At 48.0% G+C, this 70864-nt stretch overlaps 1 protein-coding gene and 2 long non-coding RNA genes across 5 annotated transcripts; 2 read left to right on the top strand and 1 right to left on the bottom strand.

Moving 5' to 3' along the window:
• Positions 1-11119: 11119 nt before the first annotated feature.
• On the top strand, positions 11120-19617 carry LOC311602177. Of its 2 annotated transcripts, none has more exons than XR_014780702.1 (3): positions 11120-12603; positions 16935-17058; positions 19173-19617. It is a non-coding gene; the product is annotated as an uncharacterized lncRNA (long non-coding RNA). The 2 variants fall into 2 exon arrangements; XR_014780703.1 differs by lacking the exon at positions 11120-12603 and adding an exon at positions 16187-16505.
• Positions 19618-23937: 4320 nt separating this feature from the next.
• PJA1 (praja ring finger ubiquitin ligase 1) lies at positions 23938-28475 on the bottom strand. Of its 2 annotated transcripts, none has more exons than XM_084789882.1 (2): positions 28327-28475; positions 23938-26165 (listed from the first exon to the last, which is right to left on the bottom strand). In XM_084789882.1, exon 2 carries the CDS (start codon positions 26096-26098, stop codon positions 24380-24382), a length of 1719 nt encoding a protein of 572 aa, XP_084646008.1. In that variant the 5' UTR covers positions 26099-26165; positions 28327-28475; the 3' UTR covers positions 23938-24379. The 2 variants fall into 2 exon arrangements, with proteins under 2 accessions (XP_084646008.1, XP_084646009.1); XM_084789883.1 differs by lacking the exon at positions 28327-28475 and having other exon boundaries at positions 23938-25436; positions 25974-26421.
• On the top strand, positions 26519-68396 carry LOC311602178. Its single transcript, XR_014780704.1, has 4 exons — positions 26519-28056; positions 30579-30657; positions 68058-68129; positions 68235-68396. It is a non-coding gene; the product is annotated as an uncharacterized lncRNA (long non-coding RNA).
• The last annotated feature ends 2468 nt before the right edge of the window (positions 68397-70864 follow it).

The raw sequence follows: 70864 nt of genomic DNA, 5'->3' as shown, positions 1-70864 counted from the left end.
CCCCAGCTGGCTTTCCCCCAACCTGCACTCTGCCATGCACACTCACTGGCACCTCCCCATCCCTTTTCCTCCAACTCCTGTCCCTTCGCTATCCTTGCACAAGTGCAACCAAACTGATTCACCAGGACACTCTTGCTGTCTGTACCCATGTCTCTTTTTGTTGATATGGCTGTCTACAGTTGTGTGCAGAAACACTTGGAGGTGCTGCGGGTGTGGGGGGGGGGGAGGGAGGGAGGGAGGGAGGGAGTGGGAGTGTGGAAAGATTGTACGGCGCAGAATGGGCATGTGATGCAGACGGAGGTGAGTACGAATATAAAATGAATCCAGAAGGCTCTGGCTAGGAGGGCTGGGACCCAGCCACACCTCAGAGAAAGTAAACAAGGGATTAGTCCCCAGTGTTTGGAGGACTGAACAGGAGACAGTCCTAACTGAGATAAGGCTACACAGCCTAACAGAGATAAACTTGAGCATGGAGTGCCTGGAGACTCGTTCTTGTGGAAGTGGGAGTGTGGTGGGGTGGGGGATGGGGGGGGGGCAAGGAGCTGAAGCCCAGCCAAGCTGCCACCCCAAATGTGTCAGTTCAAGGAGGTCAGTGGACTTTTGGCAGAGCAGAGGGAATGGGTGGCAACAGTGGGAAAGTGCTTTGGAGCTGAACTGGGAGGGTCCTAGGCAGGCCCAAGAAGTGGGAGACTGAAAAGTCTTTTGGGCCTGGGGCTGGGAGATGGTTCATTGGCTAAAGGAACCTCGTGAGCCATGTTCTAACCCCTGGACCTATATTTAAAAAGCAAAAAAAAAAAAAAAAAAAAAAAGCTGGATGTGATAGCATCTAGCATCCCTATTGAAAAATGGGAGGCTACCATATACAGCTACAGGAACATCAAGAGAGAGCTTGTCTCATGAAGGTAGAAGGTGAGAATCAACGCCTGGAAATTGTGCTCTGCCTTCCACATGCACACCACCCACGCTCTCATACACAGTTGACTAAATAAATAGACATGTCATGAAATAAGCATCTTGGGCTGGGATGAGGCTGGGCAGTTCTAGGAACGCTATGGGTACCAGCAGAGGATGACTAGAGGGCTGTGGGAAGAAATGAATGAATGATTAAGTTCTGCTACTCTTGATCCAGCCTGGGCCTAAGACCATTCAAAACCCAAAGCTGGCTTGGTGGCATTGGCTACTTGGGGAAAGGGTTTATAAAAGATAGTAACCTCTGGGAAAGTTATGGAGCCCTAGGGTGCTGCTAGTGGTACTGGTCATCCTGTCACAGTGGAACCCAGCAAGTAGGGCCCCTTTGTAGCCATGTAATCTAACATCCCCTCCCACAAAGGTCTTAGATGGAAAAGAGATTCCAATCAGACAGGAGATTCAAATTCTCTAATTCTGGATGCCATTAATGGCAGGGGTCAGCCAGGAGCTTTCTTTGCTCCTCTGGCTTGAGCAGCCTTCTTGGTACCCTAAATGTCACCTCTCTGCTGCCAGTATAGTACGCCTCAAGGTTGCAGAGGCTTCAGAGTATAGGAGAGACAGGGGAACTGGGAAGGGTAAGAAAACTGGAAAGAAAGAGGAGTGTACTCTTTTTGAGGGAGCAGAGTCGGGGCCACCTGGCCATAGAGGCAGCACATATGGAAAGGGGCTGAGAGACTCAGTCCTCTCCTGTCTGTCCTGATGCTCCAAAGGCTAAACCAGTTGCCCCATCACCTTCAAAATGTCTGCAAAGAAAGAGTTGTGTTTCTGGGACTCCCTCTCTCTCTCTCCATCAAATACACCCTCTTGCAAGTCCTTGTAGTATAGACCCTCGGGGTAAGTGTCCCACTGAGTAACAGGGGCTTCATCTCTCCATTTCTCATAAGGGTTTGGTGGTGCAGCTGGAAGAGAGATGTGTACATACCAGTGACAGGAATTTTCCTTCTTATCGTACAGTGCTGCTTGCATATGCTGAACTGGCTAGTCACTGTGGGAAGTGTTCAGAACTTGAGGAAAAAGCAGGGGGAATAAACAGCCACAAAGCCACAGGGTCCCAGGGGCTGCTTTCCGGAAGGCATCCTGTTCCCCCTCTGCCTCCCACATTCTTGCGAGTTGGGGTCTAAGAAGGAGGCAGCCAAGATGGCTTGCTTTTTGGACTTGACTGCTAGCCCCTGGGACCTGCCTTCTGGTCAGATCCAATCTTTAGGTTGGGAGAGTAGCGGTTGGGTAATAATCACAGCCAGAGCTTGAGATGTCACCACGTGAGCTATAGTGAATCTATAGAGTGAAACTAGTGCTTTGTCTTTTTCTTTTCTTTTTTCCTTCCTTTCTCTCTTTTCCTTCTCTTTTTTCCCCATTTTCTTTTCTTTTCCTTTGAGACCGAGTCTCACTAAGTACTCCAAGCTGGCCTCAAAGTCATGATCCCTGGCCCACCCCCACTGCCTCAGCCCCTCCAATGCTGGGATTATAAGTGTACACCACTACATCTGGCTCGAAGGTACTTGTTTATATACCATATTGATCCTGGTCTCAATCTTAGTTTTAATTCCAAGTTCAGAAAGGCCCCTGAGATGGTAAGCCATGACCATGCCCAGCAAGGACCTGGGGAAGATGGAGGAAATGGCTAAAAATTTAATATATTGTGTGATTTGGGACATTTTTGATTTGTTTTTCTTGTTATTTATAATTTTTTGAGACAAGGTGTCATGCAGCCCACACTGTCCTGGAACTTGCTACATAGCTGAGGATGGCTTTGAACTTCTAGTCCTCCTGCTCCCACTCCCAAGTGTTAAGCTTAAAGGTATTTTTCTGTTTGTTTGAGTTTTGGTTGTTTTTGGAGACAGGGTTTCTCTGTGTAGCCTTGGCTGTCCTGGACTCATTCTGTAGACCAGGCTGGCCTTGATCTCAAAGAGATCTGCCTGCCTCTGCCTCCCCAAGTGCTGGGATTACAGGTGTCTGCCATTGTACGTGGTGTTTTATTCCTGTATAAATGTCCAGTTTTATTCCATGCCAAGGAACGAACCTAGGGCTTCATACATGCTAGGCAAGCACTTACCAACTGAGCCACATCCCCAACCCAAATTTAAGTTTTGAGTCAGTGTCTCACCATGTAGCTCAGGCTGGCCTCGAACTTGCACGCTTTCTTCACTAGCCTGTTTAGGATGGCAGGGATGTGCCTGCTGGAAGAAATCTCCTTTGATCCAAAGGCTTTTGCCAGCTCTCTCTTCTCAGGAGTCCCCATCGACATGGGAACGTGTATATATACGTGTTACTTTTTAGCAGAAGGATGAAAAGAGCAAGAGAAACTGCCAGGATGCTTAAGCTGAGCCTACAAGGAGATGCTTATGGGAATGTAAGCATAGATACGTGAAGCCATTGTGCAAAGATGCCATTATGCCTTTCCTCATAGGCTAGGGGTCAGGACACCTTCTTGATGGGCACTGGACCCCCCCCCCCCACAAGTCCCTAGGGAAACTAGGCTCACTAGGGCATGGACCTAGGCAATCCAAACTCTGGTTCTAGGACTCAGAGTCACAGGTTGCAAACACCAAATTCTCTGGCCCCTGACCTCCGGGTTTCTTGAAGAAAGAGCTTCTTGTGTCCATACTCTCACAGGTTTTTTTCTGGTGGCAAGTGTCCGGGGAACTTCGTTTTCTTCCTGCCCACTTCTGCCCTTCCTTTCTTCAGAAATTTCCCACCATTTTGGAGAAGGCAGGATGCCTTGACAAGAACCCATTCCAGTCCCCAAGCATCCCTATTTCAATGGTTGCTTTGCCTGCCCCCTGGAAAATGGGAAAGAGGGATCTGGTGACTGGCACCCCTGGGTCCTTAAATGAGAAGCATGTTTGTTTATAGCCAGATGAAATCCATCCGCCCTGCCACCCCCTTCCCTGACCACGTCTGTGTAGATGGCTCCGAAGTTCCTGCCACGGCCTCTGCACCAAGCTGGTTGAGGAGGTGGGGTCCCCTCCTCCCACTTCTCCCAACCTTCCCACCCCTGCATTCCCGAGAGGCGGGGCTGAGGCAGCTGCCACATTCAGCGTGGCAGAGAGGCTAGCTCGGTACAAATCAGAAACACATTGGAGGCAGGCCGGGCGGGAGCAGACAGGCCGGGGCTGGGGCCCATTAAGGCCGGAGCCCAGCCGGGCCGCGCTGTTTACCGTCTCAGCACAAGGTTTCAGGTTTGCCTCCTGATTGTTTGTTTGTTTCAGAGATGAGAAAGGCCAAAGAGGCAGCTGACAGGGACCATGGGGGGCACAGGGGGAAGGGATGGCAGAAGGCTTTGCCTTTTCTCAGGTTCCTCCCCCACTCCCTACCCCCGCAACCAACCCTGGAACTCATGGAGTGCTGCAGAAGTGAGCGGCCTCACTTCCCTACCCCCACCCCAAATTCCAAACAGATGTGCAGTCAGATTCTTCCTCTCCTTGGTTGGGGGAAACAAAAGAAATTCAAAATGGGACCCTAGAGACACTCCTTTCAGGAGAACCCAAATATACAGAAAGGATGAAAGGGAGATACAGGAAGGACTTCCGGAGGTGCAGGTGAGATGGGAAAGATGAAGGGGGGGAGCTTGCCCCTTCCCCCAAAGACAAGTTCCTAAAGATTCCTCTCCGTTGGGTGGTTAGGGGAGGGGTGCTGCCTAGAAGGATGATTGCTCTGGGAGGTCCCACCGAATCTCAGATGCAGAGGATTCAAAGATGTCCTCAGACATGAATAGAATCTCTATATCTGGACGCACTAGTTCTGACTTAATCGGAACTGGCAGCAAGGATGCCAGAGCACAGCCCCTCCCTGAGAAATGGGGACGCCGAGGCCCAGAGAAGGGCAACAGATCAGGCCTCGGATGGATCTACAGGCACAGAGCTCCTGGCCCCTGGTCTGGTGCTCTTTCGTTTTCCCTGCAAGCAGAGAACCCCAGCTTTTCTCTCTCGCTCTTCAGCACAGCTCAAACCCGCTTCGTTGGATCTGTGCAGTGTGTAGCGTTTTCTCTGCATTTGCTACGCAACCCCAGCTCCCTGTGAGAGGATTTCTATCAGTCTCCTGTCCTGGCCAGCCCCAAGCATGCACAGTCAGTTGTGGACAGTGTGGCTGAGTGGTAAGCGCCTGGGCAAAGTTAACTACGCTATTAGCTAGGCTGCCCCCATTGCACCAAGTGTTTCCTTCCTTCTCTCACTTCTGCCTTCTTTGTCAAGTTTGCTCTTATAACTCACCTAGTCTCTACCCATACCCACCCCAGCCATCAGTGGATGCTCTCTGGGTTCTGAGAGAAATGGGGGCCGACAGACAAGGGACAGAGAGACAGAAAGGGACAAAGAATCCATAGATAGTTCCATAACATACACATGTTTGTTCACGGCATATGCACACACACTGTTCACAGAAGCATCTGGTAGCGGGTGATGACTACCAGCCACAGCCAGGTCTAATGGCACAGCCCCATAAGCCCAGTTACCCTGGAGACTGAAGTAGGAGGATCAAGCTTTGAAGGCCTTTGCTGGACTCCAGAGTTCACTCCTGCCTGGGTCAATATAGTGAGACAATGTCTCAAAATAGAAGAAAATGTACAAAAGAAAACTGGGCCGTATAGTTCAGGGCAGAGCGCTTGCCCAGCATATGTGAAACCTTATCAAATGACTAGCAGCCTAGATAGCCCATTGTCTGCTCAAAGACCTTGCTCCAGAACAGTTGGACAAATTCTGACTGCTGTTGGTGAGCCCTGGGGCTTCCAAGGTCAATGATAGGGAACAGGTTGAGATGAGAAAATGGCCAAGATTAGCTTTTCGTATTCATTCTCTGTCTGTCTGTCTGTCTGTCTGTCTGTCTGTCTGTCTGTCTGTCTCTCTCTCTCTCTCTCTCTCTCTCTCTCTCTCTCACACACACACACACACACACATCTTCATTCTTCTCTCTCTCTCTCTCCCTCCCCTCCCCATCTCTCTTTTTCCTTGCAGTAAATTCCAAACAGATGGGCCAGTCATCTCTCCCACTTCTGAAGTTGAGAGGGAATATCAGCCATGGGGGACCCAGAAATCACTCCCTTCCTCAGACTAGACCATCCCAGCCTCTCTGAACCTCCTTTGCCAGGGTCTCCTCCTTCACTGGATTGATTGGTATTCAAACATATTTCCTTAGTCTTCTGTTTCTGTTGTTACTATTCACACTTGTGCTTTTTTCTCCCCTCCTCAGGACGCCACAAACACAGTGGGGGTGGGGTGGGGGCAGGGCACACTTTCTAGGACACTACTAACTGAAGAGCCAGACCCAGACTGCAACCTCCTTCTGCTGGGGAAGAAAAGTGAACCCCCCGGGCATGACTGGGCATACAAATGGAGTGGTGTGGTGCCTGCCTACACCAGCGCTCTGAGGCTGGCGACAGCAGACACAGAGCTGGCAGCTCTCCGAGCTCTCAAGTGCTGCTTCTGGCTTTGTGCTTTGCAGCAAAAGCTGGGGCTCGTTATTTGAGCTATAGACAGAGGGATTTCTATGTCGCCATGTGATTTTCCCTCTCCTCGCCAAGGCCCACAATCCCTATGCATAGGCAGGACTGGGACAAGGCCTGTCACATCCAGGGATGTTTCTAGAGAGAGTAGAGGAGGCTCAACTGGCTTAGGCTGCCTAGGTTCCTGAGCCTTCGGCCTCATGTCCACAGCTGTGGCCACAGAGCCAAGCCCTGGGGAAGAGTCTGGCCTCAGCTGAAACCTCACCTGGAGCCCTTGGACCTCAGCCTTGGGTGTGAACAGCACCTGCAATTGATTTCACACCAACTTGTTTCTTGGCCTTTCCCTCCCCCCCCCCCCCCAACTAACATCTAGTGTACCAAGTGCTTAGTTCCCTAAGCTATCAGCCTGGGCCCATCCTAGGACAGTAGGAAGAGACCTAAGCTGGCTAACCAGTGCTCGTGTCCCAACAAGTGCTAACAACCATAAGGAAGACTATCCCTTTCGGAGTCCTGGGTGTGTGGTAAGCACCGTTCTGAGAGTTGTACTTGTCCCTATGACACAGGCTGGACTCCCATTTTGAAGCTGAGAAATCAGAGACACAGAGCAGCTAAATGGTGTGGCCAGTGTCACAGTGAGGGCAAGTAGAGCCCAGTGCAAGACTGTGTGCTTAAGTCTATCATGACAGCCTTGCGAAGCTTCTGCCCACTCTTCCCACTTCTTCCAGGCTTGAAACTAGGCCTCAAAACTCCATGCCTGGACTGGCTACCCATACAGGTTCCTTTTCTTTTCACCTTCTTCTTTTTTATTTTTTTTTTATTTTATTTTATTTTTTATTTTGTTTTTTTTTGAGACAGCGTTTCTCTGTGTAGCTTTGTAGACCAGGCTGGCCTCGAACTCACAGAGATCCCCTTGCCTCTGCCTCCCAAGTGCCCAGCATCCTTTTCTTTTTTGTTAGCTTTTTCAAAACAGAGTTTCTCTGTGTAGCCCTGGCCATCCAGGAATTTGCTCTGTAGACCAGGCTGGCTTCCAACTTAGAGATTCACCTGCCTCTGACTCCTGGGTACTGGAATTAAAGGCGTGAGCCATGCCACCACACCCAGCCCTGTCAGAGGTTCTTACCCAAGCCCTCACTAGCCCAGCCCTCTGAAGCTATGCTCGCCTCACCGGTGCTTCTATGTCCCGCCAGTGCCTGCTTCTTGGCATGTGCTGGCTCCTGGCACCATTGCCTACCCTGCTAGTGCTTCAAAACTGACAACATTGTTCACTCTTGCTGGAGATGTAGCACAGTGACAAACAAGAGAACCAGAACTTTCTGGAAACTAAATTTAATGAATAAAATTAACTTTAAGATTTTCTTTTAGTCCACTCATGCAAAATATGATTATTTGAATATATAATCAATGTAAAAAGGCACAGCACCGCCTGGAACTGATTTCACACCAACCTTTAGCCAAGGTTTGTGGCATCTGTCTGTTATCCCAACACTAGGAAGACAGAGGCAGGAAGATGGTAAATTTGAGGCTATCCTGGGCTTCAGAGTGAGAAGTGACTCCACCCCCCCATCCCCCCGAGTTTGGTGGTATACAAGTGGCTAACTTGAGAACATAGACATCTTCAGGGGACCAATATAAAACATATTAATGAGACATTGCACTTTCTTTACTCCATACTAAATATTCAAAGAAGAGTGTATATGCTTACCTCCAGCAAACTTATTAGAAAATCTTACTGAACACACAGTTAGTGAACACTGAACAGGACAGAATCTAGAATACTGTTTGCCTCCTTGTAGCACATCTCAATTTGCAATTTGTTGGATTGTTCTTTGCTGTGTTATTCATGGAACCCAGGGTTCTACCACTAGTACCTTAAACCATAGTATCAAGTGTCTAATTGCTACAGGTGGCAAGTGGCTACTGTCAGGTTCAAAAGAAACTTAGGACAGATGGCTATCTTGGGGCCTATTAGCATACGTAAGAGCAGGCTGGCCTCTAGGAACATTCTGTACCTGTAGCTCCTCTCACCCTGCCTACCCTAAACTTCTCTAGCTCATGGGCTTCCCTCCCCCAGCTTCCTGTTCCCATATAACCCTGCCATAGATAGAACAGAAGTGGGGATGCTGTGCTATGCAATGGATTTGGAAAAGATATTGGGCTTGGGAGTCAAGAGACCTGGATTCTACTCTGAGTTCTGATGCTAAGTCACTAGAGAACTTCAGTAAATACTTCTCTCAAAAAATAAATAAATAGATATGTAAATAAATACTTCTCTCTGTAGATATGACATACAGGGGCACTACAAAATAAAGGAGTTGGCTTTAAAGCCCTGCTACCCAGCCACCCCTGTATCTGCTCACACCAATAACATCTAGTTATCAGAGAATTCCGAACGAGAGGCAGTACTTAATAAACATGGTGAGCACTGAAAAGACTCTTCTTTCTCCATTAAACTGTGGTCTCTGGTACCTCTCCTGGAGCTATTCCTGGTCAGATGGCACTTCCTTCCTTCTTCCCTTATGAACAATGGTTGCTAGGACTTGGCCTTGGACTGTCATAAACAGACACGAGAATCTGTGCAAAGAGTCAGGTCACATATTACACAGATGAGTTAAGCAGAAAGCAGCCTGGAGGTGTAGTGGACAGATCTAGATGTGCTGTTTCTGTATTTGTGTCTTCACCATGCGCATCCACCTCAGTGTTCTGTATATCCTACAACAAGCAAAAGGGTTTGGATATGCTTGACATTTTAGAGGTTAGACCACCTGGAAAATTAAGCCTCTTGAGTTTGCTTTGACAAACTACGCACATCTTTGGGGATTCCTTTTTTTGTTTTTCCTTTCAATTTTTACTTATTTATTGTGTATGTGTAAGGATGTCTGTGTGCCTCTGTGTATGAAGGTATTTACACATATGGAAACCAGAGGAGGACGGTGGGTGCCTTCCTCCATCGGGTTCTGCCTTCTTCCCTCAAGACTGAGTCTTTTACTGAACCCAGAGCTGGGTTGTTGACACACAAGCTCCAGTAATCCTCCTGTGTCCCTCCATCCAATAGTGCTGCTGTGGGTACATGCATGCTGGGGACTCAAACACAGGTCCTTATGCCTGACCAGCCAGTCCTCTCTGTTTTATTTCTCATTCTCCCATATAATGTAGTAAGCTCTCTTACCTACTCTTGGAAATTGTATACTCTACTGGGAGTCCTAAGTCTCTACCTCCATCCCTAGCTCAGAGCCATTGGCCTAATCAGAACACTTTTTGTTTGTTTATTCATTTGTCTTTTGAGACAGGGTTTCTCTGTATAGCTTTGTAGACCAGGCTGGCCTGGAACTTACAAAGATCTGTCTGCCTGCCTCCTTGAGTGCTGGGATTAAAGGTGTGCTACACCACACTCAGCATCAGGACACTTTTTGCATTAAGTAAATGTTTTTACCCATTTATAAGCCAGAGATCTGAAGATCTCTGATCTTCAGCCTGATTTGGGCTAGTTGTAATTCACTTAGAGCAATGAAACCAAGATAGGTAATTTACTTTTCTGTTTTTGTGGTTTGTTTTGTTTCAGAGACAGATTTTCAATATGTGGGTCAGGCTGGCCTGGGGCTCATGATCTTCCCAAATGCTGAGACTACAGGATTATGATAGTTCATGAAATGAAATAAAATTTCCTTGGGAATTACAGACTTCATTTATGAAGGTGGGATGTGCCAGTGTATGTTTTAGAGGGGTAAAAACACTTTGTTGATGTGTATGAAGACACAGACAAATGGACATTGAAGAAGAAGCCCAGGTTCTAGACTGGCCTGAGCTAAATGGCAAGACCTTACCTCAAAAAAGTAGGTCATTTTGCTTGGATGGACATTGGCCCTGAGAACAGTTTCAAGACTGGTCTTGGCTCCTGGGTCTACAACAGACTATGCACAAAGTATCTCCCCTGTTGTGAGCCGTGGTATGTCCTCTGTAAGGTCCTGCTCATACACACTACCTAGCTCCAGAGTGCTAGTGAGGAGGGCTTTGAAGAATTTAAGGTCTTGAGCCCATATGAGGGATCATCCAATCTACCCCATCACTCAGGGCAACAGTGTGAACACAGAAGATGCTTGTCCTCTGGCTGGCCTCTGCCATTGACCCTCAGTGTCAATGGAGGGGCACAAAAATGTCTACTCTGCCCTATGGGAGCACATGTCACTGGAAAGAAACTGGAGCCCAGGGGATGAGAGGCAACCCCAAGTCAGCAAAGAGGTAGGACAAGGTAGATGAAATCTTTTTAAAATGTTCTTATTTTAGTTGGAGGAGGAGGAGGAGGAGGAGGAGGAGGAGGAGGAGGAGGAGAGAGAGAGAGAGAGAGAGAGAGAGAGAGAGAGAGAGAGAGAGAGAGAGAGAGAGAGAGAAAGTACTGGAATAGACAGCTGGATTCAGGAGAGCATCTCTGAGGGGAACCAGAAACCTAGGACAATGGAAACTTCCAAGAATCTATGAGGGTGACCCTAGCTAAGACTCATAGCAATAGGGGATATGGAGCCCAAACAGGCCATCTCCTGTCACCAGGCAAGACTACCAACCCAGCCACAAAACTTTTGAAGCACAATTTGTCCTGCCTACAAGATATGCAGGGGTAAAAGAGCAGAAATCAAGGGAGTGGTTAACCAATGACTGACTCAGCTTGAGACCTGAGCCATGAGAGGGTGCTCACCCCTGATGCCGTTAATGATATTCTGCGATACTTGCAAACAGGAGCCTAACATAACCTTCATCAGAGAGGCTTCACCCAGCAACTGATGGAAACAGATGCAGAGTCCACAGCCAAATATTGGCAGAGCTCAGGGAATCCTGTGGAAGAGGAGGAGAATGAAGGACTGAAAGAGCCACAGGGGTAGAGGACACCACAAGAAAACACAGAATCAACTCACCTTGGCCCACAGGGGCCCATAGAGACTGAACTGCCAATGAGAGAGCATACATGGGATGTACCTGTGACCTCTGCACACATGTAATAGTTGTACGGCTGAGTCTTCATATGGGACTCCTAACAGCAGGAGCAGGGTCTGTCTCTGCCTCTGTTGCCTGCCTTGGCATCCCTTTCCCCTAACTGGGCTGCCTTGTCTACCCTCAATAGAAGATGTGATGCACCCAGTCCTACTACAACTTCATATGCCAAGGCTGGTTGATATCCACAGAAGGTCTCCCCTTTTCTGAGGAGAAAGGGAGGAGGGTGGATGTGGGGTGGTGAGAGGGAGGGACTGGGAGGAGAGGACAGACTGGAAGCTATGACCTGGATGTAAAGTAAATAATAATATTGTGTGTGTGCATGTGTGTGTGTGTGTGTGTGTGTGTGTGTGTGTATGTGTGTGTAAAAGCACCTGGATGGATGGATGTGTGCTATGTGCATGCCTGGTACCTGTGGAGGCCATCAGAGGGCATTGGATCTCTTGGATAGCGTTACACAGGTTGAGTCACTCACTATGTAGATCCTGGGAAATGAACCTTGTCCTCTGCAAGAGCAGCCAATACTCTTAACCACTGAACCATCTCTCCCAGCTCCTCAAATGAAGTCTTGGACCAAATTCATAAGAAACATATAGTCTCACTAGCATTCATGACTCTGAGAAGAAAGAACTATTACTTAGCTCCATTTTACTAATAAGGACTTAATGCCCAGAGAGGGTAAGCCGTTTAACCAAAGACACACATTAAGTAGCAGAGCTAGTTTCTGAATTCTAAGCTTTGTGCCAACAAAGCTAGACTCCTCCCCTCAACCCAGACCTCAGGACAACTGTGACTAATACCAGGTTCTGGTTGTGCTGTTCAGTCCCTGATCTGTGTCCTTCTATTAACTCATTTAAGACTCACTGTAGCCCTAGGAGATAGCATTATTATCTTCCTTGTACAGAAGAAAACTCACCCAACTCCACAAAGTTGCTAAGGGGCAGAACAGTGATACGCAGCTGGCTGGCTGCCTTGGGAACCTCTACCCATTCCCGAGCTGTGTTTTAGATCAAGCTCTGTCGCCCTAGTGGCAGCTCACAGGGGACATGTTTTCCGTGCTGACTGAACCTTTACAGGCAGCAAGGAAGCCACCCAAGGCCCTCACACATAAAATCCTGCGGCCTCCCTCCCCCAGGAGTGCGGAACTACTGAGACCATCTTTTCAGAAAGCCGTTAAGAAAGCCCGGCTAAGCAGAAGCAAACTGGGCCTGACAGAGGTAAGGTGCAGGAGTGCAATGAATGTCGTTCCTGGCATCAGAAAGCTTGAGTTGGCTTTGGAAACACACTTCATGACCTTGGGCAACTCACAAACTTCTCTCCATGTCAGTGTCCCACGACTAAAGGCTGTTGGGAGAAGTAAATGAAATGGCTATATAGAAAAGTGAATTATATACTCTAAAGTGCTCTTGAAGGCTCGTTTTAATTGTTCCTTGTTCTATAGGGCTAAGTTCTTCTGCCCAGCCTTCGCAAGCGGCGTCTAGGAAAAGGCTTTAGAAATGCTAATGCTAGGCGTGAGTGACAGGTTTGGACAATGGAGGAGGGCGCCGTGAATGGGGCAGCCCAAGCCTGGGAGCGGGGCTCCCCACGTGGGAGCCTAATGGGGGGAGGGGGCAGGCTGGAAGACACTCCAGACCCGGCGGACTGGAAGGGGCTGGAACTATCCGCAATGAGGAAAGGGGAAAGGACTACCTGTTTGGCAGTGACTGGGGTGGGGCTCCCAGGAGGCAGAGGGATGTTAAGCCAAGGAGCCCTGGGCCTGGGGCCAGAGGGTACAGACTAGCTGACCGGGAGGTTCAGAGGAAAGCATGGGGGAGCTGCGACAGAGGCCCTGGGAACCCGGCTGACTGGGGGGTGGAAAACGACTGGGAGTTCTGAGATGGGCAGCTCTGAGCCCGAGGGTCTGCTGTGGAGGTAGGAAAAGAAAGATAGTGGCTAGCTTCTAGACCCTTCTGCTTTTTAGATGCAGCTGGGTCCCTGACCCGGGGATCCACCGGTGCCAGGACGAAGGGCGGCGGTGTGCCTGTGTGTTTTTGTGTGTGAGAGGGCCAGAAAGGGGGAGTCTTCTGCTCTGTCTTCTTTCCTCCTCTTCAGCCCATCTCAATCCTTCCATCTTCCCTGGGCTTTCTCCCTTGCTTTCCCCTCCCCCTTCGCCATGAAGGCTGTTTTTGTTCCTCCTCGGGGCCTAGCCCCCCGAGGTGTGCAAACAGGAAGGACCTCTCCCCGGGCAGTGAGTAAGGAGGGAAAAATGAGGTGTTGAAAAGATGACAAGTCGCCCTGTCAGAGCTCACCTTGGCAGGGAGCAGGCGGCAGGGGCCTGCGGGTGGTGGGGGGGAGGTCTGCCCTGGAAGACAGCCTACATGTGCCCAGAGCCAGGCAAGCGGGTCGGCAACAAGCAGGCACTGTGTATGCGTTTGTTTGGTTTAGAATAGTCCACTCCTCCTATTCCCACCATCAAAGATTCCCTTCCCTTCCTTCCCAGTGGGAAGAGCAAGGCCAAGGGGCCAGCGGCTTCGTGTGAGATGGAAGAGGAGAGGGATTGATGGGAAGGGCCTGGGCAGGGGGCCCACCTCCCTCCTCTAAACCTGCTATCCCACAGCCTCCTGGCTATCCTGGATCAAAGACACCACAAACTCATCATGAACTGAATTCATCAAGGCCGCTCTCCACAGCCCTGCATGCCGTCCCTCTTGTGGGCTTCCCGTCTTGGTAAATGACCTCATCATCCAGTCACCCAATCCAAAATGCTGGGAGTCATCCAAGGCTGCTTTATATCCCAGTTGGTTTCGCCTCCCAATCTGGTCAGTGTGCTTTCAGCTCTGACTCATTGCTTCCTTTTTATGGCCGGCGCCCTATTGTAACGTGCTTCATCCATCCATCCGTCCAGTCATTCATTCATTCATTCATTCATTCATTCATCCATCCATTCACTCATTCATTCAAGCTGTTCAGCACCTGCCACGTACATCGAACCAGCTCCCACTCTCACTGGAGGAGCTACAGCGTACCTGCCTCAAGCAGTGATTGGTTTTAGGTTTTGTGTTGTTAACGTTTTTTTTTTTAAGATTTATTTATTTATTTTATGTATATGAGTGCTCTATTTGCATGTCTACCTGCATGCCAGAAGAGGGCACCATATCACATTATAGATGATTGTGAACCACCGTGTGGTTGCTGGGATTTGAACTCTGGACCTCTGGAAGAGCAGACAGTGCTCTTAACCTCTGAGCCATCTATCTTTCCAGCCTCCATGTCATTAAAGTTTTGAAGATTTCCTAGACAGGGCTGCAGTGTGCACAGCTTTGAACCCCTGCTAATCCGCCTGACTCAGTTTCTCACATACTGGAATCGCAGGCAGGCACTACAGCATCGGCTTTCCCAGTGGTTTTTGGAGCCAGCCTGCCAGGGATTGGGTTTTCATTCTGCCACTCATGGACTGTGGGGGTCTTCCTATGCCGCAGTTTTCTCGGGTGGAGAATGGAAACACCTGGGCTCTACACTCAGGATTGACTAAGTTGATATTTAAAATGAGAGGCGCCAGGTGTTCTATTAGCATTGTTATTTAAATAGATGGAGTATGACAGCAGGACATGCTAATAAACTGACTTATTGATGTATAGAGAAAGGACCTGTTGGGGTGACAGAAGTTTGCAGCCAGAGATCATCTTGTCATAAAGCCAGCAATAGTAGTCCTGATTAAGGGTGCATTGGCATCAGGATTCCTGCCTGGCTCTGTTGCTTCCTACTGAGTGACCTTAAGCAAATCTGATCCTCAGTTTCCTAAGGAAACCTTTTCTCTTCTCAGGCAGTGTTGTATGGGAAACTTATTATGTGTCAGGCATATGTTAAGGCACACTGGAGCTGCCTCCTAAAAGCACAGCTCTTTTTTTTTTTTTTTAATCGAATTTGTTTCATAGAGGAGAAAACCAAGGCACAGAGAGGTCAAGGTATCTGCCGAAAGTCACAGAGCAAGTGAAACAGAGCTAGGACTTGACCACACCTTTCTTGCATAGCCACTTCCTTGAGGAGCTGCTGTGAAAATTTCAAGGTATGTTATCCACAGAAGTGCTTGGCAGCCTGCCAGCCCACCCAGGGAAGACCATCTCTTGGCTATGGGCTCCAGGCACTGAGGGGGCCTTGAGGCAGAACCAGAGAACAGGCCAGAATTCTCTTGGTCAGCAAGCTCAAGCCTGGGCTAGTGGCCAAGGGAACTCAAACCCATGAGACCGCTTGAGAGCAGGGACTAAGTCACTCCAAGATTCCTCAGAGCTTTGGAAAGGAAGTACTCAATAAATACAGGAAGGAAACAGCCTTATGGAGGATCTCCTATGGCTGCCCGTGCCCTGGGTTCCTAAGTCCGCCTCCCAGACATTCCAAATGTCATTGTGCCTGCTTTCCTGGTGAGGGAGTTGAGGCTCTCAGCACATAGACAAAAGCATGCGCATAGCTGGGAGAACAGAAAAACAAAACAAAACAAAACAAAACAAGAATACAGAAAAAGGCTCGCATCAGGCCAGAGCTGTGAGGTACTCTAACAGCCCAGTTAGCCACTAGTTAGTGACCACAGGCATCACTTCTGCCACCCCATTGCAGCCAATGAGCAAGCTCCACCTCTGCAGAAGCAGTCCTGGGTGGAACTGGAGGGTCATCAGATTTGCATATGTGGCCTGTGCCTTCACTGACAACTCCAGGGACAAGGCTGAACAAGTCATACTCTCACTGGCCTAAAAAGACTAGGGAGATTCAAAGTTTCCTCCTGGGAACAGAGATGACCAGCAGGGACTTCTGACTCACCCGGTCCCCTGATGAGAGAGACCTCAGGCCAGCTACGTTTCAGCCCAGAGACCTTGGGCCTTTTTCTTCTCACAGTGCAAGTGAGAAGCTGACGAGGCAGCCATGTCTAATCAGGGAGGGGCCCCAAGAGACAGAGGCTCCTTTATCTCAGCCTGAGGAGGGGTCAGCCTGGAGTTCTGGGAGGAGCCTGAGGAGACACAGAGCCCATCCAGCCTAGACCAGCCCACATTCCTCAGCTGGCCTGGATGGTGTGAGCATGCTCAGTCCCCGAAGCAAAGGCCACCCAGCACCAAGGAGCCCTAGCTGCTATCTGTGCCTGCAGACTTTGGTGAGCAAAGGGCCTCAGGCAACAGTCAATTGCACAGAGGGGAAAAAAACACCCAAAACTTCTGGCTTCTGAATCGGCCACCCCCACCCCCACCTTGTCATACTTCCTCCCAAGAGGAACATTGGACTCTGGATGTTTTGCTTTAGGTCAAAGTCTGCCACCCTGAATTAGTCTTGCTAGGTCATGATGAGGTGTGGGGTCTTTCCACAGAGCGGGCGCTTGTTTCTTTTCTCCTGAGACTTGGGCTTCTACAAGCCCAGAGGGAAGAACTAGGAGAAAGGCTTAAGTGCCTGCCCATCCATTATTTCAGTGCATTCACCTCACCCTGTAGGATCCTTGTGTCCTATTTTGTAAATCAGCAAAGCAACGCTGAGCGGTCCTGTGCCTTGCTTCGGACTCACAGGCTAACTAGCATTCAAACTGTTTCAGGCTCCCGTCTCAACTAGGCCACACCACTGGAAGGAAGCAGAGCTCCTCGGCAAGGCCTCCAGAGAACCAGAATCACCATCGATGGCCTGCTCGGCTTCCCTAAGGAGAGCCTTGCCTTCTGAAGGTGAGTCAGTATTCCAGGAGCTTTCCATTCTTAAACAAAACCCAACCTTCCGCCCCATTTTTTTTTTTGTGCTGGTTGAGGAATATTTAAGAAATGCCCCCTCCCCCAAACACAAAGATAATTAAAATGACCTATAATTCCACCAGTGAGAGAGAGAGTCAGCACCAACTAGCTTAATGATAGATTTCCTGGTAAACCTGTTGTGGACATACACAAGGTCTCGTTGACAGCTTGATGTCCTAGTGGCCCAGCTCTAGGCTACCTCTCATTTTCTAGCCTGGACCCTGCATTTTTTTTTTTCAGTTTTTCAACACAGGGTTTCTCTGCGTAGCCTTGGCAGTCCTGGAACTCACTCTGTAGACCAGGCTGGCCTCGAACTTAGAGAGATCTACCTCCCTCTGCCTCCAGAGTGCTGGGATTAAAAAAGGTGTGTGCCACCACCGCCCAGCTGTCCCCTGCATATTTGTGAGTGTAGGTCAGCTGGATTCCATTTCCCCCTAAGTGGCTAGCATGTGCCAACACTTGGGATTTTCTGGGGTCTTGGCCTTGTGGCTGACAGTGCTTTCATCCCCCTCGCTCCTGTTAGCTCCTGACTGTTCACTCTCCATCCCATTATTGGAGATCAGCTAAGACAGTGCCTGCTCCAAGATGCAGGCACACAAATGCATGCCACAGCCAATGCTATACCTCCAGGCCGTTGTTCATTCAGCTCCCTTTGAGATCCCTACCCTCCTCTCTCCCTTCTTCCTTCTTTTCTGTGGGTCTGCCATATATGCATATGATTAAAAGAAATCCCAGCCAGCCTAGTTTGGTGGTGCACAACTTTTAATCCCAGCATTCCAGAGGCAGAGACAGATGCAGGGGGGGATCTCTGTGCGTCTGATGCCAGGCCTGGCCTCTATTGTGAGTTCCAGGCTAAGCAGCGCCTACATAGTGAGACTCAGTCTCAAAACAGACAAATGAAACAACCAACCAAAAACCAAACCAACCAACCAAAACCCAGAAAAACAAAGCCAAAAGCAAATCAAAGTATAAAAAAATTCCCCAAAGCATACAGTAGGTTCGAGGTGCAGCTCAGTGGTACAATGTTTGTTTTCCATGCCTTCGGCCCCCAGCAGTGCAGAAGAAAAGAAGGGCTGGCGAGAGTCTGATGACCTGAGTTCAAGCCTCAGGCCCCACGTGGTGGAAGAAAGAACAGAGGCTCTGACTTCTACCCATGTGCCATGGCACATGCATGCCCACACAGATGCACACACACGCACATGCACACGCACACGCACACCCCCCCAATAGAAATGTAATAAAAATTTTATAAAGAAAAGAGGGAAGGGTGGGAGGAAGAAAAAGGGGGAAAGCCAGGCACATGGTGAAAAGTCAGCTTCCTCAATGCTGCCTCTGTTCCTTGCATCTGGCTATGTATCTTTCCAGCAATACTCTATAGCCAGGTAAGCACTGACACACACACATAACTTTTTGTGAAATCCCATCATTTGTGGAATGGCCCACTGTGCTACACCTGGCTTTTGTAACATGCAGACTTCTAAGATACTGATAGGGCAGACGGGAGGGTCTCCCTCACACGGATACAGGCTAGCCAGTAAAGCCTCTCATGGCTGTGCCATAAATTATTTAACTAGGCCCCCAGTGATGGACATTTAAACACTTGTTCGTCTTGCAACTACAAACAATGCAACAGTAAATATCCTTGTACAAACAAACTGTGCTCTCGCTCATGTGGGATAAATTCCCACTAATGCCACTGCTGGGCCAGTGTGTACAGATTTGAAATGTTAATACACCTCATTGAAGTATCTTTCAAACAAATACAACCAACTGACAGCAATGGCAGCCCTAAAAGGACCCATCCTGCTCTCCCTCTGTCCTTTCCTTACTTGGTTGATACCTCCTCCCCCTTGAAAAGTGGCCTCACATTTGATATCTGGGAGTAACTGCCCGCCCCCCCTTCCAGCTTTGCCCACCAGATGCTTTGCTCTCAGCATACACTGCATTTGCCTCCACTTTCCAGGCTGTCACTGTCCTGTCTTGAGCCGGTCTCCCCACTCTAGACTTCGAGTTCGTTGAGAAAAGGAGTAAGCGTCATTCATCTGTTGCAGGTGACGCATGCCTGTAATCCCGGCACTCAGGAGACCGAAGCAGGAGGACTGCAGTGAGTTCAGGCTTCGCCTGGGCTGCAGAATGAGACCCTGTTTCCAAACTCTGAAGGGAAACAACCGCAGCAACAACTTCTAGGCTGCTGTGCTCCAGTTCCCCGGCTGAACACGAGCATGAGCCCAAGTGAGCAGGCCTTGCTCGGCTCCTCCCGTTCCCTGAAGACTGGATGCTTGTATCAGTGCTTCGAGGCTCTGCTTCTCTGTGAGCAGATGCTACCTCCTTGTCCCCAGCTCCTCAGAAGGTGCCCTTTAGGTAGCCAGGTCTTGTTCCTCCTTTTCCTGTCAGCACAAGCAAGGTGCCCTCTTTTTCCTTGCTCCCAAGCTGGGTCTGCAGTGTGCAGCTGGCAGATCACAAAAAAAAAAAAAAAAAAAACCACACACACACACACACACACACACACACACACACACACACACAAAAACCCCAAACAAACAAACAAACAAACAAAAAACCCGGCAGCATATAGTGCCTGTGACCAGAACACCTGAAGCTGGTCTGCTAGCTCTAGCTGAAGGCAGCTCAGGCTCTTCCACAGACCTCCAGGAGCCTGGGCTGCCGGGTTTAAGGCATCCCTGTTGCCCCTCCCCCAACATCCTTCTGCTCTGACTGGGGGAATGTCACTGGCTTCTGCAGCCAGTCCCCTTGTTGCTCTCCTGGGATTTACAGAAGGGGCCAGGGAAATCACTGAGGCCCTGGGGTCCGGAGAACCTCTTGGGATACTGAGTTGTGGAGACAGAAAGCTGGAATGGGGGTGGGTGTTTACACTGCAGGGCTCACAAAAGTGCCAGATCCGATGCAAATGCCATGGCACTTGGAAAGGTGGCTCGGGGGCCTACACCTAGCTTATTCCGTGCAAGGACTGTCCAAGGTTGGGGCATGCTGGGCTAGTTTTATGCTATCTCCATGTGAGTCTGATGCTCAATCCAGGCCAGAGGACAGTTGGCCCTGCTGAAGCTGATGGTAGACTGAGGCTGAGAATCTGGTTGGGTGTGTGGGGTCACATGGCTCCTACTGAGCACTTCCTGCGCTCCTCCCACATGCCTTGCGCGCGCGCACACACACACACACACACACACACACACACACACACACACACACACACACACACTACCACCCCTCTCATGCCTGTACTCCCACCCTACTTACCTTGGGAGAGGATTGTGGTCACCGTTCCAGCAAATGTTGCTGAATACTTTTGTTCAGCACTACAAGCCAGGGCTACGGAAATGGTTCAAACAGGTCTTACCCTCCAGAACAGGTGAATTATTTGCTTGCTGTGTGTGAGCTTGTTGATCTGAGGAGTTTGATCCCCTGGAACCCACACAAAATGGAAAGAAAGAACTGACACCACCAGATTGTCCTGACACACATGCACCCCCAAACACACTTTATTGTATGTAAGGAAAATGGAACTATGGGGTATCAGAGCATAATGTTTGTTTTTTGTTTTGTTTTGTTCTTTTGGTTTTTCAAGACAGGGTTTCTCTGTGGAGCCTTGGCTGTCCTGGACTCACTTTGTAGACCAGGCTGGCCTCAAACTCAAAGCGATCAGCCTGCCTCAGCCTCCCTGAATGTCACATGAGGCTTCTTAAAGGCTGAGTAGAGTTGGGAGGGGTATAATGAATGACATTTCAAGATAGTAGACCCTAAACACACAGGTGGAAGTGTTTTGCAGAGAGGGCTAAAAACCGAGCAGTGCCTTTGAACAAACAAATGTAGCATGCTCTTTAGCAAGACATACTGGCTTGTAACTGCAAATTAGTGACCAAATTTTGTGACTATTTATTCCCTAGCCAGAAACCATTAAGTCAGTGAGACCTTCAATGAACATACCAAATAGCCTCTCAAAAAAAAAAAAAAAAAAGACTGTTTTGCCACGCATGGTGGTGTGTGCCTGGAATCTCAGTGCTGGGGGGAGGGGGAGGAGACAGGAGCCTCTCACAAGCTGAGACCCAGTTGAGCTACACAGTGAGATCCAGGCTAGCCAGGGTTACAATGCGAGAACATGTCTCAAAACAAACAAACCAACCAAAAACCCAAACTATTTTGCTCCCTATCTAGAAGCTCATGAGGCCTATTGTTCTAGAACTATGGCTCCAGGTGACAATAACTGGTCCATTGTATTTTAAACAGAAATTGCCAGACCATTAGCCATTTGGGGCATTCCATATGACAAGGAGCACAGCCATCAAAGAAGGCCTAGGGTGTCAATAGATATGCCATTTGGGGCTTTCTGTTATAAATAACAAAGCAATTTGACATCAAAAAGGTTGCCTTGGAAAGGGGTTGCTTACAGGAGTCATCAAGGAGGCTGAGGGAGAACAGACACACAGACACACCCCGCCAGTGGAGCTGGTAGCCTGCTGCATCCCCATCAATGGCTCCACGCCACTGTGGCCCTGAGCTGTCACTGCTGCTTCTGGATTCCTGGTCCTCACATATGCCCCTCCAGACTGCAAGGCCTGGCAACAGCGGTGTGATGGCCTTGGCTGGGGCCCTCCATGTGAGTCCTGTAGCTGCTTAGCATCCCAGAGGTACAGGTCTGTGAGTCTCCATCCAGACTGCAGTGGTAGCTTTCTGCAGCCATCAGAGGCCCGCCAGCACTGGCCAGTAGCCCTTTCCCTGAACGGATTCATTCTGCCTAAATGAGAAATGTGGGTCACTGCTATGCCGTGGGAATGAGAAGATGATCAGCGCTCAAGGGTGCTCCTAAGATTCTTTTGTGTGTGGTACCATGCAGGGCACAGAAAAGGTTCGTGGCAAACCACCAGAACCCACCCAACGAGCCCTATATTGGGCTGTGGCCCAGAAAGAACACAGAAAGGCTGATGAGGAATAAAGCTGAAGGTCTCAGCCTGAGCAGGAGCAGCACCAAGGGCTGTGGCTTTTACAGGTGCTTCTGTGCAGGAAGTGGGGCAAAAGCTTTCTGTTACTGGGCCATTTTACTTTTTCTTTATGCTGGCTACCAGCTGGTATTGATGAAAATACAAGAGTACTGTGAAAATGGAGGGGGGCATTCTGTCGGGTGAAAACTCAATAGCCTCTCCTTTACTCCTTCTCCCCACCTCGCCATCCACCCACCAGGCCATCTTGTGCCACCAGATATGCGGTCATTGTGCTTTTAAACGGTTTTTTTTTCCTCGTCCAGTTTGGATTTTAATTTTATTAGGTTTATTAATCTTACTTTATGTTTGATTTGTCTGAATGTATGAGTGTGTGTACCACATGTGTGCCTGGTGCCTAAGATCACAAGAGAGTGTTGGACGCCCCTAGAGATGGAGTTATAAATGATTTTGAACCACTGTGTAGGTGCTATGAATCAAACCCGGGTCCTCAATAAGAGCAGCAAGTGCTCTTGGCCTCCTGAGCCATCTCCCTGCCCCCTAGTTTAGCTAAGGCTTTACATTAAGCCTCTCCATATTGGTTCTACGCCATGCTTTTCTTTTTTTCCTTCCTAACATTATGTCTTGGACATCTTTCCCTATCAGCACTTGATAAAACTTACAACTATTGCATAGCTATTAACTCCATACTACCCAACTGTCAAAATCGAGTACAGTCGAGTGCTAGCTACTAGCAAACTGCTCTCTAAGGCTGCTAGGTCACATGTCCATCAAGTGCTTAAATCTTCTCACTCCTCTTCTGAGCTGACACTAGATATGATCAAGAAGACAAAACTATTGCTTTCTAAGGAGCAGCATATGCTTCTCTGGTGTATTCATTGACCCATCACTGGATCGCAGCGAGGTTGAACACTGACAGCGCCCAGGCTTTTTGAGTTATGATGAGCCTCCTCCCAAAAACTGTTGGTAGAAACAGAACATTAGTGCAGTCACTCAAGACAGCAGTTTGGCAATAGCTGCTTAAAACTCTGGCACCCTGATCTTTCAGTCTCACGGACTAGACAAACACACATGTGTACACAGGGATAGCTTTCTTTTATGTCCAAAGCTGCCAAATGGTGGTGAGAATCTAAACGTCTACCCAAAGGGCAATATATCAAATACCCTAAGAAATAACATTGAGTGAAAAGGCCAAGCTGCAAAATGATACCGTACATTCTACCCATTATGTCCATTTTAGAAACAAACCCAGTAGCTTGTGGATAAACACACACAGAAACACACACACACACACACACACTCATACACTCACAACACACACACAAACACACACACCTACACACTCATACACTCAGTTGTGGACACATGTCTAGAGATACAGACAAGGAGTAAGCACTGTTTTCTGGGTGTTGCTTACCTCTGTGGAGAATGTACATAAGGTGTGAGGAATTCACCTGTGCCGGAGTTATTCTAGAGATGGATTTGAAGCATCGTGGCCAACCGTTAAACCCTGTGTAGATGGGCACCCTGCTGTCTGTCCCATAGCACTCTGTTTGCTCATCCCTGTTTGTGTCACTATACTCAAATGTGTAACTGGCACTCAGATATATATGTATGTATGTATATACATATATATATATTTTTTAACCCATCTGAGAGTTTCTATTTTCTCAAAGGCAACCAATTATACACCTTAGTTCTATTTCTTAAAGAAGTCTTTGGTGTTCTGATGAGCATTTTCAGCGAAACCTAGTTTGTCTAGAGTTGAGAACACTGAAACATGGTACTTTTGTTGCCAATGCAAGGGATCAAATTATAGTTACCTGGTATCACCGTTTCAGACAAAACCCAAACGATGCCACTGTTCTGTGTCAAACTAAAGAACTTTAATAAGCTTTTACACCACTGCAAATACAGGAACATTAACCCATAACATGCAACAAAAGTGATTTTTGTCTCTCCAACACATTTAACAGATAAACTTGACATCAACACGTAAGAGCAACATAGTCTACAGAACAAATATGATTTGTTTCCATTTTCAGGTTAGAAAATTTATGTTCTTGCTGCAATCTCAAGTAGCATTTAGAAAGTTTAGTTTCCCCTTTCTACCTTCTAAAAGAGAGAATGATTCTTAAATGTAATTGTACACGACCATTTTCACATTGGAAAGAATCACGAGAAATCAACAAGTTTAGTTGACCAACTGATTTCATTGCCATTGTTACTTTTGAAGGAGGGCTCCTGTAGTATTGTGGGTTTTAGATAGGGAAAACAACCAGGTTAGGCGTAGAGAGCCTTGGCCTTTAGAGTGGCGGTGGGAACATGCAGCGGCACACGGGGCAGGTGCCAGACTTCTGAAGCCAGATGGACACACATGGCTTATGGAAATAGTGGTGGCATGGGAGCTCGGTTGCCACCTCTCCCTTCACATATTCACTGCAGCAGATGGGACAGCACATTTCTTGGCCCACCGCGCCATGATCTTCAGTGACCAGGATCTCCGGAAGCGCATCGATGCTCTCCTTGCTTGCAGGTGGGTTAGCCACCTCTACATCCACAGCGAGAGACTCCAAGTGCGCAAGGGCAGTCTCCATCGCCTGGGCCAGCCGCTCTTCAAGAGCCATGTAGGTCAGGAACTGAGGATCCACATAGGAGATGGCTTCCGCCACTCCCAAGCCATCTGCAAAGCCATCGAACAGGCTCCAGTCCACTTCGAGGTCTTCGCTCACGCTGGAGTCGTCTTCCAGGTTGTTGTTTCCATCCAGCATGAACATCCCAGGCTGCATCAGCTCATGGCTAGACTCATTATCCCCCTCACTGCTGCTCTCGTTCTCGTTGTACCGCAGCCAAGGGATCTCTCCTTCCTCCAGAGAGGCCTGCTCTTCTTCCTGAAGACACGGTTTCTGTGCTTCTTCAGGGTAGCCACTGGCACCGTTGCCAACACTGGTACTGGCGAGGCTCCCAGCACCACTGGTGTTCACGTGCCCTCGAGCTTGCTGAGGCTCCCGTTCTTCCTTTCCTGGCAGAGGCTCCCAGCTTTCCCCACTGGAAGACTGGGGTTGCTCCCGACTACGATACTTACGACGCAGAGCAGCCACCCACTCTTTGTCACTATCAGAGTCTTCTTCATAGTATCGGTAGTAGTCATCGGTGTATGCCCAGAAGTCAGGGTCAGCCATGGTTCGCCGCCGTCTTGTCACTTTCTCCGGTTTCACTTGCTCGTTCCTGGCATCCTTCTTGTCTTCGGGGTACCTTGGCTCAGCCGAGCTGCTGGCACCCTCACCTCGGCCTCTTCTTGCTAGGCCCTCTGCATGATGGGCCTCCCCAGCATTGGCAGCAGCATCCCTCCACCTGGAAGTACTGGGTGGCACATCATCATCATCATCAGTATCAAAAAATATTTTTGGTTTCATGCAAGTTGGAGTCGCCACATTCCGGACTTTTGGTCTCACCACCGGTTCCTCGGCACTCTTTGGGGTGTTTTCCCCACCACTACAAATACTCACAGGAGCCCTGCTAGGACGTGTTGGTACATTCTGCCTCCCCCTCTCCAAGCTGTTGTTGCCTCTTGCAGCTGCCCTGCCTTCAGCAGAAGGGATCTGAGAAGCCATGCCATTTTGCTTCAAGAACTCAGCCCTGTTAGCAGGGCACCTCGCAGCAGGGGGTGTTCCCACCTTGCCACGCTCCTCTTTCCCATCATGGCTAACGCTAGAGAAGCGGGGAGGCCTTGCCCCCTTCTCTGGATCATCCTTAAACTTGCCAGGTTTGCCTCTCACTGGCAGTCGGTCAACAGGCCCAGCCCCCTCCTCCTCACTATCGCGCGCCCCCAGAGTGTCAGTGTGTCCATAAGCAAATCCTCTTCGGCTTCCCGAGGCCCTGTACTCTCGTGGAGGATACCTGGCATAATCCTCATTATCAACATTCAGGCTGGCTCCTGAGTTCTCAGTGTCATCCCAGCGACGACGTGTGCTGGCAAACGGTGACCGGCTCCTCTTGCTTTGACTGGGGGCTGATCTGTGCATTGGGACGTCAGCTGTTGTCCTCCTCTGGCAGGTAATCCTTTTCTGCTGGCTCCCGGATGGCCTGAAACTGACATAAGCATGGCTTCTTCCATAACTCCTGTCTCTACGGGACTGAGACCCTCCTTCTGATTTGGGCCGCACGGGTTTGCTAGATCCCTGACCCATGGCTCTGCCTCAGTTTCCAATAGAGCTGGGATGCTGGGGCAAAGACTCTTGCTCCCAGTTCAGAACCACACAACAAGGAGATCTAGTGTTCCTTCAGGAGGCAGGTAACAGAAACATAGGGGCCCTTTAAAATTAAGTTTCACTTTCTTCTAAGGCCTGAGGTAGCATTCCAGTGACTGTCTGGTGTAGACCTGGAACACATTTTTAATGTTTGCAAAATGATTACAAGATTGGGTTCACGGGGCGGGAGGGTGGGGAAGCAGACAGTGGAGAATAAGACAGAAAGTGTGTGGGGGTGGGGGGTGGGGAGCAAGGTGACAGAATACTTAAGAAGGTAGTTTGTGCTGTGGAATTATGGGTAAAGCTGGCTGTGAGGTTTGTTGTTGTTGTTGTTGTTGGAGGGTATATGTGTCATTTTCTGAGAACTTCATATATTGAGGAGTAATACAATTTAGAAAAGAACTGAAAATACAATTCACTGTGTGTGCATGGGTGCCAGTGTCTGTCAGGAGAGAGGCGCGTGGCTAGGGGGCCAGCAATCCTACAGTGCAGGGATTTCTGTTGGGGTTAGGTGCGTGTGGGTATGAAAGGTACAATGGGGGGCTTTAGAAAGGGGGGCTGCGGTGGGACAGGAAGAGAAGGGTCAGCGCTCCCGCTAAGTGTGGCAGCTGGAATTACAGAAGGACGCCTGCATTTATGTGCATATCACAGGCAAGGAAGTGAAAGGCTATCAGCAGCAACGAGGAAAGGTGTGTAAGAGTCAATATGGGAGGCAACAAAGGACAAAAAAAAGGCATGGAGGATGTATGTGGTAGTTGAAACACAGGAGGCCAACAACCAGAGAATGTTGGCATATATTCATATGGCAAGCAGGAACGGGGGTGGAGGGGTGCGGGTGGGGGTTGGGAGTGGGGGGTTGGGGACGCCCGTATTGTCCCCAAAGGATTTCTGTGTGAAGGTGCCGTATGGAACGGACTGAGAATAGGAGAAAAGAACACCTGAGGAGAGTGTGTGAGGCAGCTTCCTGTGTGTACACGTATGCATGGCAAGGAATAGAAGGTATGAAGGTGTTTTTACATGTGCGTATGTAGCAGGCACGGACGGGGGAGGCCATTTCTGAGAGGGGGGAGGGAGGAAGGGAGAGAGAGGGAGAAGCTAAGGCAGGGGAGAGATGAGACGGGAGAGGAGGGGGGAGAGGGAGGAGGGAGAGAGGGAGGGAGAGGGAGGGGGGGGAAGGGACGGAGGGAGGGAGGGACGGAATATATGGACTCAAACACAGGCTCAGAGCAGGAGGAGAGGGAAGATTTCTAGATGTAAGATGTAGGTGAGGGGGAAAGGAAGGAACTAGAGGGTGTGAGAGAGGGTGTGTGCTTGCCTGTTTGAGCATGCGCAGAGTGGACTCGCTGGAACCTTGAGGATGCGGGGACACGGATCAGACGGCAAGGAGGTTTCTGTGCCTGTCTGTGTGTGTGTGTGCCTGTGTACATGCGTACGCGCACGCGCCTGCGTGCGACACAGAGGAGGGGGTGCAATGTCATAATAAGAGACAGGAATACGTTATCAGCTCAAAGGGCAAACCCAAATCAATGTGGCAGGGCAAAAGAAAGAAAAGGGCTTGTAGGAACACTGCTTTTTTCCTGAGAATATTGTTTATCTCCTAATATTTTTTTTCTGGGTACATATCTATCTAAAAATCTTAGCCATGTGCCATTCGACAAAACAGCAGCAAAATGGGGGAAGAAAGGCCATAGAGTGCTCTGCAAAGAGGCCAAGAGCATTGCAAGGAGAGACAGGTAGGAGTGGTAGAGGGCCGCGACCACCAGTCCTCTCTCAAGCAGCCATGAAGGCCATTTCGGGCTGAGGCCACGAGGTGCGGCAGGGGCTGGGCGGCCAGAGATGCGGTCCCGGGAGAGGCCATGGGCCTCGGCAAGTGGTCAAGTCCCCTCTGCCCCACCCCGCTCCCGAGAGAAACCCGCAAAGGGGTCATTGGGATTCTGCTTGTGCCCACCCGGGAGCCCTCGCCCACCCGCCCGGGCTATTGCCGCAGGGCGCCTTGCACTCACCCTCCCGGCCAGTCGCACGCTCGGAGCTGCAGAGCTGTTGGACCTTCGGACGCCACCGCCACTGCTGCTGCTCCGGGTCTCGGCTCCTCCCCCGCTAAAGAGCACTAGGGCAGGCGGGGACTGGGCAGGCGGGGACTGCGGCGGCGGAAGTGGCCGTGACGTCAGCCCGAGTCCGCCCCCTTGATGTGGCGGGGGCGGCTGCTGCCCTCTGCGAATGGGGTGGGCTCTAAAGCGTTATTTCATTTGAAACGCTGAGGTTTTTTTCATAGGCAAAAAAAAAAAAAAAAAAAAAGGCAGCGAGAACTGTAACCGCATTAACAAATGTTAAGCATTTACCACCTTCCTTTCAGTTTTTTTTTTTAAAGAAATGAAATCTGAAGATTCTGATTAATTCTAACGTGAGAGTTAATTTTATTACTATATTACATCCTATGTTACGTACTATGGTCTGTCTGGGGATATTAAAATCTGAAGCGGTATTCAGGGTTGCAGTAGAAACGTCAAATTTTTTTTTTTCTCAGCCTGGTGTTTGAGGCAAAGGGAAGGTGTTAACAGTGAAATCTGGTACTGTTCATCAACAAAACCAGGCTGGTCTATCCAAGAGATGATCATTCGTTATACGCAACATAGGTTCACATTTTGTGAAATGTACCATATTTTAAAAATGTCACAGATCTGATCATGGTGGTGCATGTCTTTAATCCCAGCAGACGGGAGGCAGAGGCAGGTGGATCTCTGAGTTAGAGGCCAGCCTGGTCTACAGAGCGAATTCCAGGAGAGCCAGGGCTACATAGAGAAACCCTGCCTTGAAAAAATCAGAAAAATAAATAAAGTCACAAATAAGCCTTTCTTGAGCTCTTTAAATTGAATTGAATACTCAGTGTAGAGTTCCCGTACTCCCAGGAGTGTAGAAAGAATACACACACACACACACACACACACACACACACACACACACACACACACACACACCAGGAGTAAGTCCACATGTGCCAGGGTGTATTGTCGACATGTAAACTCAAATTCAGCCTATATGATCATGCCTTTGATCCCAGTTCTCCCGAAGCCGTGGCAGGTTTGGTTTTGTTTGTTTGTTTCTATTTGTTTGTTTTGAAGCCATCCTGGTCTACATAGAGACTTCCAGTACATCCAGGATTACAAAGACAGAGAGAGAGAGAGAGACAGAGACAGAGAGAGAGAGAGAGAGTCTTTTTTCTTTCTTTCTTTCGGCTGGGGGGGACAGAGGTGGAGTAGGGCACGGGAGGGTGTGTTGTTGTTACTGTCAGGTTCTCATTATGTAGGTCAGGCGCCCCCTGAACATTCTAGGCTGTTCAAGCTTGCACCATTAACAGTAGCAACACTAATCTACAAGTAAGAAAGTCGAAGTAAAAAGTGCCTAAGAGAACGCAATAGTCGGTTCAGAAACCGCAAGAGATAGGATAATCGCAAAGTGTATGAGCCGAACAATGCAGTTTCACAATATATGAAGCCACTGCTGTTAGAAATCCAGAGACACCAGGAAGCGGACAATTGTCGTGGGGGTCTTAAGCCACACTTTTTGTGCTATAGACAGATCAAATGGGCTTCTAAAGAAGTTAGGGCAAGGGGAGGCTGAATAACAATAATAAACTGGAACTAACGCATGTGCGTTTTTCTACTCAAGAGGATTCAGTTTTTTATAAAAATACACATTTCAAACAAGGAAACATACAGTATAAAATACCTACTGGAATTCATCTGTCACACACTGAGCACCTTTGGCGTTCTTTTTAGTTCAGAGACTGACTCTCCAGCTGAAGCTTTGACTTTCTCTCGTTCACCTTAAAGTCTTTCCTTAAGCAAGTATCATTAGAAAGCATGCGCGCCCCTGCTCATCGCCCCGTTCCTCCATATGTATGTCCCTGTGCACACTGTACGTCATTGTTTGGTTTTAGATTAGGGTAAGCCATATCTTAAAATTTCATATCTTAAAACTGAAGATTTGGCAATATTGATACGCGGAGCTCTGAGTCAAGGATTTTAAGTACTGAATGCTATTGCATCCAGTATCCAACGTGGCATAGCTAGAATTCTCTATGGTAAGGAATTCCACTGCACAAACTGTGCAACTTATGTATCTCTTTCCCTATTAATGGATTTGGACCATTTCTGTCTAGTAAGATCATAACAATTCAATGGACATCTTCGTTCCTACTGCTCCTTTTGTCCTTCTGGTGTTTTGAAAATTAACTTACTCTTCTTTTTTCCTCCAGGAAGTTCAGTTTGACTTCTGCCAGTGGGCTGCCTCTGGGGAAAACTGCTTCTGCCTCTAATAGATGCCTGTTCGTCCTGGTAAGCTAGCCAAGTGTCAACATGTTTAACCTCTGCTCTGATGGGGAAAAGGATCAAAAAAACTTACTGTGCTCTATATATACACACTTAAGTGGGATTTCTTCATAAAAAGAAATGTACTGATTATCTGGGTATGGTGGTGCAGGCCTTTAATCCCAGCACCCAGGAGACAGAGGCAGGTGGATCCTTATGAGCTCCAGGCTAGCCAGGGCTACATAGAGAGACCCAGTCTCAAAACAAGCAACCCCAAACAATCTAAAAATGTAGTAGTTATTTACTGATGAATAACAAGGTGTCCCGAACACATTCCAACATTTATTATGGCATAGTTTCTGTGAACAGAGAATCCAGACATGGTTTCGTCACTGTGCGTCACATTTGAGTGTACGAAGATGCTCTCTAGCAGCCTCATCTCTGATTGCAGTCTCATTGAAGGTTCAGATGGGGGGTTGGGGGGCCCCACATGGCAGCCCCCCATAGAAAGTCTATATCCACGCTAACATGTGTTGACTGGTATGTTCTTATTCTTGTTATGTGGGACCTGTTTACAGTCTTCTGGGTTTCATGACAACATGGCAGCAGCTGCTGCTGCTGTTGCTGCTGGTGATGGTGGTGATGGTGGGGTGTATGTGTGTGTGTGTGTGTGTGTGTGTGAGAGAGAGAGAGAGAGAGAGAGAGAGAGAGAGAGAGAGAGAGAGAGAGAGAGAGAGAGAGAGAGAACAAAGATAGTAGTCTCCTTTTATAACTTACTCTCTGGAGTGACTGACATCTTGCCATTGTTGCTATATCCCATTTAATAAAAAGCAAGCCACAGAACCTGTCCCTTTCATGTATCAATCTGTAGCTACAGTTGTTTATAATTTTCCACTATCATTCACTACTGTTCATGAGATCAATAGTGATACTTCTTTCATTACTAATACGTGTGATTTTGTTTATTCTCCTATTGAGAGGCTTAGTAGTCTTGATATTTCCAAAGACTTAAGTTTGGGCTTGTTTTTCTTTCACTCATTCATGTCTCTCCCTCTCTCTCTCTCTCTCTCTCTCTCTCTCTCTCTCTCTCTCTCTCTCTGTGTGTGTGTGTGTGTGTGTGTGTCTTCAATTTTATTGATTTATGCTCAACATTTTATTACATGTTTTCTTCTGCTTACTTTGGGTTTTAATTGTTCTTTTTCTAGTTTCCTACAGTACAGACCTAGATGACTGCTTTTAGATCTTTCTTACTTTTTAATATGTGCACTCAATGCTACAAATTTCCCTCTAAGCACTGTTTTTGCTGCAACCTATATGCATTTCAGTGAACTGGACTTTTTATTTTCATTTTCCCTAAAATATCGTTTTCAATGCTGAGGGTTGAACCCATGCCTGCTGGGAAAATGCTCTGCCACTGAGCCACACATCCCCCGCCCTCAATCCTTTTCTGTTGAGACTTCTTCTTTGACCCATATGTTATTTAGAAGTTTATTGTTTAATCTCCAAATACTTGGGGATTTTCCAGCTATCGCTCTGTTATTGATTGCTAATTTAATTTCACTGTGGTCTGGGAGCATACTTTGTATGATGTCTATTCTTTTAAATTTGTTACGGCATGTTTTATGGCCCAAGATGTGGTCTATCTTGGTGAATGTTCCACATGAGCTTGGAAAGAATGTGTATTCTGTTTTGCTGGATGGAGTAGTCTATAAATGTCAATTAGATACAGTTGATTGATGGGGCTATTCAGTTCAACTATATTCTTACTGATTTTCTGGCTAGATCTGTCAATTATTGATAGAAAGACATAAACTATAATAGCGGATTCATCTATTTCTCCTCATTGTCCTATAGCTTTTTGTCTCATGTATTTTGAAACTGTGTTGTTAGGCAAATATGTATTAAGGAATTTTATCTTCCAGAAGACTGGATTCTTTTTATTATCAATTCCCCCAATTTATCCCCAATAATTGTATTTGTTCTGGAATTTGCTATGCCTTAAATTAACAAAGCTACTCCGGCAAGATTTTGATGGGTATTAGCATGGTTATATCCTTCTTCATCTATTCTCTTTTTTGAAATATTTAATTTTTGTTTTTAAGTGTGTGTGTGTGTGTGTGTGTGTGTGTGTGTGTAGGTATTTTCACATGCTTTCAGGTGCCCTCAGTGGACAGATTTGTTGGATTCCCCAGAGCTGGAATAACAGGGCATTGTGAGCCATCTGACATAGTTGCTGGGAACTGAATTCCAGTCTTCATGGAAGAGTTACTGAGCCATCTCTCCCACTCCCTCCATCTATCTACTTTGAATCTGCATGTTTATCTTTGAAGTAGACATTGTGGCAATGTACAGTTGGGTCATGTTACTGTTTTTTCCTAGTTGGCTTAATGGTTGGTTTTGCAAGGCTGAGGATCGAACTAGGCCTTTGCATATGCTAGGCATGTACTCCATCATAGGCCTTCACCCTCAGCCATGAGTCTTGGGACTCAGTCCATTGTAATAGTCTCTATTAATGGATACACTTAGACCCCATTCAAGTGATTTATTGATATACTGTAGTTATACTGGTATCTACCATGTTTGTGACAGTTTCTTAGTTATTGCTATTGCTATTTGCTTCTTTTGAAGGGAAAGCTTTTTTTTTTTTTTTTTTTTTTTTTTGGTTTTTCAAGACAGGGTTTCTCTGTGTATCCTTGGCTGTCCTTAAACTCACAGCGATCCACCTGTCTCTGCCTCCCAAGTGCTGGGATTAAAGGCGTGCGCTACCACGCCCGGCTTGGGAAAGCATTTTTTAAAAATGTGGTTTCACTGTAAAGCCCAGCCCGACTTTGAACTGTCATCCTTCTGCCTCAGCTTCCTGAGTGGTAGGATTACAAGTGAGTTCCATGCCACTAGATTTTGTCCTTTGTTTCATTGGGACATTTTTGTTTTGCTTTGGATTCCCACGCTTTACCTGTCTTCTCAGATGGTAACTAAGTCCTTTGTATGGTTTTGTTTTCTTTCCTCTCTTAGCATATTGATTGTACTTACTTCAGAGTTGCTCTTGGAATAAACATTTACCAACTAACTCAAGTCCACTTTTTTTTTTCCAAGACAGGGTTTCTCTGTGTTATAGCCCTAGCTGTCCTGGACTCATTCTGTAGACCAGGCTGGCCTTGAACTCACAGTGATCCTCCTGCCTCTCCCTCCAGAGAGTTGGGATTAAAGGCGTTCACCACCACGCCCAGCCCAAGTCCACTTTCAAATACAAATACAGAACTTTAGGAACAGTGCAGGCACCTTAGGGCAGAGGATTTCCACTCCTCCCTCCTGGGCCTTATATTATTCCCACCATCTATTTCTATATTGTTCAATATTGTTACTATTACTTTTGAATGACCATCTGTTTCTTATACCAGTTATGAGTAAGAATATTAAACTATTTTATTTATACCTTCATCTTCTCAAACGTTCTCCTTTTCTTTATGGAAATCCAAGTTGCTAACCATATCTACTTTTTACTCATTCTGAAGAACTTGCTTTCCCATCTCTTGCAACTCAGCTATTGGAGATGACATCCTAATTGAAAGTGATGACAGTGTCTACCCTACACTCAAGGGGAGAGGCTTATACAAGATAGAAAGTTTCAGGAAATGCTGATCTGGATGAGGGGCAGGAAGAGGCAGAAGCATAGAGTTTAGTAGATATTTCCAATTTCCTTCCTAACGTGGCTGTAACAATCTGCACTGTCACCTGCATTTGTCCCCAACATCCTTCCCACTCTTTATCCCCAGGGTTTAAATTGCTGCCAATCTGGAGAGCACGGGGACACTGACTTTGCCTCAAATATCTTCTCAGATTTTGTTGTCCTGTTAGATACTTTTCTGAAATATATGTTCTCATCTTTTATTTATTCCTCTTGGTGTTGTTTTCTTGTTATTCTTGATTTCTAAGATCTCTTTGTATACTCAGAATACCAAATATTAGTTATATTTGTACCGCAAAAGTATCTTCTCCTCAGTGTTCTCTTTAAATATAAATAGGAAGTCATAACAGCACTTAAAATACACCTTAGGTGGGTGCTTTTCACAATCCAGAAGTATATGTGATTTCTGGAAGCTTGGAAAAATATTCGGTAGCAAAATCTCTAAATGGTTCAACTACATAAAGAATGATCAACTGGAAGGCAAGAAATAAGAAAAAAAATCCAGGTAAATGGCAAATAAAAACCTGCAGAAATTATTTGCTTCTAATTGTACAAATAGGAGGCCAATTTAACAATTACATGAAGAGCTCTATAAATCAATACAAATCTAGTAAATCAACTGTAAAATGGTCAAAGGATACTGGCATGTATTTTATTGGAAAGAAATGATGGATGGCACTTAAAGACATGAAAACATGCTTAAGTGAAGAGATAATAGCAGATTCACCAATAGATCAGTGACATATATGTTCCTGAGGGCATGGAACACCAAGCACCCAGTAGAAGTCTTTGCAGCAGCTAAGTTTGTGATATTTACAAAAGAGTTGGATTGTGTCCCCTCAAGATTCATATTTTAGAAATTTAATCTTCAAAATCGCGTTAATATTTGGGAGGTCCTTTGAGAATTGGATTACATGAGGTCAAGAGGGTTGTGCCTCGTGGCAGCATTAGAGGCTTTAAACTAGAGGAAGAAAGACCCAAGCTATCATGCCTGTTGCCACTCTCCTGGTGATGCTTTCTGCCATGCTGTGATGCTAAGACAATCCCTACCAGACATTGATCCCATGCCTATCCCATGCCTTTGGACTTCTTAGCCCTCACCAGAACCATAAACCACTTCCTCATAAATTGCTTAGTCTCAGAAAGAGGAAACTTAGAAAAATCTATCTAATTACTAATGTATATTCTTTTGACTGAAAAAATATACTTTTACAATTAACTTACAGGTGAATTCATATATGACTGGGATGAAGTATGTGCCATCACACCCACTGCAGTACTGCTGCTAATAGCAAAACACTAGAGTGAATCTAAATGCTTACCAAAAGGGGAATTAATAAATGTATTGGTGGAGTAATTACTATGACACAGATGAGATACAGAATCTACTTCTACCTGAATCTCAAGAGATAAATAAGAAAACTGTACTGAATGAAAAAGTCATGATAGGAAGATATATGTGTTACAATGGTATGTTGTATATGCCTTTTTGTTTTGTTTTGTTTTGTTTTGTTTTGTTCTGTTTTGTTTTTCCAAGACAGGGTTTCTCTATGTAGCTGTGGCTGTATTGGAACTCACTCTATAGAGCAGGCTGGCCTTGAACTCACAGAGCCACCTGCCTCTGCCTCCTGAGTGCTGGGATTAAAAGTGTGCACCACCACTGCATGACTTTTGTTTTCTTCTTGTTGTTAGTGGTGGATTTGTTGTTGTTTTTTGCTTTGTTTTGTTTTGTTTTGCTTTGAGATAGGATCTTTTCACATAATGCTAGCTTTCCTGGAACTCATTATGTAGAGGAGGCTGGCAGGAAACTCACAGAGATCTTCCTGCTTCTGCTTTTCGGTGCTGGAATTAAAGGCGTGAACTACCACACTTAGCTTGCTTTATATGCTTTTAAATCCACATAGGTTCAAGATTATTCTACCTCCTCAAAGCATTGGTCATTTGATTTTTATGATACTTAATTTTGGGTGTCAACTTGGTTGAATCAAGGAATCGCTAGAGTAAGGGTGTTTCCAGACTAGATGGAGAAATTCTGCCCTTAGTGTGGTCTTTATAGTTACACACACATTGTTATATAATTTTAGATGTATTTGTAAAAGAAATCCTAAGTGCACATTTTTAAAATGTCCAGTTTCATTTCAAATTTTACTTGCTTCACTCTTTTGCATACATTAAAACTCCCTACAACCTTTGTTAATAACCAAATATTTATGATTTCATATTTCCCTTTCTATTTACGTACTGATATGTTGTGTATATGTATGTATGAATACACATGTAACACAGGTGTGCGCTTCTAGTTGTCATTTTTTATTATTAAAACAAGATCATAGAGTCAGCCATCATATTTGAGGGTTTCGTATGTTTGGATTAAAAAAACTACACGTCAAAATATATGGTGTGTAGCTATCATGTGGGCCCTGGGGACTGAACCCAGATCTTCTGTAAAAGCAACAAGTGCTCTTAACCACTGAGCCATCCCTAGTCCCCCATTACACTATTTGAAGGAAAGTGTCTATGCTGAACATGTCTTTATTTCTGTTCTTGTCGTTGTTTCATATACAATCCAGTATAACACCAGTTTACATAGTGATTATAATGTATTGGGTATTATAAGTGGTATGAAGAAGATTTAATGCTTATAGAACATGGTATGCCAGTTACATGTGAATAACATACAACTTTCATAAGGACCTTGAGCACCTGAAGATTTTATAATCTGTAGGCTACAGCATTCTTGCAACCAATCCCTTTACTAGTCTCACTCAATAACAACAGCTAGGAATAGGCTGGTATAGTAATTACTCACCCTCAATGGTTATGCGGTATTTCCTCGTGTAGTTAGTTGTATCCTAAACAATGACAAGAACAGAAATAAATACATGTTCAGTACAGACAGACAATTAAGATTTTCAGTGCCTCCCCAAACCTGAATGCATTTTAGTGTTTTTAAAGCACTGTGAACACCAAGACCAATACTTCATAACACATTTTTGTACGTAAAGGTTTTTAGGTGTGATTGGGAGATTTTTATTTCTGTGGGGTGATATAGCAGAGTAGGCTGTGCTATATCACCCAGGCTGGAGAATGTGTCTTTTTTTTTTTTTCTGTACTAAAGACAGAACTTGGGACCTTGAGCTTGTCTGGCAAGTGCTGTAGTGATCAAGTTATATCCCCAGTCTGAGGCTTTTACATCTTAATAAACTCTGCCAGGTTGTCTTTGTGCAAGGCTAGAGCCTTCTCATTTTCTTTGGCCATGTGTGGCTCTGTTCTGTGGCTTGACTGATCCTCTGCAGATTCTCCTCCTGGAATTTGAAGCGCCAAAGGAAGCAATGAAAGGCTGAAGAGATGTAGTCGAGTCGCACTTGCATCAATCACTTTGGAAAACTAACTCTGTGTTTTGAAAATGCATCCTTGTATCTACCTGAATTTGCCAGGGCAGAACGCTGTTGCTCACAACCAAAAGGAATTTACAAATTCTTTAATAGACAGAGCCTCGAGCCTGGTCATAAGCCGAACAGCAACCCCGGCTACAAACTCAACTCTAATTCAGGCCACATACTTGGTCCTCACCTAAGTGTGAGATGCAGGGTCACCCTCAATCCCACAATTCACTGAGGCCCACCTGGCATCTCTCTAGTGGGTTACAAGGGGCTTCAGGTGAGGCAGCCAGTGGCTTTGCTTTAGCCAAATACCTCTAGAGCCTGGGGCTCAAATTCAAGACAACTAAAGCGATAACTTCTGGAATGGCAAATAATTCCTTATAAAGCAAAACTGGGAAAGGTAAAGTTTGAGATGGCTGGTGAAGGACGTGTGCTTTCCGAAAACATCAGAAGAGAACGTGTTGGGGTTTGGTTTGTGGAGGCGGATGGCAGGGAGCTCTGAGTCCAGGGCTTCACAAAATGGGGCAGGGGAAGGATTGGAGAAAGCCAGGTATCTGGATTCAAATCGGGACAGATGGGGCTGGACTGAATTCACTGCTGGGGTCTGGGTGGGTCTTTATGAGACAGGCGACTTGCACTCACAAGGAGTTTCCGTGAAGTCCAGGCAGTGTGTAGCCCAAAGACTTTCTTTGTCTCTCGGCTTCCTGGCACTCCTTCATGCTGCCCAGCCCCTCCCTAAGCTGCCTTGACTTCTCATAGGCCCAAAGCCACCTGCCAACCTCCCATCACGCCCTCCCCCATCTTCTGTCTTCACTCCAGCCTCCCTTCCTTCCCTTCCCTGGCATGGTTTCCCATTGCGTGCTTCCTGTTGAGTTTCAGGGATTAAAACTTTGTGTGTGTGTGTGTGTGTGTGTGTGTGTGTGTGTGTGTGTGTGTTTTCCCAAGGGATGTAGCTTCTTTTTCTTTTCTCTAGGGTTAGTAGGAACTTGCCAATCCTGCTTTCAGTCTCACCTCAAGGAACACCGGAAGGAATTAGACAGGACTTTCCAGGTGTGGGGCTGAAGGGGCCAGCCAAGAGAGTGGGAAAAGGACTTACTGCCAATACCTACCATCTGCCAGCTGAGTACTTTACCTAAAGCATCATTTACTCCCCCCAAGAAGCCAGGTCACTGTCATGTTCAGATGAGGTGCTAAGGCCTGGGTATGTTCGAGTGTTGGAGAGTTTGTCCAAGGCTATTTAGCTAGATGAAGCACAGTTGGACTTTGGATCAGGAACTGTCCATTCCAAACCTAGCTACTTCAAGGCATAGGGTGGGAAGAAAGGGAGAGCCTCAGCTCCTGCCTAAAACGGAAGCCTTACGGGTAGGAAAGATCCCTGGTGGAGGCTGAGAGCAAGCATCCTGGGACCAGGCTGAGCCAGCAGTTAGTTAGAAGATTAGGGAGGGCTAGAGGGGCTAGGCTGGGCTGACAGAGAAGCAGATTGTAAACCTGTTCACTCTGCACCCTCTTCTCCCCTCTGCCCTGAGTGCTTCCATCCACTAATAGTATTGGGGTAGCAGTGGTGAGTTAGGCAGAGTTCAAAGGTCACACCACAGCCATTCACAGGCAAGAACTCTGGGCTTACCCTAAGGCTTCATGTTTCCATCTTGGCAGTGAAGAGATTGTAGTAGCTAACAGCTGAAACCCACGTCAATGCTACCAGTCTACATGTGTATGGAGGGGGCAGCCTGAGCAGGGAAAGAAGCACTGGGGCCTTGTCAGTAGGAGAGCTTTGCCCACAGAACCTGACTTGGGGTAAGAACAAGAACAAATATGTGCTTGGAAGGTGGATCAATTGCTGGCACAAAAATAGCTCCATTGGGCTGGCCTGGGATCTGAGCCCTGCCTCTGGCTGCCTCATTCACAAAAGAAGCGTAGAGGAAAAGCAAGCAGCAGGCTGGGATTGTGGGAAATGGCCTTTGAACATGGGCACACCACTCAGGGACGTACAGCGAGGCAAGAAAGAGCTGGAAACACAACACTGTTTGTTGCCCTAAGGAGAAGAGGAGCAAAAGGGGGAGGGGGAAGGCAGGGAGGAATGCCTCTCCAAGCAAAAGATTCAGTTCAGAATTCCACGGAGGCATGAGGGGCTGGACTGCTAAGATAGGTCTGCATGCCTATAATTCCTAGCAGTCAAGAGGCAGAAGCAAGAGGACGATCACATGTTCAAGACCAGCCTGGGCTACACATATATAGTAAATTCTAAGCCAGCCAAGATTACTAAACCCTGGGGGAGAAAAAAAGCAGGTCAATAACCCTGCTTGCTGTGTCCCCCCGGGAAAAAAAAATCTCTTTCAGTACCCTCTGGCCACAGTGTTCCTACCAGCACAGAAGTTTGGATCTAAATGCCTTCTAAGAAATCTGGCAACACTTGTATTCTAGAATCTTCTATAAGAATGCTCTGAGTTCCAGCCACTGACAGTTGTTTTTCTGTACTGAGAGGCTGGGGGAGTCAAAGTAACCTTGGAGGCAGGCACTGAAGGCACCCAGGAAGCCAAGGCACACCCCTCACTGTGGCCTAGAGGCTTGTGTTGACTTGTACCCTCCCTTTCCCCAGCTTCCTCTCTTCCTTCCTCTATTGTACCTCCCCACCTGGTTTCAAGAGACCTCCTTTCTCTGTCTGGAACATAGCCATCTACCTCCTTTTCCTAGCAGCTTTACGGAAGTGCTTTAGCATACTTGTAACACGGGTCCCCTATCTCTTTGCTGGCCTGTTCCTTTGTTTTTCTTTTCCATATTGGCAATGAGACCCAGGCCCCTCAGAAATGCTAAGCGAGTACTGTACAACTAAGCCCTCTGTTTTATTTTTATTTTGAGACAGGATTTTTCTAAGTTGCAGAAGCTGACCTTGGACTCAGTCTGTAGCCCAGATAGACTTTGAACTTGGGATCTGCTTGCCTCAGTCTCCCCAGCAGCTGTGACTACAGGCCTGTGCCACTAGGCCCAGCTTTTCCCTTTTGATTTTAGAAATGACATCCTGCTTCCAAGAAGTCTCCCTGCCTCTTAGTCGAGGTCTGGTCATTCTCTACACATTCTGGCAGCTCAATAGCACTTATCACAATGGTAAAAATGCATGCCAAATAAATATCTCTGTGAGGACCGAGGCTTTGTGTACCTTGTTCACGGCTGGTGACCAGCAATCAGGACATTTTCAACCAGCACAGATTCCTTGAAAAGAAAATCTCTAGTAGCTGTTTTGTATTGCAGACCTCCTTGGGGGCAGGGTGAGATACAGATGGCATCTCACTTGCTCCTGGGAGCATGGTCTCCATTTCTGATTTCATAGCTACAGAGACAGAGGCAGAGAGGTGACAGGTTTTGTCCTGCCAAGAGATCTTTGTCCTGAGCTAGTGTGGAGTCGGGCCTGACAGCAGGTCTGCCTGCTTTGCGTCCTGTCTCCTCCTTTTTTTTTTTTTTTTTTTTTTTTTTTGCCTGCCGCCAGCCACCCTTCAGAGGGAGAGGAGCAGCAGCTGTGGCCTCTCCTCTTGTTTCCATAGCAACCAGTGCTTACCTCCCGCTCATACTGGTTCCTAATTGCCTGATTACGTATCTCAACCCCCCCCCCCCAAACCCCTAGCTTCAGAGCTTCTTGAGAGCAGGGTCCATGGTGAGCTTTGCCTATCATTGCAAGGCTCTGGGCTCCGTAAGTATTACTTAAATGAACAAAAATGAATGCATGACCATCCACGCACATGGGCTTTTAAAAGCTTTCATCACAAACAAGGCACCTGGCAGCCTGGAGTGGCTAGGGGAGGGGGCTCTTGAGGATGCAGTGCTCCTCAGCTCACCTCTGCTGAGTGGCGTGGGTGGCCACCCCCACCCTTCCCTTTCCTCTGCTGCCTGGAGAAGCTCTTTAGAAATCGGGCAAAGGCCGATGTGGCCATGGCTGTTGGCAGGTGGGGGAGGCTAGACTTGGTGTGACACCCTCCACACGCGCATATTTACTACCTTTTCCTAATAGAAGCCATCTCAAAGGGCCAGCTTTTGCTTCGAGGATTATTCGAAGCAACTGGGCTTCCTCACAATTCAAATGTTCAGTTGGCCATCTTGAAACTTGGCCTCTTCCACTCTCCATTCACACTGCAACAACATCATCTAGCTCCGGCCCATCTTCCACCTGAACTGCTCCGACAGTAACCTCCCTCCCCCCACCTCCTGTCTATTTCCATCCTTCCTCTTCTTTTGGCTATGTTTTCCCCACGGCACAGACAAAAACAATGGCGCAGCACAGAAATCCTTCTGTGCTGTCCCCAGTCAGAGACACAGGGGAAATAGGTGCTGGCATACTTTTTGTGGCGTCTAGTGTAAGTCGCCAAGGCCCCAGAGGGTGGGCACGCTGACTCCTCGCTCGTTCCTTTAGTCTCATGTTTGCCATGTGTGTTTAACTCTGGAGCAGACACTGAGCTCCCGAGCCTCAAGCTCACAAGGATGGGATGGTGAAGAGTTCCCACCTCAGTCGAAGGGAATCAAGTAAGAGACTTAGCACCACGATCTACACTCTTCTGGGCACCGCAGGGATGCGCAGAACAGTACGCTGGTGTGAAGCAGGGAAGCGTGACAGAAGGTAAAAGACTGGAGCCAGGCGTTCTGTGAGAAGCCTTTGGTGTGGCAGGCATGGTGGAAAATACCTGTCACCCCAGCACCTGGGAGCCAGGAGGTAGAAGCAGGAAGATCTCATATCCAAGTCTAGCCTGGGCGACATAGTCAGACCCCCCGCCCCCCAATCTTGAAAAGAAATGGTTGCAAGCAGCTGACATCTCTTCCAGAAAAAAAGGACATCTGCGGCGCTGTGGGATTAAAACATAGGTCAGAGGGGTCTCACAGACTAGGGAAGAAGGTCAGAGGACAGTTTGGAAAGAGGCCCCAAGGCAGCTGTTTGGGGGGGGGTGGTTTGGGAAGAGCAGGAAACAGGAGGAGTTCATAAGGGCGCTGGTGAAGACACGGACCTGTGTGTTTCCTCTAGTCTATGACTTGCTCCCGATTTAAAGTCCAAGGGGGAGTGAGTGTCCGGCAACTGCCTTCTGGTTAGACTGGCCTGGGGACAGGAAGGCCATGTCCTTTCAGCTTTGTGCTGGGAGGCACACGTGGAATTGCTGTGTCACCGGCCTCCTTCCCAGTGAGGCAGAGGCCCATTCACTGCAACGAAGCCGGCCCCTAAGGAAGGCAGAATAGGAAAGGGGTGCAGCCATGAACTAGCCACGTGCCTCTCCCTGCCAGACTGGAGGGGGAAAGGAGGAGGGAAGCATCTCAGTGAAGGCCACTCGGCAAGGGCAGAGCTGAGGGGGCTAGGCCTCGGATGCTAGGCTGCACTGGTTGGCTGGAGACTAAGGCCAGAACAGAAAGGGCTACTATGCATGGGACAGGAACAAAGAGGGGAAACAGATGTGTGCCTGTGGGCTGCGGCACTGAAGCCAGACTGTGGGCCATAGCAGGGGTGTCAGAAGTCACAGGTGTGTCAGCGAGGAGCAGTGAGACAGCTGGGTAGGATAAGATACCTGCCCTTGTCCCGATGACCTGAGTGCACATTTCCATGGTGGAAGTAGAGAACCTCCTCCCACAAGTTATCCTCTGACCTCTACAAGTGGGCTGTTGTACACAAGTGCTCTCATATGTAAGTAGATAAATAAATGCAATAACTCATTAAAAGAAGACTGAATCAAAGCTGGGCATGGTGGTACATACGGCTCATCCTAGTACTTGAGAGGCTGGGGCCAACCTACGCTATACAGCAAATTCTAGTTCAGTCTAGGCCTGTCTCAAAATCAAAAGCAAATCAAAAAGTCTAAAGCCAGGCCTGGGCGGCATAGGGCCTGTAATACCACCTACTCAGGAGACTGAATCCAGAGGATCACAAGTCCAGCGCCCGCCTGGATAATTTCGTGAGACACTGACTCAAGATGAAATGCAAACATAAGCTAGGAAGATAGCTCAGGGTTAGAATGACTACCAAGCATATGAGAGCAGCAAGGAATGACTTTCCAGCACTGTTCACGGAGAGATGACTCAAGAGCAACTCAGGAGCTAGAATCCTTGGCCATGTGAAGGTGAGTAACACGTAACGGGGAAAAGAACCTCTTTCGGTGTCCACTTATCCAATAGCAAGTATCAGCATAAGCCTAGGTAGGGAGGGGGTGGGGGGCACACCAGCCCTCCATGAGCCCTCTCATTCTGCTACTGGAACATCAACTGGTACTCTGGAGAACCATCTGAACATTCATGTCGTTGTAGTTTTATATGTGCATACCCTGGCAAGTTGAGCTCCAGGAAGTTAATCTCAAAGAAGTGACTTGACAACTGTGTATAGGAAGACATGTGTACAAGGACGTAAGCATTGTTTGGGAGAGAAAAACCCAGAAATGGCCTCAACATTAGGACTCCAGGACTTGGTTTGCATGTAGGGCAGGACAAGAGAGGACATTAGCTATCCAGGGGAGAGTTAACTCCTCTCTCTCTCTCTCTCTCTCTCTCTCTCTCTCTCTCTCTCTCTCTCTCTCTCTCTCTCTCTATTTGTCCCTGTGTCTCTGTCTCTCTGTGTCTCTGTCTCTCAATTTCTCTCTGTGTCTCTGTCTCTCTCTGTGTGTCTCTGTCTCTCTGTGTGTGTCTCTGTCTCTGTCTCTCTCTGTCTCTCTCTCTCCCTTGGAGTTTTAAGTATACTGCACCAGGCACATTAATTCCTCAAGATAAGCACACACTTTTCTGGGGGCTCTGAGAGTACATCTGCAAAGGCCCTAGCTCTTCCTGAAGATTTTATCTGAGGACAGAAGAGAACTGTAACAGAGGAGGGTGGAAAGAATTCCGACGGAGGCAAGTTGTTTTCTGCTTATAGAGTTCAACCTGTTCCCTGAAAGTTACAAAAACAGCCGTGAGTGAGCTCCGGAGGAGTTCTGCAGAGGAGGAGGTGGGCCTTTACTTAATACTTTAAACACTTCTGCATTGTCTGAATGTTTTACAAAATGCCAGATTACAGAAGTCAAAAGTCACTCCAAACAATGAAGATACTTGCATTTGCGAAAAGGGTAGGGACACAACTCGATAAGCTGCTTGACCACGGAGCCTCCCCAGCAGGGGAACAAAGTCAGCCCTGCTGACGTCTTGGAGCAGTCTCTAACTGCTGACCTGCGTATTGCTGATGCAGATAGTTAGGAATAGATAATAGCCCTGGCTTCTATCTACCAGGTGATAGCACACCACTGCTCTAAGTTGTGACAACCCATCGTGTCTCCAGATGCTATCAGATGTCCCTTAGAGGTCACAGGCACACCCAGTAGAGAATAAGTGCTTCGAAATGCATGTGGCTTCGTTAAGCCCCTCTCCGCATGGCTCTCTACCAACAGCCCTCTACAGCTCCATTGGTCAAGATGGGGCTTCCGTAGCCAATCCCTCTGCCATCTGTTAGTTCTGTGGCCTTTGGAACCTTATTTTCCTCAGCTCTAAAATGAGATTAATAAGATTCATGGCGCAAGGATAGCCAGATTCTCTTCTTCAGCTGGACCTTTCCCAAAGACTTTTTTTAAAAAGTCTTTATGAAGCCAACACAACAACCACCTTCCTGGACCTCGCTTCCTGCCCAGCTGCTGCCCTCTCTCCTTTCCACTTAATGGCTCTTTGAGCTGGATGCATGATTCCCTCCCCAAACTCATGATATTCTTCTGTCCCTTTTCATAGCAAAGGGCCCCTGTCACTTCTCAATACCCAAACTACAAGCCTGGGAGATGTATCGCCTGCATTCTCAACCCCATAGGCATGTTCATTCATTTTTACTTCCTGTGTGATTTGGGCTTTAAAAAGGATTTCTTTGGGAGGCAGATTTCTGTGAATTCTAGGGTACCCTAGTCTTAATAGTGAGTTCCAGGCCAGCCAGGGCCACATGGTGAGACTCCGTCTTCAAATCAGCAACCACCACCACCACAAGGGAATGTTCTTTCTGGGGTCAGAGGTGCAGCTTGTTGGTGAGCATACGTCTCGCGTGCACAAAGCTCTGGGCTCCACCCAGCACACACACAAAACTGTGTATGTGTGTGGGGTTTTTTTTAAAACTGGGGAGCCCATTGTTTATTTATAACTAGCTAGTTAGATTTGAAACTCTGGAATACATAGCAGGATTTAGTGAAGAATCTCAGGGCAATTCCATGGACGTCCATACCTGCCCCCTGCACACACAGGATGATGGCTGCGGTGATTTGAGACTGGCTATCCTTCAGTGCCATCTTTATGGGAAACAGATACACTGTATGTTCTCACTTCTCCCATCCTCCCCTGAAACAAACAACAGTGAACACACTGCCACTGCGGTACCTTACTCTTCCCCCTAACAATGTACCTTGTCAATCTCTCTGCTTAGTACACAGAAAGCTTCATCAGTCTGTTTTTATACATAGTATTCTCCTGGGTACAGCTTGCCTGGCTTATTTTGCTGGAGTATACCAGCACTAGCTATATGTAGTCTTTTGTGATTATAAACAATATAGAAACATGCTTTTCTTACTTTCTTGTGATGCTGGAGATGAAACTCAGGGCCTCATGCATACCAGGCGAGTGTCCTTACCACTGACCACTGAGCCACATCCCCAGTCTGGTCGAAACATATTTTAAATCTATCTGTTTGGGTCTCTTTTGTGTTTACTCTAAGGGAAGGGTAGACACCATCCTTTGCTGGATTCGGCGAAATAGCCTCCTAAATTTGCTGTTCAAATCTTCACTCGCCTGAATGTTGTTTTTCAAAACATAGCTGTAAATCCCAGACGTGGTAGTACAAACCTGCAACCTCAGCACTTGAGAGGCTAATGCAGGCTTGCAAGTTCGAGGCCAGCCTGGGCTACACAGCAGAGAAAAGCTGTATTAACAAATGGTTATCACAGGCTGCAACAATGGATTAGCCATTAAAGGTTAAAGGTCACAACCAAAAAATAGCTGTCAAAGCCTAACTGTGAGCGTTGTCTTTCTGCTGCTGCAATCCACTCTCTGAATCTCCTGTGATTTGGGGTAAGCAGAAAGCCCATTAGGCCCATATGGAGCCCTGTCTCACCTCCCTGTCCCTGCTCTTGCTGAGCACCTTGGGGCTCTTCCTTTGCATACATGTACTGTTCCTGCCCAGTTTTGTTTCCCACATCCATCTTCAGATCTCAGCTTCCTTGTCAGCTCCTCCAGAGCCTTTACTGACCTCCCTCCTGGGCCAAAGCTCTGAAGACTTCTCGGTTCTTCTGAGTGCTCATGCCTCTTCCCCATAACCCTGGCCTGAGCTAGACAGTCTTCTATCTCCTGTGGGCCAGTTTGATTCATGTGTCACTCCTCCTCCCCATGTAAACTGTGAGGTCTCTGAGGGCTGGGCCATTCCTGTCCATGCTTACCACCAAGGCCCTGAATGTATGAAAACTGTTGAGTGAGTCAATCAAAGCCGGAGGGATGTCCTGGCTCCAAGCAGGGGACCCACAGCATAGTTGGCGCTCAGCGGATGCTGGGTACCCCTTGTTTGCTTTCCCTCAGGTTTTCACTCTGGAGCCTGATTGCCTAACACACGCGTTCAAGTGGGCTGTTCTGCAACCTCCAGGCCTGAAGCTTCTGCCTGGAACCTTCTACTCCTTAGTGTGACTCATTTGAAGGTTGCACACCTCTTCCTGGAATCCCTCTCTTTTGTCTTGGTGTGATGGCCCAGAAGTCCCTGTGGTCAACTACTTCCTCTCTGCCTTTTTTCCCCCCTCTGCCCACTCCTGAAATTCTATGGTCGGTATCCTCAAGCCTCTCTCAGGTCCCTTGTCTTTCATACATAAACCTGCTCTCTGGCTTCCTCATCCATGCTCAAAGCTTCTGGCACCACATATGTTCAAACCCTGAATCTCCTTTCCAGGTTTCTATAATTCACCTTGGCCCCCCCCCCCATCACATTCTAGAATGTAAACAGAACCAGAGAGCAAAGATCCTGTCTGGAATTGCTTACAGTATCCTGTTTCCCCAAGTTGTGCTTTCCACCCAGTACTGGTGTGACTCCTGTTGTCAAATGTACGAATGGGAAGGCCTCAGAGTAGAATGGGGAGAGCTTCTTCCTGCAGATAGGCTTTCCTCTCAGCAGGGCAAAAGCTGGGACCCGGGTGCCATGGCCTATCTTTTCTTGTACGGGCCCAGGAAGACAATTCCTAGGCAGAGTAGGAGGAAGATGCTCGCCTAAGCAGAACCTGTACCCAGGAACCATCAGCTCCAAATCAACACACTGTCTTCCAAGAGTGTTTCGGGTCCTTTGTAAAAACTACTGAGCAACCCCCAGGGAGACAGTTGTCCACGCTCGTGAGAACATCCGTCAGCAAGTCAAGTCCAGCCTCGTAGCCTCGAAGGGGAAGTGGCTGTCCTGACCTATAGGAGTGTTACCAGGGACAAAGGGCATGAGGTAGAGACCATCTGGAGGGAGAACATGCCACCTTGCCCCCAGTGCCAGGGCCTTGCCAGCCAAGGCATAGTAGAGGAAGGCCCATCTGGAGAGGTAGAGGGATTCTGCTGGTTGCCCTGCCACATTGGCTTGAGGCACAAACCTTCTATGGCAGGCCCATCGAAATGAAGGGCCAAGCTCTCTCTTTTTTGCCGTGAGAAGCAGCATAAGAGAACAGAGTTTTCTAGGTCACAGCTGAGCAGGCCCCAGATCTACCCATCTTTTTAGCTTCACGGAAAAAAACCAAAGCCCTCATCAAGGCAGAGAATGTCCTGTCTATGTTCAGCCTCACACTTCAAATCCCAGGACCTCAGGCTCGCCTCTTGAAGGACCTCAGCGGCCTCAGGACTGCTTAGCCTTCCAGAGTTCGCAGTTCCTCCCTGATTGTGTTTTAGAGGTCAGAGGGAGGCCACAATTTTAGAAAAGGCTGCACAAATAAAAGACGCAGTGGGAAAGATGGTGTGGTAAGGGCTAGGGAGCCAAAGAGAGCAGTGGAGGAGGACTAGGCAGGCTGAGTGTGGGATCTTCAAGGTGTGGTCATGGAAGCGCTCCTTGCTGAGAGACCATTAGAGCAAAATGCGAAAGTGGTGAAGGAGGAGGAAGCTCTATGCTACAGGATGAGGATGCCCTAGAGTGGGCCTTGCCTGTCACACTGGCTTCCCCAGGACCACGGCAGCAAGGCATCGTGTGAGGCTATTCTTTGTATTTTGGCCTGACAACAGGGACAGGAAAAGATAACATCTTCTGAAACTCAGGCTGGGCAAAGAACTGAAAGCCCATGACAGCCTGGGTCAGGTAATAACAATGGTGACCTCAATAACAGTAGCATTGAATCTGCCTGAGGCCATATGCCAGACACTATTTCTAGTGCCTTCAGAAAGTATGGCAGTTCATCCTCAAAATGACCCTGAGAGATGGGCGTCCTTCCTTCTTTATTCTTAAGAAAATATTTTATTTATTTGTGTGTGTGTGTGTGTGTGTGTGTGTGTGTGTGTGTGTGTGTGTGTCTGTCTGTCTGTCTGTCTGTCTGTCTGTCTGTCCCCATCCCCATGGAGATCAGAAGAAAGCATCAGACCCTCTTTAGCTGGATTACAAGTGTTTGCGAGCCACTTGCCATGGGTACTGGCAACCATACTCTGATCCTCTAGAAGAGCAGCAAGTGCTGTGAGCCATCTCTCCTACCCAAAGATTTGTTTTACTATTTTTAAGTGTGTGTGTGTGTGTGTGTGTGTGTGTGTGTGTGTGTGTGTGTGTGCGCGCGCGTGCGTGCGTGTGTGTGTGTATGGGTCTCTGTGTGGATGTGTGCACATGGAGTAGGCTTGAGTGTCAGATCCTAGAGAGCTGTAGTTACAGGTGGTTGCAAGCCATCTGACACAGGTATTCAAAATTCAATCCAGGCCCTCTGGAAGAAGTGCAGTACAAGTTCTTAACGTCTGAGCGCTCTCTCCAGCTTCCAGGTGCTATTCTTAATAGCCATTTCACACATGAGAAAATAGAGGCTCGGAGTAGTTACAGAACTTGCCCAAGGTCAATAAGCAGTAGCTAGGCTTTGATCCTTTTAGGAACAGAAGCAGACTGTACTAGCATGGGCAGAACGTGGGCTGGAGACAGGGGCATGTGGGACCACCACTTGGCTATGCAGCTGTAGTCATAAGAGCTGGGAAGTTCAGATACAGTTGAAAGCAATGGATAGTTGGGCATGGTGGCACAAGCCTATAATTTCAACACTCAGGAGGTCGAAGCAAGAGGTTGGCAGATTTAGGCCAGCCTGGGCTACATTAACTGCATCTATCTCAAAATAAAGGCTACGTAGCATGGCATCTGATGGGAGGCACCCGATTTGCTGTCTCCATAGGAGAGGATAGAAGCTGGCCGTCATCTCCACTGGAGTGTGAGCTCCATGAATTCACATCCCTTGTTTGACTGAGCTGATGCTCTATCACCAGGGCCTGGCACAGAGTAGGCAACGGAAAAACATTGAAACAGACGAGCGATGTTCCTTCACCTCTCATTGACCAAGGCTGTCCCTCCCTGCTAGGGACATTGCAATCTTTCCAAGGCGCCAGAGAGTCTGAACTTCTTCCTCATTAAGAAGGTGAGGCATGAAGTTCAAGGAGCATGGCCAAGGTAGAGCTTGAAGCTTCTGCCTGGGGCAGGAACGACAGAAGCTGTGGTGCTTCTGCCTGGGGCAGTGATGGCAGAGGCCCAGAGTAGCCATCCTACTTGAACATGCTGCTAAGGGCTTGACATCTGCTTCCTTGTCTCTACCCAGGGACATAGGTGTTATTCTTCTCTACCCTAGATAACAGCAAATTAAGGCTAGAGGGCCTTCCTTGCCCCAGCTCACACAGTGTCCTGAAGTAGAAGTTCCCTTCAGAAACCCTGAGAGCAAGCCTGGCCTTTCTGAGCAGAGGGTCCTGCTTGGTAAACTGGGTGGGAGCCATCCCAATAGGGTTTTCGTGGGGGCCAGCTAAAATCACTGTACAGGTCTGATGTTGGGGGAGGGCTTCATGGCAGACCAGCTGGGAGCCTAGAGAGGGGTCAGAACGCTCCATCCACACAGCGTACTGCCATGTCTTTCCAGCTCCCTTCTATCTGTTCTACCTTAGCCTGTTAGGTAGGATTGCTGTCCCCATCAGACTCGGAAATCGTATGTCTTCAAGCCACAAGGGCACACATTCCAAAGTGGAAGACTGTGATCCCTAAGTGTGTGGAGAGTTTCTTTCTTTCTTTTTTTTTTCCTTTTTTTCTTTTCTTTTCTTTCTTTCTTTCTTTCTTTTTGTTGTTTTGTTTTTTCAAGACAGGGTCTCTCTGTGTTAGCCTTGGCTGTCCTGGACTCGCTTTGTAGACCAGGCTGGCCTCGAACTCACAGAGATCTGCCTGCCTCTGCCTCCCAAGTGCTGGGATTAGAGGCATGAGCCACCATGCCGGCCTATAGAGAGTTTCTTGATCTCCCAAGATTACACCCCTCTGCCTTTGCATGTCAGATCTTGGGCTGATAGTCAGAGTCTTGCAAAGGCCTGGTTCTGCTAATCCCTTATTCCAAAGCAAAACTCAGCAGTGCATTAAGGCTGTCCTCAGAGGCACAACATATTGTGATCCTCTTCCTAGTCTCCCCACCCTGAGGGGACAGCTATGAGGAAGGAAAATGGTAGTTGAATCTTGGAAGAAGGAAGGTAAACTACAGCCACAGCAAAGGTTGAAACGTGAGCAAGGTGTCTAGGAATGCAAGATGGTGCAGCTCTGAACTACTACAAAAACTATGTCCTTGAGCATCTTTAGAAAGTACTTACTGAACAAGCCACGACACAGTTCTCTACCATCCTGTCCCATCATTTCTTCTTCTATGCGGGTATGGCTCTCACTCACACTGTCAACTTGTTGCTTTGAACAGAACCTGTCTCTTCTCTGCTGTTGCCTTGTTGGCTTGCTCTTTGTATTTCTTTGATCTCCCAATAAGTCTACAAAGTATCTAGGTATAGACGTACTTTTTATTTCTTCTATTCATTCCTTGGAGTGCTTGGTCTTCCTGAGAAGTCCTATCTTTCTGCTCTTGGAAGTTGTCAGCCATCATCTCAGAATAATTGTCCGTTTCCTGTTGTATGTTGAGAACTTTGCTTGGACTGATAGCTCTCAGTGCCAACTTTCGTGCCTCTTGACTCTTCTTTATAGTTTGCCCCTATGCTGTTGTGAATTCATTCAATGCTATCTTCTAATTTATTAATTTCCTCTAGGACTGTGTCTGATTTAGAGTTATCCCATTTAGTGAACTACCTCCTTTATTTTTCTTCTCTTTGGTGGGAGGAATGAAACTCAGGGCACTGTGTATGTCTGAGCAAGCACTCTGCCACTCAGCTCTATTTAGAACTCAGGTTTTATAGTAGATTTTCTTTTCTTATTTATCTTTCTAGTTTTAAGCAACTATATCAAGTCTTTTTAAGGAATACAATTTTTTAAATGTATCTCCATGTATGTCCTAGACATGCTTACTTCCAAAGTCTACTAGCTTATTCTTTAAAACATCATCTGGAGCAAAGTAAGACAGCATGTTGTAGGTCAAGCAACAGGCAAGCGTGAGAGCCAGTATTTAATTCCACGGAGGTGCTGTGCGCTCAGCATCCTCAGTGACCCCACATGTAGAAACAAGAAGATGGAAGCACTACCGCTCAAATAGCCAGTGGCTAGCCCTCAGAGGCCAAGCCAGTGCTTATCACATTAGAATACAGGTGTCCCGGAAGTGCCTACACCCAGGCAACAAGGAGTTGCCACATGACCCCTGCACGCTATGGCCCCAGGGAAGGAGCCAAATTCTCAAAGGCCTGGCTCTGAGAAGGCCAAAGATCTCCTTTCTGTTGTTCTGCTGGCTGAGTGCAGCCCATCTTCCTCCACAGCTTCCTATAGACCCTTCTTCTGACTGGAGAAAGCTTAGGTGGTCCTCTGGCTTTGCTGAGCCTCAACTTCCTCATCTGCACATTCCAATGATACCACCTGGGCCTATAAGGACGGCAGGAACATTCGCTAAAACAACTCCTGAAAGGAGTGGGGCTTCCCAAACTGGGAACAGGGAAGTGGTAGCTAGAACATGGCTTCTTAACTCTTTTCATAACTTTCCTCATACCTTTCTGCTTGAAAAAGTATTTGATGCTGGGCATATAGATGCCCATATAAAATGGGTACCTTTGGAGGTCTCAGTTTCTTTATCTATAATGTCTTGGAGTTGTATTGCTAAGGTAAAAGAAAGTGTACTTAGCCAGTCACTGATGGGCCTTTAATCCCTGCACCCAGGGAGGCAGAGGCAGGCAGATTTCTGTGAGTTCAAGACCAGTCTGGTCTACAAAGTGAGCTCCAGGACAGCCAAGGCTACACAGAGAAACCCTGTCTGGAAAAAAAAGAGAGACTTGGATAGAGCGTGTTTCCAACCACAGGGGTGAAAGGTCATTTATTTGAGCCTGCCCAGCCAATCAGGTGGGATGTCATGACCTTGACTTGGACATTCAAAGTTCTTAAAGCAAGTGACTGGCCCAGTCTTTCTGAATCACTTGTTTCACTTACCTTGCATTTCACTGTTCCCTTTCACCCCATACCAAAGAGCCAGGAGGCCCTGCTTCTACATACATTGGTTCAATCTCCTCTGCCTCTGATGGATCCCCACAGAGCCTGGCTGGCTGGGTGGCCTGTCCCAGTACAGGCCTGGGGTCCTCCCCTTGTATTCCTGGAGCCCTTTACAAATGTGGTCTTGGCACTTGGTTCCAGAACCTGTCACACCCTAGGAAGAGGCCAGAAGGATGAGGTCAAGAGTGAGGTTGCTGCTGGGATCTCTGGATGCCCCCTGCCTGGGCCCGCAGTATACAAACAGAAGTCCCCTGCTGTCTCACAGGCACTGCTGAGGCTTGAGGGGAGACTACGAGAAGCAAGAACTGGCTTTTCCACGGTAGGCACAGCAGCTTGCCTTGATTCTGGGGGTTCTTTATAGTTTGGGCATACCTCAGGGGGTTCCTAAGAGTGTCCCAAACACTTTGAGGTCATGAGCTCAGTTTCCCTCTCTACCCTGTAGGGACATACAGTCACCCTTTCTAGAGGCAAGGAGCTAGCGAGACTAATCACAGTCTCCCATAGCCTAGGATGGATGCCAGGCCCAATAGGGTCCTCTTATGGTACCTAGTGAGACTTCATGGTAATTTAGTGTGAGGGCCTGGGTGATAGTAAGCAGAGGCAAAGTTGGAGTCCAAATTCCCACTGGAGACTCTGGAGAGGAAAGCCCTGGGAGGAGAGGGAGACCTCTTACTAGGGAGCCTCAGTTTGGGACATGATAGAAAATGCCCCATCCCTGGGATTGCACGCATGAGGCCATGTCACTGGATGGCACAGATGAAGGTGGTCCAGCACAAGCCTCCATCCATTGTTGGCTGGGGCTTCGCATGGCATGATTTTCTCCCCATAATAGGCTACTTAACCTGAGTGGTCCTACATTCAGGGAGCAAGGGGTTGGGGTCTGGACATGGGGAACCTGTTTAGAGGAGACCTGGGTTCCCTGGGCCTGGAATTATTGGCTATTGGGCTTCTAGGCTTTGTCTCCTAGGCCATGGGACCAAGGATAGATGGGGGCATGTCTGGCTCCAAAACTACAACCTGTCCTTCCTTCTGGTCTCGTCTAGCCCACTCGTACTTCACCTCTGGATCTTACCTTCCCCGTTCCTGTCACCAGGATTCAGAAGCCATTGCTAGAGCATTGGGACCACCCCACTGAGCTCAACGGGACAGAGAATTACTGTCTTTACACATATTACTAGCCCTCACAAGCCACAGCCTCCCATTGAAGGTTCATGAAGTGACAATGCTAGGACACCTCCATCTACCTTTGTCTGTTTGCATGGTAGTTGGACAGAGGTCTAGAAAGGGCAAGGAGTCTCTTCAAGGTCACACAGAAGGACAGTGCCAGAATCCTTCTTCCCAGACAGGGGGCCTATCTGTAGAGATGGTGCCTGGTGAGAAAAGCTGGGATGAAAGCTGCAGGAGGAACATGGGATTGGAAGGTGGCCGGAAAGTCGGCACGTGCTGAGTGGTAGCCCACCCTGGACTCATTAGCCCAACTATCATGCTGCTTCCATTGGTGAGGGTTCGCATAAACACCCCCGCCCCAGCTCTGGCCCCCAGCTGTGCAGGCTTTGGGTGGCGTGCCCCAGATGTGGGAGGCCCCAGGCTAGAGGCTGGACTTTCTCTCTCGTGACGTGATGTGCTCTCCCAGCATCCTGAGGGCATGGGCCAACCTCTGGCTCATCTCTGCTGTCAGGCCTGGTGAAGGACAGTCAGCATGTCTGGCTGATCAAAGGCACTCCCACTCTCTGGCCTCAGGAGTGTTGGGCTGAAGGGGAGTATCGAGAGCCCAGCTGCCAGCTGCCATTTTGCCATGCTTTGAAGTCCCACTGCATTCAGAACAGGGTCTGGCTGTGGAGGACGACCTCTCAAAAACACACTTAACAACAATTCTTGGCGTGTTGTATGATGAGGCAGAAGAGCCAGCCCTGCCATCTTTTGACCAATCCTTTTTTTTTTTTTTTTTTTTTTTTTTTTGGTTTTTCGAGACAGGGTTTCTCTGTGAAGCCTTGACTGTCCTGGACTCACTTTGTAGACCAGGCTGGCCTTGAACTCACAGAGATCCACCTGCCTCTGCCTCCCGAGTGCTGGGATTAAAGGCGTGCGCCACCACGCCCGGCTCTTGACCAATCCTTTTACCTCAGTGGGCCTCTGCCTCCCTGTCTAGATCAGGAAGGCATTGAAGTTGGATGAATAAGGGCCAGGCTGACTCTGCCATCTCACGACTATGGCTTCTTTTCCTTCTTTTGGAGACCTAGATCAGGCCTAGGTCAGCAGTAGCCTGACACTGAAGACAGAGTGACTAAAACTGCTGGGAGTGGGGGCCGTTCATTCATTCATTCATCTATCTATTTATCTATTGATGAAGTACCACTGTATTCCTGGGAGTAAAACCTGGGACATCACACATGCTAAGCAAGTATTTTACTGCAATGCTACACCTTGGCCCTAGCAACTTTTCTCATTCTCCATCTTCCTCGCCTGTCCGTTTTTCTGAGATTGCATCTCCATAGGTAGCTCAGGCTGGCCCCCAACTTTGTTATCCTTGCCTGAGCCTTTGAGTGTTGGAGTCATAGGTATGCCTGGATTTGGGCCCCATTCGTTAAATGCTTCTTTACAAGAGAAGTAAGTGGCTGGCTGTTAGAGGCAAGGAGAGGGAACTGTGAGCGTTTGGCCTCCTCCTCTGGAAAACACCTCCCCTGTTTATTCTCTAACCACTGCAGCCTAGGTCCAAGCTAATCTTTTGTGTTGTTTTTGTTTTCTGAGACAGCGTCTCTCTGTGTAGCCATGATGGTCCTGGAACTCACTCTGTAGACTAGGCTGGCCTTGAAACTCAGAGAGATCTACCTGCCTCTGCCTCTCCAGTGCTGGGACTAAAGCCACCACACCTGGCTTACCCAAGCTAATCTTATGAAGCACTTTGACCTTTTCAAATAACCCAACAACAATGTCCCTGGGCTTTCTGAACTTGCTGGTCTTGAAAACATTAAAAAACAAAACAAAACAAAAAAACCCTCAACTCTTTTGTGTGTGTGTGTGTGTGTGTGTGTGTGTGTGTGTGTGTGTGTGTGTGTGTTTGTATACATTCACACATGTATCTGTGGATGCCAAAAGAGGGTATTAGAGTCCCTGGACCTAGATTCACAAACAGTTGAGAGCTACCAGTATGATCCTAGGAACTGAATTTGGCTCTTCTGGAAGAAGGGCAAGCACCATTAACTGCTGAGTCATCTTCAAAAAACTTTGTTTTCTTTTGTATGTGTGTCCTTTAGTGTTACAAGAGGACAGGCCCACACAGTCTCTCCCGGCTCAGTGGCCTTGGCTCTGGCCTACTTCACAGCCCTGCGTTACCTCTGGGTCAAGGATGAAAGCAGGCTGCCCAAACTCTCAGCCATCTGCTGAGAGGTAGTATATCCAAATCGTTGCTTGCCCAGAAGAATCAGTCAGGGGTGACCCAATCTGTTTATGGTCCCCAGAGCCAAGGGTCCATGTCACAGTCTCTAAAGAGCCAGGCTGTGCAGAGGGTGGCCCAGGGTGGACTAGCGAACTGCACTGAGGACTACCTGCTGCTGACCACATTCCCGTAGAGAGGACCTCTGGATCTCCACAGGTCCCATTGAGTGACAATATCCTACGGAGAGCTAGTAGTGTGAGAAAAGCAAGGTTGCCCCCTGTGACTTTAGGGGTATTGTGGGACTCACTATAGGGTGTGCTGTTAATGGTGAATAGAGCTGCAACTCCCAAGTCCTCCAGGTGAAGACCAGCCTGTAACATCTTATTTTTCCCCAACCTTAGGTCTCAACTCACATATCCAGAAGCAGGTCATTCGAGCTTGAAGAGCCCTCAGAAGTCCATAGCCTAACGTCCCCTGCACATCGAATACGCATTCACATGCATGCATACACAGTTGTGGACATGCGCATGCCTCTGCCTACATGTATAGAGTACAAGTGGGAAGTCGGGCTTTGTGGAGGGAAAGAAGCAGGTCAAGTTTAGACTAGCAAGTCAGTGGGGGCTAGAAGGCAGATCGTTGGGCCCTCTGGCTATGTAGAGGGCAGTTTCATGCCTGTCTTTTTCCCCTCCTTGGAAGGTCCACAGTAGCTGTTACTCCATGTGGACCTTTCTCTCCTGTTACTCCATGTGGACCTCTCTCTCCTTAGTTCTCAAGCCTTGGATCCAGGGTCTGGCTTCTTGCTGGAGAAGTCCCCACTCACTGTTCAAATACACAACTACCTCTTCACTTTTGGCCCATATCCTTCCCTTTCTCCCAGAAAGATTGCATAGAGAGGAGTCGGACCCAGGCAGGGTAGCCCAGGCGGCGACAGGGAAAGGCAACTAGCCCTTCCATCATGGCCCTGGAATCCAGAACTGCAGTGACCCCGAGGGTGGTGAGGAGGAAGTAAATAGCCTGTGCCCTCGGCCTCAGTCATCTGCCTGGCTGGCTAGAGAGGCGAGGCCCTGACGAATGATAATAACCATCCCTCCCTTCTGGATGGCCCTTTCACACACACACACACCACTGCCTTCCCACCCAGCCTCTTCTGGTTTCCCCGACACAAGCACAAGTGGTCGGGAATGACCCCTTTGGCCAGATGGCTGCTCAGAGAGCACAGGGAAACCTGCCTGAGGCTGCTTAGCATCAGTGCTGACATTAGCCTGAGACCCAGGGTACCATGCTCCTATGCCCCTTAGATTCCTGTGACACTTAAAGACCCGGGCCTAGGCTCTGGATTTCTGCCCTAGTTAAGGGGTAAACTGCTTAGAGACTCTAGGTCAGGAAGGAAACCTAGTGGGAAATGGTTGCAGATGGAAAGAGGGTACCAAGGGTGGATATGACTAAAAAGATGAAATCTTTGCTTATCCTAAGTTTCCTTTATTTTGAAAAATGTTTGTCTAGCTTTTCTTTTCTTAAATTTATTTTATGTATATGACTGTATCTATCTGCATGTACACCTGAATGCCAGAAGAAGGTATCAGATCTCATTATAGATGGGTGTGAGCTACCACGTGGTTGCTGGGAATTGAACTCAGGACCTTTGGAAGAACAGCCAGTGCTCTTAACCTCTGAGCCATCTCTCCAGCCCTGCCTAGCTTTTCTTGAAAGCAGAACCATTGGCAGACAGCCTCCTGGTTGTCCTTCATGTGAGAATGTCTTCCAGACCATTCTTGAATAACATTTTTCATTGGGCATTGAAATCTGGGTTGGCAGCTCTTTTCTTCTGGGATTTATAAAGTACTATGGCACTTTCTTGTGGCCTCCATGCTATGACACCCTTTTCCTTTTGTAGTCTGGTCTCTTGAGTCAGGAGGAGGCAGGAGCTCGTGTGAGGCGAACCGCATCTCCAGTCCTTCCTAGCCCTGGGAGGAAGCCTACGTGCGACTTGAGCTTAGCCTTTACAACATTGTCCTGAGACAGCAAAGCTAAATGAACACACTGGCGCTTCACTTGGGACTCTGGCATCCTCTGAGTTTCAGAGTTCTCTAACTCCTCCAAACTGATAGCTCCCAGTGTAGGAGGAAGAGGCCCTGCAGAGCTACCTGCTGATCTTGTTTCCTCTCAAGGGCAGAGCCTGCATCTTATGCCTTTTGCTCTTTCCACTCTGCCTGCCCTAGCCCCAAATCTGTTGTTTCCCTCTCATTTAGACCACTGCAAAATTACCTCCTTGGTGGGTAGGAGGTAGCAACCTGAAGGCTCACTATGGGTCCCCACACTAAGATCCTTATGTTGCACTCTGGTGGCTGGCTTGTCACAGCCTGGAGATCCCCTTGCAAGCTCATGCAGAGACAAGACTCTTTGCATCAGTTTTTGCATCCGTAAATTGGGGCTGATGATACAATACCATAAAGTTGACATGAAACACTGTTATGGGTTGGCCTGCAACAAATACAGTCAGCCTTCTATAGGCAGGTTCGGTATCTGAGAACTCAACCAATCAGATTGAAACCATTTAATGAGAAGACTGTGTCCATGCTAAACAGTACAGCATCACAACTATTTACAAAGTATTTACATTATATTAGGTATTATAAGTCCTCTGGAGATGATTTAAAGTATGAGAGGGTGTGTGTAGATTATATGCAAATCCTATGCTATTTTGCATAAGGGACTTGAGTATCTGTAGAGATGAGTATTCCCTAGGGACCCAGAACCCATGCCTTAGGACCCCAAGGGAGTGATTCTACTCAAGAAAGATTAGCTCATTATTATTGTGATCAGTGACACTATTATACCATAGCAGCACACAGATACCAGAATTCCACTCCCTATGTTCAAATCCCCTGTGTCACCTCCTCAATCAAATCATTTAACCCCTTATATGCTTCCATGGTCTCATCTTTAAAAGGCAGCTACTCAGAGGCACACATCACCAGGCTGTCACAAGGCTCACAGGACACAATCCATATAAGCCCTTGGCATAGGATAGAGCAGAGCTGTGAGCTACTGATGCACATGAGCTAGGAAGAGACTTCCTCTGGCCACTGAGAAAGAAGAGTGAGGGCTGTTGGGGAGGGGTTGGCTCTAGCTTGTGCTAGGGACTCCTGTGTCCCTGAGGTAGCCCTTGGGCCCTACCAGGTTCCTGGCTGGCTGGTGTCATTCCTACCTCTGCCACCTTTCATGACTTCCTCCCTTGGCTTCAGTTGCCCTGCCTCTGGACCAACTCAAGGCCTTCTTTGGGAGGCCTCCTCAAATTTCTACATATCAACTAAGCACCTCATCGGCCACAGGGTGTTCTCCCAGGCCTGCCGGGGAGGAGGGTAATTGTTATCCCTGGCTGTAGGTCTGCCCTGCTCGTGATCCACATGGAAAGACAATGACATAAAATGGACACTTTCAGTTTTGACTGAACTGGAGAGAAAGATGCTCTTCATCAGTCTCCTTACCTCGAGCAGTTTCAGAATTTATATAAAGAGCAGAACAAAACCAAGCTGCACTTCTGCACAGTTGGCTGTGGGTCTTAGTGAACTGAGCTGAGAAAGGTCACAGAGGTGGAGGCAATTCAGGGATTTTTGTGTTCTTGTTGCAGCTGCCTGATGACTCTCTCTACTCATTATGTTTCCTGGAGGAAGGTGGAACTGAAAAAGATGGCACTTAAAAAAAATAAACAAACCCAAAACTCCTAATTTCAACTGAGACAGTTCTGTAAGAGAGCCCTGGGTTAGCATCCTAGCCCTGGCCTCCGATGTGACCCAGGGGCTCTTTTTCCTCCTAGGCCTCACTTCACTTGGTCATCTCTCTCACAAGCAGTTTGTCACAGATGAGTCTAAGGTACCTGACTCCCAGGTGGGTACATCCTAGTAGCCCTTGCCACTGTCATCCCAGGGTGGAGCTTGTCCAGCACTTGCCAGCAAATATGTGGTGAGTGGATGGAAACTACACTCCAATAGATTGAGAGAAGTCCAGACAAATGGCCAAGCCAGCCCCCACAAGCCAATGGCTCAGTCTTGAGCCATTCTTGCCTATCTCGTGTCCCAAGCCTGGCAGCTGAGGGCTTGGAGGTAAAGCCTAGCTGCTGCCTAGAGGATGGGGTTGCTCAGGCCTCAGCCGGAATGTGGCTGGGTTTATTTTGGTCTTCTAAATTGGAAGGCTGGAGGCTCTCATTTAGCAAGCATTCCCTGCTTGGAGCTGGAGCCCAGGCTGGGGTGGCCTGCCTCAGCTGCCAAGCACTAGCCCCACACCAGACCACAAGCCAACCTCAGAGCTGCCTGTGGCTGGCCCTGCATAGCAACACCGCAGACAACAAGGCCCCTTAACTCTCCTAGCAGTGTCGTGGGGGTCTCCATTGCTAGTGGGGATCAGCAGGATAGGGCCTGGATCAGGGTGGGCTCTGCCAGTCACTGTGCCCAGTCTGGGCACCTGCCCTCTGAGTGCCTTTGCAAGGCTGTGGGGATTTTTTTTTCCGTACAGCTAGGCTGAGCAAGAAATGAGGCAGTAGAAATGAAGGCCTAGGGCCCAGCGGGCCACTGGGCTTTGAGGGAAGGGCCAGCTGTTTTCCATCTTCACTGAGGGCTGAGGGAAAGGAAACAGGCTGGAAAAACAAGAAGAGGGGCTGAAGTCTCCAAAGACCAGCCTTCCAGCCTTGGCCTACTGTGGAGAAGTGACCAGCCCTCCAGCCGTCCCACTTCAAGCCACCTTCCATGCTGCTACCAAAGGCACCTTGCCAGCAAAGGCTTCATCGGATTATCTCTTTAATTAAAACATTTCAATGGCTCCCTATCATCTACAAGGGGAAATCCGCCTCCCATTCAAGGACCTAAGGCCCCTCACAATGTGGCCCCTGCCCACCTTTTCTGCACAACTCCCAAGGCCTCTCCACCCCCACACTCCACAATAACCTGCCAGCTGGCTTGGGCTTTCCCCAAGACCTCCCATGTTGTGTCAGGCCTTCCAATCGTCCCCCCTGCCTGGGAAATCCGTTCTTGTCTGCATTGGCAAACACTTCCTTATTGCTAATACTCCAGCTCAAATAGTTCCAATTCCAGGTGTAGTGGTACAGGCGTGCAATGCCAGCTCTAGGGAGGCAGAGGCAGGAGAATTGTGAGTTCAAGACCAGGCTAGCCTCCATAGTAAACCTTTGTCTCAGAAAAGAACGCCCTCCCCCCAAAACTTGCATGCTCAGTGGCTGAGTGCTTGCCTAGCATATGCGAAGTCCCTGGTTCCATCCCTGAACTGTAGAGAAAACTGTTTCTGAATCTGGCAGAAAGTTACCTGGCCTCTGTCTTGTGCTTCCATTGCATGATTTTTCAGGCTCACAGCCACTTCAAAAGTATCCTCTAAACACTAGCTGTATGCCAAGCTCCGTTCTAGGCACCAGGCACACACTGGTAAAGTCCATAGGCCTCAGCCTCTGTCTTTGTGGAACTTCATGTCTGGGAGAAAAGTAAGAAATAATCGAGTACATCACCTGAGCTCAGGGATGCATACGAGGTGTGTCGGCACTGGACCATCAGCCCTAGAGGAGGTGGTCTGTGGCACCTGCTGCTTTCTGTGGGGAGATAGTTCTATCATGGTGATATCGCAGAGTACATGGTTAGGACAAGGAAGTAACAGCAAGCTCCAGTCCCAACTCACCAGTCTCTGAGTGCCAAGCTCATTTCTAAGTTTTTAAACATACAGTTTGTATTTGCTGTGTAGTAAAATGTACTGGTAGTTTAGCATGGATATTTGGGGTTTTTACATGCCTGTCAACTGTAGGAGGTGATGTGTAATCCCCTCCTGGACTGAGATCTAGACCCTCTCCAGTGCTCCAACAGGCTTATGTGTGTTTTTTCCCAATCAGTAACCCCCCTCTTGCTACATCCCCCTTCATTCCTAGGGGCCGGTTGTGTTTGCTTTGAGTTCACACACATGAACTATTAACGGAGTATGCCATAGCATATTCTTTTTGAGTATGTTTGCTGTCTTTTTCCAATTTAGCAGAGCTTCTAAAAGATTCATCCATGTTGTTGCAAATCATGGGGGGCATCCATTCCTTTTTATTACAGTATGGCATTCCATCATATGCTTATCCCTAGGTGCCTTCAGTTTCTATTTTCCAGCCTGGCCTGCACAAGTAAGAAATGGCAGCGTGACAAAGTAGCCTAAGCCTTGGCACCTGAATACAGTAGTTATAATGTGGGCTCTGCCTCTGCTAAGCTTGGGGATCTAGAGGAGGCACTTTACATGTGTGTGTTGGGGGGTGGGAGGTACATGTACATGTGTATGCTCATGAGTGTGGAGCCCAGAGGTCAACCTTGGGTTTTCTTAAGCAGGGGTCACCCAGCTTTGTTTTGTGAGACAGGGTCTCTCCCTGGGCCTTGCTATTAGGCTGGCCTGGCTAGTCAGCAAGCTGTGGCACTCTGCTCTGTGCTTGCCCATCTCAGGGGTTTGCAAGTGCGCCATCACACCAGCTTTTCATATGCTTTCTTCCAGAGTGTTTCTGCCATAAGTGCTTTATGACCGAGCTATTTTTCTAGCCCTGCTTCCTTCTGCCTCTTTTGATTGTTTTGGTTGGCTTTTGCTTTGGGGTGACAAAGCCTCTGGCTGACCTCAAATTTCTCAGACCTTAGAACCTAGATGTTTCTCTTCTGTCTTTTACTTCGCAAAAATGAAGAGGGTCATGGTTGACCCTCTTTGAGAGTTGGCAAAGACTTGGCGAGGCCACCCCCCCGCAGGAAACTGTGCACCAAAGCCTTGGTACAGCAGGCTCAGGGCCCACTCTTGCTTAGCTTAAGCATCAGAGGAGCAGTGGGTAGAGTGTGCCTGTGTGCATGAGGGTAGACATAGTGACTGTGTGGCTGTGAGGGTGTCCACAAAATGTTTTCTCAGATTGCTTTTGGGATAACGTGAGAGAGGGAAAGGTTCTGCGAGGCCAGAGACACTTGCGTAATAGAGAAACCCAACATGTGAGCTGCTAACTAAAGGCCTTTTATATCCCCCTTGCAAAGAAAGAGGTAAGGCACTCATGACCCCTGCCACCAACCAGGGGAAGGCAGGCAGGAGCCCAGGGCATTCCTGGAGGGTCTCTGCTTGAGAACCTAGACGGGACCTGAGAAGTTAAGTTTTATAAGATCACACAGCTTAGTGTGTACTGGAGCAGAGAGTCTCAAACCTAAGTGTGCTTGGCTCAAAGTCAGTGGCTTCAGGGCATCTTGGAGACCTTGAAGCAGCGGGGCTGGGAAAGCACATTGTGTTCTAGCCTGAAGGACCATGGGCCTGCTGTCATCCACCATTGCAGAGGGTACGGGAGGTGCTCCTGCAAGCATGCGCCATTAAAGTGGGCTCAGCTACACATCATATCCTCTCTTCCATCTCTATTTCCTGAGCAAAACATCAGCATCCCAGCTCTGGTTCCTCATGCCCCTCAGCTCCTGCCCACAAAGGGCCTTGTCCTTAGAGTTGCTACTTGTGAGCCTCTTTCCACTCCACTTTGGCCCCAGAGGCCTTGAAGGACACTATGTGTGCGTGATAGGCCCTTCTCTGTTCAGTTGTTATCTGCTTCAAGCCCCGGGCCCCGGATAACCCCAAGGAGACTACTGGCTACAAAGCACGCAGCTACCGGCCCTGGCTCTGCTCTCCCTTTGTGAGATAGGGCCACTCCCTTCTGCTTTTTTCCTGCCATGTGTCCATTCTTCTGATTGCTGCTATCCAAGGGCTTTGTCAGCGGGCAGCAAAGGCTAACAGTATGAACAGTGCTGAGTCAGCTCAAGGTCCGGAACTGAGGAGCCTGGAGGGAGAGAGGGAGACTAGGTTCTGTTTAGGACTGAGGCCTGCACAGGGCTTCAGGCTATACTGTTGGGACCTGGTGAGTCTGGACCATGTTGAGGCTGATCACTCAATCTACGTTCAGCAAACTATCGTGGAACAGCAGTTGTGTACCGGGCCACAGGTTCAGAGCCTGAGACACAGCCAGGTACAAGACAGACTTTGGCCCCTGCCCTGCAGAAATTGCCACAAGGCCCTGTTCTTCAGCGAGGTCTGAAACTTCCATCTGTAACACTTGCCCTCTTGCTTGTAGACTTGGAGAAATTAGGGCCATTGTATTGATCGCAACAAGGAGAGTTAAAACCCAAGATTAAGGCCCGCAGTCAGATCTGACTACCATTCCTCCCAGGCTTCTCACTAGAAGGCCACACTCACTATTTAATCTGGAAGATACTTTACTCACAACTTGGAAACCATACCTGGGAAAGACTTGGCTTTTCAAGGAGGTTCTTGCCCAAGTGTCCCGGACCAGGCTCCCAGCCCCTTGCAGTCTCTCCTACACCCTTGAAGCTTTTGTTTGGCCAGGCAGACACACCAGGGGGTGCCGGCTGCTTTCCCCCACATTTCTTCTATTTGTGCCTATCTCTGAAACTGGACTAGGGGCTCTTGCAGGGCACAGCCTCCCATTTCTATAACTCCAGCTCTTTTTTTTTTTTTTTTTTTTGGTTTTTCGAGACAGGGTCTCTCTGTGCAGCCTTGGCTGTCCTGGACTCACTTTGTAGACCAGGCTGGCCTTGAACTCACAGTGATCCACCTGCCTCTGCCTCCCGAGTGCTGGGACTAAAGGCGTGCACCACCATGCCCGGCTGTAACTCCAGCTCTTAAGTCTGGCTGCGGTAGACATGGAGAAGCTACACCGTGGCTAGCTACACAGTCAGCGTTGTTGCTCACTAAAGCTGTTTTCTCACACACCCTCAATTCTTGAGCTCTGGGGGGCAGGTGGCTTGGGTTTGCACTGTGGGTTTTTGTTTGTTTGTCTGACAAACACGTTTTGACCCTGTGGCTTCATCTTTTGGTGTCTTGTCTTTCTATTGGGAAAATATCCTTAAGTAAAATACTGACCTCCTGAGGTTGCTGGGACACTCGGCATCGTGCCTCGGGCATAGTCAGTGCTCAGTAAGCACCGGTTCTTCCACTTGGCTACTGTTGTCACGCCTCGCAGGCAACCACTGGCGCTAACATCTCACATGACAGACATAGAAAGCGACTTCCTGAACGGGCTATACAGACATCCAGGAACGGCTCCTCCTCTACCTGTCAGCAGGTTCCTTTCTCATACACAGATGCCACATCTGGGGATCAAAAACATTGGGAAAAAAATTACAACTGCAAGGAGTATGTAGAGACAGTTTTTTCTTGTCATTATCCCTTAAGCAGTGCAGTTTGACAACAATTTGCATAGTATTTACTTTGTATTAGTGTTTTACTTTGTACTGCTGGGGAATGAAGCCAGGGTCTCATTCATAGCGGGCAGGAACTCCTTAGTCACCCCTTAGCCTGCTGTATTAAGTACTGGAAGTCATTAAAAGTTTATTTAACTGGATGACTAGTGTGTGCCTGAAACCTCAGTACTTTGGAGGCTGAAGCAGGGGGATACTAGTGAGTTCCAGGCCAGCCTAGGCTACAGAATGAGACCCTGGTTCAGTAAAATAAAAGACTCCAAAAGAAGATAAATAAAACTTATTTCTATAGGAGAATATGTTTATATTATATGAAAATACTATGCTATTTGGTATCAACAATTTAAGGACTGGCAGATTTTGGTCTCCAGACAAACTCTTGAAAAGAAGAGGGCTGGTCAGGCCTGGAGGTGCACACCTTTAATCTCAGTATTCAGGGAGGCAGAGGCAGGCAGATCTCTGTGAGTTCGAGGCCAGCCTGATCTACAAAGTGAGTCCAGGACAGCCAAGGGTACACAGAGAGACCCTGACTGGAAAAAACAAAAAGAAGAAAAGGAGGAGGAGGAGGAGGAAGAGGAGGAGGGCTGGATATGCCATGGGAAGACTAAGCATTGGCCAAGCTCTTTTCAAACTTATTCATACATAGGATCTATCTGTAAACAAACTTTATCTGTTGACAAACAGGGCTGTTGTGCAGGAGGAAACTCAGTTTATTGTTTTAGTTTATTTTGTTGGTTTAGAGTTGTGTTCTTGTTTTTGTTTTTTTGTGGGTTTTTTACTTGCTTGCTTGTTTGGAGTTTTTGTTGTTGTTGTTTATTTGTTTCTTTTTGTTTTTGGTGTTTGAGTTAAGGTCTTATACTGTGGCCTAAGCTGATTTCAAACTCATATTGTAGTCCAGGCTGGCAGTTCTCACAATTGTCCTATTTCAGCTTCCTGAGTGCTGAGCAAACAGGGGTCTACCTCCATGTCCAGACAAGGCTCCATATTTCACAACGTTCTTATAGTTAGTTTTGTGTAAATGAGCTTGTGCATGGTGTGCGAACATGTGAGCCACGGTGGGCATCTGTGGGCATCAGAAGTTGCTTTTCTGCTTCTACCACGTGGAGTCTGGGGATTGAATTTAGCTCATGAGTCTTGGTGACAAGCACTGCTATTGACTGAGCCATCTTGCCAGCCTTCTGCATTTCTTTTGTTTTTCTTGTTGTCTTAAAACAATGTCAACGGGTAGCTCAGGTTTGTCTAAAACTTGCAGCAATCCTCCTGCCTCTGTCTCTTGAGTGATGAGATCCAGCAGATACCACTAACCCCAAGCAAGACTCTATTTCTGACAAACTCCTGGGTCCTAGGGCTTTGCACTTTGAGCAACTCTTGCTGGCATTTAACCACAAGGGTGGCTCTATAGCTGTAATCTATATAGGATTTCAAGAGTATCAGGGCCCAGGAAAGATGCATCCTGAACTCTTGAAGCAGCTCAAAGGACACATTGCCATTCTTGTTTTATAGATAAGAAAACTGGGGCTCAGGGAAATCAAATGACTGCTCCAAGGTTAGAGAGTTTACAGGTAACCCAGAAAGGATTTAAATTCAGACCTGGATGACTCCGACTCTATCTTTCCCCATTCTGGAAAATGAGGAAACAGCAGCCACTCTGTGGCCTGGTATCTCCCATAGGATATCTGTCCCACTGAGAGAAGACTGCAACATAGTAATGCAAGCAATAGCAAAAGTCACCTCCTGGGTGATATTCTTGTGCAAGTTAAAGGTAGGTAGATCCTGGTGTTTCTGGTAACTCTATGGTTCACTGTTACTCAGTCCTAGCCATCCTGTCATGTCAGGCTGGAGAGATGGCTCAGTGCCTAAAAGTACTGGCTGCTCTCCCATGGAACTTGGGGTTCAATTTCCACCTCCTGCATGGCATCTCACAACCGTCTGTAACTCCAGTCCCAGAGGATCTGACACCCTCTTGTGGTCTCTCTGCCAAGTTGCATGCACATGGTACATAGACATACACAAGCAAGCAAAACGCCATACACATAAAATAAAAATAAATAAAAAAATTTTAAATGATCTTAAAGGGAAAATCCTTACATCTTCTGGATCCCAGATCATTTCATTGGGCTTCTTGATTAGGCTATGACAGCCCATGACAATGAACTCCAATTCTTAGATCTTTCCTAGGTCTCTTCACCCTGTAAATCTTGAGAACTGGGTTTCTGGAGCCTGAAAAACCCTTGGAATGGTAAGTTCGAGTATGTGTGGATATGATGGTCCCTGGGGTGGCTACTCATAGCTTTTACTATTTGTCTATTCCTTTATCAAACACCTGAATGTCAACTCTGCGCAGGCCAGAGCTGGGCACTAGGAACATGGTGAGGAATGACAGAGATCTCAGCTCAGCCTCTATGAAGTCTCCAGGACAGAAGCTCTGAGGAAGCTGATGCCTACATCTAAACACAGGCTGGAGCCGGAGTCTGCCTTCCGTCTATTTTCATTGCATCCCCACTATCAGCAGGTACTGTTAACTTTGACTTACTTCCATTTAATTTTATACATTTAAGTGTTGTACCTACATGTGTGTATGTGTACTATGTTCACGCCCAGTGTCTGTGGAGTCCAGAAGAGGGTGTTAAACCCCGTGGAACAGGAGTTACAGACCTTGTGAGCTGCCATGTCGGTCCTGGGAACAGAAACTGGGATCTCTGAAAGGGCAGCAAGTACTCTTAAGTGCTGAGCTATCTCTCCAGCCCAACCGCTAATATTTTTGAAGGTAGGCCTGACTGAGGTCCCAAGTAAAGTGGGGCAGGGCATGCCTGAGATCATATAGAAAATCAGTAATAGATCTCCCCCAAACAAAGCCCCAGGCTTTAGAGCTCCCAGCGTGGGGCACTGACCAATCCATGTATGAAGTGTTTAAGTAGGCATGGAGCCAATCCATAGAGCAGCAAAGAATGACCACTTCATGGCTGGGATCCCTGGGCCTGGTGTGCTTTTATAGCTAACGAAGCTACCCGTACCTCCACCCCTATTCGTAGCTAATCATCTCTAACACAGATTGCCTGGGGGAACCTCACCCCCCCCCACCAGCTCTCTCACCCCACAGGCAGCTGTTCTCCTTCTAGCCTGCTGGGTGGGCTCCGGACCTTCCTGGGGCCTCTCTCCCTGAGATGGCCCAGCTGGCGGGCCCAGCTGGGGGTTTCAAGGAGGATGGGGCCCATCTGGAGGGGCCTTGGAGTGAGCCAGAGGGGACAGCAGGGAGGAAGAGCCCCCTTGGGAACCTAAACCTGGGCTTGGGGAGATCTCAGAATGGTGCACAGACAGCTCTGGGGGGGGGTACCTTGTGAAGATTGGAAGGACTGTTTTCCCAGCCTCCCTGTAGCATGCACTTCTGAGGGCTGTAAATTGGCTATTTGAAGGGCTTTGAGCTGGCCAGTGAACACCCTCCTGCCCACCACTCCTTGGCACTCCTTTCTTTCTTTTCTGCTAACTATTGAGGTCCAGGTGCTAGGCGATGTGTGGAAGGTGAAGAATGGATCCACAATCGGGGATTTTTTTCCCTCTGTCCGGAGGGCTTTCTCTGTCTCGTGGCGGGGGTGGTGGGGAGACAAACCACAGTCATCTATCCCCATGGGGTGCCCCATCACTTTGCATCTTCTGAGGAGGGAGGAAGGAACGCTGAGGAGGGTTAGAAGAATGAGGGAATGCCTCATAGGAAAGGCATGGAGGAAAGAAGGGAGGGTGGGCCAGTGCGTAGCTCATCAGGTAAAGGAACTTTTGTGTAAGCCTGACAGCTTGAGTTCAAGCCACCAGGGCCCAAATAAAGATGGGAGGAGAGAACTGACTTCCCAGAGCTGTCCTCTGATGTCCATGTGCCATGCCCTGTGTACCTCCACAATATTAGTAAAATATAAATAAATAAGTTTAATGAGAAGACAAGGAAGAGCAGAAGGCTTTCTCTGGCCTCCGGGGGGTTAGAATCCCATTTGGGTGAGATATTCACCGGGATGGTTGGTCAGCCTCTGCTTCCTAGTTAGTTTCTAGGGCAGGAGGGCCATGTTTTGGAGGAGGAGGAGGAGGGAGAGAGAGAGAGAGAGAGAGAGAGAGAGAGAGAGAGAGAGAGAGAGAGAGAGAGAGAGAGAGAGAGAGAATGCGATAACTACTTTACCAGTATTCTTCCTTTGTCCTTGTGCTTTCCGTAGCAGGCCACAGTGCTGTCTTCTTCAGTGCTCTTGGAGGTGTGAAGCACCCCCATCACTGTCTCGCAAAGCTAAGCCACACTCCCCAGTTCCTTTCACTGGTTCCCACCAGTGCAGGGCTTCCCCTTCCTCTCTAGTCTGTTTTGCCTCCCTGGCCATGCTTCAGTGTGGCTGTAGCACCCTACTGCATGCCACCCAGAGCTCTCTGTTACATCTCGCTGTTCTAGAAGCTTGACTTCCCTGCTCTGTATGGCTCCAGCCCAAGACTTAGCGGCCTGGCTCGGCTCTACTCCCTTGGCTCACCTGCTTTCACTTTCCTAATTATGTTGTGGACTGCGATAAAATGGAGGGTCATAATGTCCTCATCTCATGACAATTTTTTAGTCTTATCTGATAAGACTCTTTTCCTGGGTCAGGTACCATTGGAGGGATCTAGGGACTTAGAGACTTGGATATGATGTCTCCAGAGGCCATTATTTCAGCCTGCTCTGGGACCTTAAGAACCTGTCTGGGTGCAAGGATGCAAGAAAAAGATCTTAAACCTCTCCCTGTAATATTTGTTTTGTAAGTTGCAGCTCTTTGAACTCTTTCAGGAATATTTTGGAAGACAGACTTTGAAAGCTGGTGAGACTAGCGCTCCCAACCCCCAGTTGGAGCCGGGGGGGTGGGGGTGGGCTCCCAATTTGATCAGCAAGCAGTCATGTCCACACATGTAGTCGGAGAGAACAAAGCCACCATGCAAGACATTGTTTGTCAGGATGCCTGGAGGTCAGAGGTCAGC

Source organism: Acomys minous (assembly GCF_964271855.1).
Source record: "Acomys minous genome assembly, chromosome: 7".
NCBI lineage: Eukaryota > Metazoa > Chordata > Mammalia > Rodentia > Muridae > Acomys > Acomys minous.
Note: the sequence above shows the minus strand (reverse complement) of the source record. Positions and strands in the feature narration are given on the sequence as shown.

Excerpts from the sequence above, each read along its gene's own strand:
- PJA1 (XM_084789882.1), bottom strand. The coding sequence starts at position 26,098 with ATGCACAGATCAGCCCCCAGTCAAAGCAAGAGGAGCCGGTCACCGTTT.